The sequence below is a fragment of the Argentina anserina genome, chromosome 5 (assembly GCF_933775445.1).
Source record: "Argentina anserina chromosome 5, drPotAnse1.1, whole genome shotgun sequence".
Classification (NCBI taxonomy): domain Eukaryota; kingdom Viridiplantae; phylum Streptophyta; class Magnoliopsida; order Rosales; family Rosaceae; genus Argentina; species Argentina anserina.
In genome coordinates this window covers 22,664,702-22,736,790 of record NC_065876.1, presented here as the reverse complement: position 1 = coordinate 22,736,790, position 72,089 = coordinate 22,664,702, and the positions used below count along the sequence as shown (strand labels likewise).

Sequence of the window (72,089 nt, the reverse complement as noted above, 5' to 3'; positions counted from 1 at the left end):
TCACTGTAAAATACTTACCTCGATGTGCTATATTCAAGTTTTTGAAGAATGCTGTGTAACGCATCTACTCAATGGCCGGATGCTTCTACCTTTCTGAGGTTTAAAGGCAAGAGCATATTAAGGCATACTAAACCTAATTTTATATGTGATAATTGGTTCCTATTTTCATGAATTTCCAGTTTTCCATCTGGTCTCAACTTATTGAGTTGTGCCATGCTCATTTCGTCTTTCTGTTCTTTGCTAGTAAACAACAGTGACTTTTTGAAATGCTTGATTTTGCATTACTGAGTTGCAAGCTATTTTGTTTGGATTCATGAAATTTTCAGTTGCATTATTGAATTGAAGCCTGTTATATATATCTTCATCCGTATAACTTCTTCCTTTCTTTTAATTTAAGCCTGAACATAATGGATTGGAGATCCGCCTACTGATTTGCCCTTAGTTAGGCAATCTTTTGTGACAACTTTCTTTTTCATCTTCTAGTTCCCTGCTGATATAATGTTACATAACTCCCAAGTCCCAAACAGTATAACAGTAATACTCGATTTAACACGTCTTTTATTCCATTTAAATGTGTTGGTCATTTTTGTTCCAGTTTTGTCAGACGAACCGCTACTCCAAAGTCATGAACAAATGCACAAAATAACTACTACAACCTTCAATACTGCAAAATTATATTGGTACATATACATTAGGGTTGCAATTTCTATCCCACTATTTGTTGCCTCACCATTAACTTCTTGGATTTCTGAGTTGCAATTTTTGTTATTTTTGTTGCAGAATTTGATAGCTCTTCTCTATACACGGAATTCCAATAACTAATAAGATATTCCTTTTATTCTTCATACTGAACTAAATTGTCTGTGCTACTGTGCAAAGGATTTAGGCATATTTAGTGGTTGAGAAACATCTTTTGCAGCAGTCCTGACTGTTCTTGGATGTTTCTTGACTACCTATCCACTTACCAGCAAAATAGTTGATAGTAGCACCACATACAAATGTAAGCCACTACAACAGGCGGCCTGTAAAAGCTATATTGGTCATAACACATCAGAGACCAATTTTAATATATGTTGGTCTTCCATTGATCTTCTCTTCTTTGCTTTGCCAAAGCTTTGTCCTATCATGTCCATTTCCGGCCTTCTTTCTAGCTGGCTAGTTCTATTTGAATGAAGAGTTGATAAAAAAAAAATTTGAAGCTATGCTCTGGAAATTATTAAATTGAATATTTCTCGTACATTTTGTAAGTTTCGTCAGCTCAGTCTATAAGTTACATGTCGAAATCAACATATATAACCTGCTTCATAGGCCTTCGAATTTTATATACTACTGCGAAGAACTCTGCCATTGTGTTCTGTCCTCGCCAAATCCATCCGATTATGTGGTATGTCCGTATTCCATAAGGTTGAGATCTGGTGTGAATTTGATAGTTGACAAGTAATGCATTTTGCATAGCAAGGATACCCTGTAATAGTTCAAGCTCCCACAAGGTTTCCTTAATAGCCTTAGACTTGTATCGAAGAATCCTAATGCTTCAGTTGTAAGTCATTCTTGTTGATCAAATAATGGATTTCTTATGCAGTACTAAATACATGATTCATCCATGTTGTACTCAAATTGATATTACTTGATTTCCTACTTTCTCTAGGATAACTTGTGACAAGTCTACTTACTTACTTTTCATACATTTTATATGGAACACCATATTTCAGGAGTTAAGTTCAGAATTGCTGTCAATTTCCAGAAGATACAGATTAAGGATTGAGCAGATATGCAGCTTAATGATATCATTAATATGATTTTCCAAGATAAAAAGGTAAGCTCTAGAGTTTGCAAGCAAGATCACACTGGTTTAAGCAAAAAAGTTGTATTCCGGTTTTCCTCTTTGCCAGAGCAACCCTTGCTCGGTTCAGATGGGCAATATAGTTCGGATACAATTCTGAATTCTCCAAGTCATATGTGACAAGAGTACTACTTCTGCCTGCATATGTTGAGCAACCATGGTAGCATTCCAATGGGACCGCATTCATAAATATAATGGGTTAATGACCGAATGACTCAATTTGGATATTTCTAGCTTGTTCCAGCAACAAGAAACTGACAATGGAATATGGTTAAGCATATCAGTGATATCAGTATCATTTGGCCCATATGCTTCACATGCTCATCCTCCTACAGGAATAGTCACTACCCAAAAGTCAAAACCCACTAGAGAAACAAAAGATATGCCCAAAGAAAACCCTGAGAGCAACACTGAAAAAAGACAAATTACGGTAATCTTAAAGATACCAACCATCATCACCTCATTATTAATTCTCATCACCATCTTTATTCTTGGTCTGAAAATTCATCACAATCTCAGTTGGTGTAATTGGCAATGGTGGCATGGGGCTCACAGGCCTTGGCAGCTGAGCTAGGCTCAACACCTGGGTGGGGCTCCACCGGCTTTCCAAGAAGCTCATTGGGAAGGTCCTCCTTAATGCCCTTAAGGTAAAATGTTCAATTGACCATACCTCAAGTACCATAAAAAAAATTTACCTAATTTGATTTTCTATTTCTAAGACCTACAGACACGTCATAGATTGTTGTCACCAGTCTATCTTTCTTGGATAATTATTTGTTAGATGTTTTAATACACATGATCGTGTGCTACTAATGATTCTTCTTCTTCTTCAAATTTCCAGATCATGTTAAGTTGTTAACTATATAAAATGTTTCAAAACCACTTCTCTGGTAGGTGAAAAGTACGCACGCATGCATCTACCATATGACCGGAGAGCAAAGGATCTATAAATAGGTCCGTTACTTGGTTAATGTTTTGGTTCATGCTGCAGGTATCTGTACTAAAACGTCCTTCAGATGATAATTTTAAAGTATCCTCTTCTTCGCTGGGCTAAGCTCCTTTAAACTCGATTAAAATCTGAATAAAAGTACTGAGTTTATATTGCATTTTGTCTCGGCGAAGCTTATATTTGAATGAAGCATATTTCACATAAATGAGTTAGTTTGGCTATATTTTGCTGGGGGTTTAGACTTTATACTAGTTCTGGCCAGATCGTTGCATATTAAATCATTTTATGACCTATGATATGATTGATAGATCACCTGATCTCCTGAATTTAGTGAAATAAATAGCTGATAGATCGAATAAAGTTACATATATGGAACAAAAACACTTTATTCCTTAATATCACTCACAGGCTAAAAGGCGTAAAGTCTCCATCGATCTCAATCACCACACGTATATATAACCATCATCTAGCAAGCCATTTCGATAGGCATGATGACCATGGAAATGAGTTTCATCTTTCATCTTTCCAAGGACTTAGTCATGGTCCCTCCCTCCCCCTCATCAATCCCTCCAATTCGAGCTTTAATTTAAACCAAATAGAAACATATTTTCATTTAGATTAACCAGGAGAAAAGGCACAAGCTAGAAATTACCCTAGCAAGCTAAGTGGTAAATTTATCTTAACCAATGGCTCTCACACCGTTATATCATATTCACGCAAGTGTAGTAGAAGTTTATTTCCCATTCAAAAAAAAAAAGGTAGAAGTTTCTTTGATCTATATTGTCTTACATACACGCGTCTTGCATACGAAACTATTCGTGAACTTTTTTTACATTCGCCAAAATCAACGTCTTCTATAATTTCCTGTGTGCAAAAACAAGTCAAACAAAATAATTTGACTAAAAGAAGTCATGAGGACCACAAGATCTAATAAAGTTTGGAATTGAATGGTGAAGATTTTAATCTGCATGGTATACAGATCTGTACGGTATATAGAGTATTTCTGTGAACATGATTCAGGCTGGGCCAAACGACCGAGTCCAACAGTCGAAGTCATATAATTTCTAGTAACTCGACCGAGTTGAGTTGCATGACTCGTCATGAGATAGTAGAAAACGAACTATTTACTTAGTGCATGTTGCGCTCAGCTCTAATTAGTCTTAGACCCACACGCTCTACATTCTCTCGTTAAACTCAACTTTTCCAAATGGTGGACTTGGTCTTTGGTCCTCAAAAACTCCCTCTCATGACTTAAACAACCGTGTTTTCCATAATCCACCATTTCCTTCAAGTCTTCAACAAGTTTATATACGCCCCCCCTAAAATCCATATGCTAATTATTATTCTACAAAAACCATCATCATGTCTAATTCCTCCTCCTGGTCTTCTCTACCAGTAACCTTTTCATCCCACCGGCCATGAGAGTTTCTGAAACACTCACTTGGTTTCTATGGCTTCTTTGATCTTCAGCTTCGTCTTGTTCTTCTTTTCTTGTCTCATCCCCAATATTCATTCACTCTCCACTGTGTCTATATCTGAAACTTCCAATAATCAAACGCTAATTTGTTCTCTGACGCAACGACAATCTTTCCTCAACTGTACTAGTTTCCCTAGCGGAGTTAGAATTCCTGTGAGCTCGAACACTTCATTTACTGGTTTGGTTGGTGGGTATGGCTTTGTATGTGGTTTGCAGACGCGGTCCTCGTCTTCTTCATCAGTCATGACTTGCTGGAGGTTCTCTGCCAATGGGACTAACATGGCCACTAAGCGAATATATACCGGTCCGGCTCTCAAGGAGCTCAAAGCGGGAAACTCCCACGTTTGTGGTTTAGTTGATGGGAGTGATCACCTCCAGTGCTGGCAGTGGCATGGATTCAATTCAAGTACAGCTCGCAGCAACATCTCGAGGAGCGTCGCAGTGGGAGACAACTTTGTGTGCGGAGTTTCAGAAATCGGAGGGCTTACTTGCACAGGAAGCAATACTAAAGTGATTGATGAAATGCCGAGGGGTAGTAAATTTAGTTATGTAAGTGCAGGGTCTAATTATGCTTGTGCAATCTCATCGAGTGATAGCGGGTTGGATTGTTGGGGAGATATGAAGGGTGTGAAACCACAAGGGAGGTTTATTTCTCTGGCCTTGGGCGACAATCGAAGCTGTGGCCTGAGGCCTAATGGAACAGTTGTTTGTTGGGGGAAAGATGGCTTCAGTTTGCCTCAAAGTTTCAGAGACACTTACTTCATCTCAATTGAAGCAAAACGCAGCGTCTTCTGCGGGGTCTTGTCGAAGAATTTGTCTTTGCATTGTTGGGGAAACCAAGTATTTGATACTGAAGACAAATTCTTGGTGTTCAGTGATGTGCAGCCAGGGCCATGTAGAAAGAAGTGTCCGTTGTATAGCTCTCCATTAGCAGACTATGGCACATATTGTGAGGAAGGATATGTAGTTTGTCAAGCTTGTCAGGAGCCAAATGTTTTCGAATCAGTGCCGCCATCACCGCAACCACAGAGGGAGTCTGAGTGGAGCAAGAAAATGGTGGCTTTTCTTGTAGTTGGTTGTGTTGGCTCAGTAGCTTTCTTGTTGGTTTGTGGTTACCTTGTGTTCAAGTATTGCAAAATTAGAGGTTCCAGAATCCACGACTCCGGTCCATTGGATGATATAGAGAGCCAAGCTAATCGGCACGGTTCAGGCCAAGGCCAACAAGCTCAACAACCACCGGTGCTGGAGAAGAGGCTAAGCCACTTGATTAGCCTTGGAGCAAATGGAGGTTCGTTGGAGGAATTTTCGTTTGACGTGCTACTAGAGGCCACCAACAACTTCTCAGAAGAGCACAAGATTGGGACAGGCAGCTATGGCTCAGTCTACTATGCCACATTAGATGATGGCAACCGTGAAGTGGCCATCAAGCGGGCCGAATCATCGGCGGCTTCATCATCTGTTGGCGGGCACACCAGGCGCCAGGAGGACAAAGACAATGCATTTGTAAATGAACTTGAGTCATTGTCAAGGCTGCACCACAAGAACCTGGTGCGATTATTGGGGTTTTATGAAGATGCTAAAGAGCGAATATTGGTGTACGAGTACATGAACAATGGTACACTTCATGACCATCTCCACAAGATCACGGTTTCCCCTCTAACGTCTTGGTCCGCACGCATCCAGGTGGCACTTGACGCGGCCAGGGGAATCGAATACCTCCACGTGTACGCAGTCCCACCAATAATACACCGCGACATCAAATCATCCAACATATTGTTGGACGACAAGTGGAGAGCCAAGGTGTCCGATTTCGGCCTATCTTTGATGGGACCGGAGGACGACGAGTCTTACTTGTCACTGCGAGCGGCAGGCACATTTGGTTACATGGATCCCGAGTACTATAGGCTGCAACAATTAACCACGAAGAGTGACGTGTACAGTTTCGGGGTAGTGTTGCTCGAGTTGCTATCGGGGTATAGTGCGATTCATAAAAATGAGAATGGGGTGCCAAGAAATGTGGTGGATTTTGTAGTACCATACATTGTGAATGATGAAATTCACAGGGTTTTGGATCCGAAAGTGCCGCCACCAACGCCGTTCGAAATCGAGGCCGTGGCATATGTGGGTTACTTAGCAGCAGATTGTGTGAGCTTAGAAGGTAGAGATAGGCCTTCCATGACTGAGATTGCAAGCAACTTGGAAAGAGCTTTGGCTTTTTGTTTGGCATCGCCACCGAGTTCAAGAACCGAGTCTTTGACTTAGACTCAGTTGAGAGCCATGACATGGTCAACTTTTGTAGAGCAAACCATTCTTTTTCATATTTTTGTCCATATATTACTTTTCTTCCCTATTCTTTTTGGGGTTTTGCTAATTAGTCAAGGCAACAATTGCATGAAAATGTGAGAGCCATAGAAACCATTGTATAGTGACTAGCAGAAGCAACCATGGAGTTTCCTCAACTTATAATATTCTTTTCTTAATATCTACAGCCAAAGAAATTATTCATGTCTTCAGCTCGGTCTTGTCTTTTTTCTTTCAAGTCTTTTACCTAAACAATTATGTAAAAGTCAATCTGGAGGAAAATTCTGAATAAGGAGTCAAGGTGCTCTATTATATATAAAAGAATATGAAAATAATCACATCAACCTATATATGAAAATCTAAATCGAAACCTTCAGCTTATTTAGCTGCAAATAAATTACTGGCCCACACAACATTGTATGGATGTGATACCTTTGTTTCTTTTCCTTTAGCTGGCGACTGCAATGACGTAGAAGTCGTGTTCTTCCATGTAGTTTCCTAGCACATTGAAACAGCCAAATCGTGCTTCATTATTGACTGGAACTTTTACTAACTTGTCAAAGTGGAGCCAAACTCATTATCTACGTCTTCTAAGCTGCCAAAGATTTAGTGGTAGCTTGGTTTTCCTCAAGAAGCTTCGCCAGTTCACCATCAATTTTGGCAAACACATCATCCTTGGTAAGACTTCCGTTCACCTGAAGTGAACAAGATGACTCTCCAAGTTAAGTATAATGATTGCAAGATAATTTGCATAATCATAATTTTACAAGAGTTTTATTACACAGTTAATGTATCAATGCAATCTCATGTCAGCAATTACAAGGGCAAAATATAAAGAGATGGCAAATATGTAATTGTAAACCATACCAAGATCTAACAACCTTAAAAGTCATTAATATTTGCAAGTGTATAATCATCATTACTAACTACTAAGTTGCTCCAGTGCATCACCAACATGAAGTTTGTCAATAGGCAGTAGTCCAAAGTTAAGTGCAAGTATTGACATTCACGTTTTATGAAAGAAAAAACAAAAGAAAGAAATGGAGACAATCAGAAACCTAAGCAAAATGCACAAATAGGATTCCCAATTTTATGAGCAAGTAACAACACATTGTCACTGGATATGCAGCTACAAAAGCAAACCCCACAAGTACCCATCCAAACACTTAGGTAGCTCATGGAGCATAGAACAGGTTTTGAAAATGTAGCGATGACTCTAAGCACAGTGATGTTTGGAAGTAGCTTGGGTATGTGATACAATATGCTTGTCATGAAGTTGCATAGCACAGAAGCTAGTTGTAGAAGTTGGGGAAAACAGTCTAATGGGATGTTTATACGTGAAGAGCTGTGTTCTTAATGCAAGTCATCTAACTGGTTTAAATATATTCATTGAGTGCATTCAGCTTTTTGTAGGTTTCTAGCCTGTAGATGTTCATCGTCAGTACTTGAAAGATTAAAGGAGGGCCAGTAAGAGTTGCACCTAGGCTTATCTATGTGGTGAAGTTGTAGGACCAGTATGCTTTTGGGAGAAAAGATTGAACAAGCTAAACAGAAAGACCCAAAGACAACTGCCAACAGCAACTGCCAACAGCAACACAATAAAATGATAGTTGAAGTGTAGAAACACAATATTACGACAGTTGAAAGGGTTAAACGAGATAAACCCCATGACAAGTACCAATAGCAACAAAATCATTGATAGTTGGAGTGTAGAAAGTTTTGTTCATTTTACTCCCCAAAGTAACATACACATCAGAGAAGTCTCCCGTTTCAAATCCTTTATTTTTAATAACACATTGAAAAACAAAGAGGTGATCATGATAGATTATGGATAACTTTTGAAAAACAGATTCTGTACAAATTTTGACATACAGAGCCCTGGGCTTTCTTCTTCATCAGCTACTCTTTATATTATTTCTTTGGTCAACTCATTCTGGGAAACGATTCCTATACTAGCAAGTTGGATATCAAGCCGCTTTTTCTCAAATATTGAATACAACATCTTTACAAGCCAGTTGCATATTATGCAAGGAATAAAGAGAAAGATGGGAACAAAGGAGGGACAAAGGGATGTGAAAAGCTAAAAGCCTCAAGAAAATCAACAAACAATATCAACACAACGCATGGATTGATAAGATAAGAATGTTAAACCAACCACCAATAGTATTGTAACGGACAAAATCACACAACCTTAGCTAAAGAAATTGGAAATATGCCATAACACCTGAAAAATACAGTCTTCTCTCTATGTTCAAGAGTCTTAAAACGAAAAGACCGCAACTAATAAAAAAACTCCATACCATCTCAATGAGGATGTTCCCATCTATATAAACAATGCATCAGAAACCCACAAGGCCACAATGCATACGAATATAATGTGTACAACATATTATCATTTCTACTTCAACACTGAAGCAGAGAGAGAGAGAGAGAGAGAGAGAGAGAGAGGAAGGGAGAATATACTTGCCTTAAGAGTTATGTCTTCGTATAATGAAAGTACTGCCTCAACATTTTGATGATGAGTGTGCAATCGAAGTTTCACCTGGATAAGCGAACACAAAAGAGAATGTAATACTGGCCTAAAAATATAAAACAAGCAATGTATTTATAATACCTAACTTCTTTTCCCAAATATTGGCATAAGATATGAAGACTACATTATTGCATTAGAACCAATGTGATATGATCACGTTTGTTTGATAAAATTTTTTTTTGAAAGAATATGTCGGGTTGTGTAGCACCAACCAACAAGAAAAGAGACAACACTAAATAGTCCCTAAGAATACAAGCAACAATGCAGATTAGAATACAGTGAGGTTAATACTTTGCAATTAAAGCACGACATGTAGGAAGAATAATAATACCTTCTCTTCTGTATCATCAAAACGTTGGGTGAGCCTTGTTGCGATCTCTGGGGTCTCTGGAGGAGAATACTTCAGATGGTAGATCTTTCCAGTAACAGGATCTTGCCTTCTTCCAACAACTCTGTCAACAAGAATATCTTCAGAAACCTGTAATTGAAAGTTTACATGGTTACCAAACGTTGTGACAGCTGACGTTTACTTCATGGATCAAATGATGGGATTTACAAGATTTTATTATGCAACGGCATATGCTCAAATTCATCTTACCGTATTTATTCATAGCTTATGAAATACAGTAAAACTCAAACAACTTAATTACACTCAGTTGGGAAACAACTAAAGTACATGAACGCATTATGACAGATCAACAACAGAATTGCAAATGCTTACGTCAAGAAGAATGAACAGATCCGGCTCGAAGCCAAATTCCTTAAGAGCAATTGCTTGCGATGAGCTCCTAGGGTATCCGTCTAAGAGCCAACCTTTTTCTCGAGAATCTGGCTGTGATAAGCGGTCTTTCACCATCTACATAATTAACACCACAGAATCACAAGTAGCATGATGAAAAGACAACACGAATATAATTACCCTACCATGACAACAATTTCATCCGGAACCAATTGTCCTTTGTCCATGTACGCCCTTGCGCGCTTCCCATTTTCACTCCCAGATGCAATTTCGGCTCTAAGTAAATCTCCAGCAGCGATATGTACCAAATCATACTGCATAGAAGATCATAACTCAATTAATCTTCCTTGTATTTGTAAGAAAAGTACAACGTAAGTGGTACTTATATAGACCATGTCATAAAGTCATCAGGATTTGAAAATGTTAAGCTTATATAACCCCCTTAGCTCAACTCATGACCTGAAATAATAGCTTCGAAAGAAACATACAAGCATATCTCAACCTAAAATATTGATACCAAGGCAACCTCAATAGCAAAATCTGTCATAATGTGCTTGGAGAGGTAGAAGTTCAAAACGGAATTCAAATTGCGGCTATACATTGCACATTCCGATATCCAGATGGCAAGTTCTCATCATAGCAAAAACAATCAAAACACTGAAAATGCGAAAATCGGAACTGACTTTCTGCTTGATGAGCTCGCATTGCGTTCCTTTACCGGAAGCCGGCGCGCCGGAGATCATAATCCTGAGCGGCTCCGCCTTAGAACCACACCGCACCGCCTGTTTTCATCCAATCAACAGACCAAAGCTCAAGATAAACACAAACAAAAAACCCAGCGTTTCAAAGCATCGGTATTGGAATTGCGTACCGTGGCGCTCATAGCTCTGCGGGAACGAAGAGGAGTTAGGGTTCGATGGCGGGAGGGAGGGGAGGCGGAAACGAGGAGGGAGGACTGCGAGTGGAAGCTAAGCTTTGAGGAGGAGGAGAGCGGGTTTGAAATGGAACAGGCGGCAGAAGGAGGAGAAGGAGCTGGAGGCTTGGGGCGAGGTGAGGCTGTGGCCATGGATCGAGGGACCAAATTTACATGGCAAGCCATTTTGTGCGCGCTATCTCAAAGACTCCCTTACTCTATTTTTGCAGGGGTGATATATAAGGGGAAATGAACAAATGCACAAAATGAGCTAAAAATTTGCCAATTTCAATGTTTGCTCTGGAAAATACAGGATTACCCTCATTTAGTCATTTTTATTTCAATTGCCTCCCTCTCTCTCACTCTCGTATAGGGGTGGACATATTGACCCAAAAATCGAAAAAAAAAAAAAACCGGGTCCAAACTTGAACCGAATTTGAAAAAATTGAAATCCGAATAAAACTGAACCAAAGACAAAAAATCGAACCAAATTGATTCTGTTTGGGTTTGGTTTTTAGTTCAATTCCTTAAAAACCGAACCGATATGAAAAACCTGAAATCAATGGTCAACATTACAAACGATATCATTTTGTCATATTTATAATTTTATATTATTATTATTATTTTAATAAAAAATAGTATAATAAGCCTCACGGCCGCACCTAATTTCCAACCTAATTGACCTAATGTATAAGAGGCGCATTATTCAGCCATCTTACTTCTCAGTTCTTCTATCTCAAACCAAAAAAACCTCTTCACAAATCTCTCTCGTTCTCCTGCTCTCATAGTCCTCAGTCTTCATTTTCTCACTCCTACTCCTCAAAGTCTAGCGCGAATCCACTTCAATTCGCAGTGCCCATAGCTCCGACATCCTCCCTCCACCTCATCTCTCGTCGTCTCTCTTTACACTGACCTTGGAAACGAATTCTCATGTAAGCTCCTCATATGAAGTCTGACCACGTAATCTTTGATTCTCTGTATTATGGTTGAGTGGGCTTGCATCTTGTTGTAATTTTTCTTGTAATTGTTAATTGATAGATAAAGAACGGGATTCCTTGCTTAATACCAGTGAAATGAGTGCATTGCAAGGTGCTTGATATGGATGCGATAAAGCCTTAAAAAGGTGGAACCGTCGAAAATCATCAATTGTAAAGCTTAAGGTATTGTCAATTGAGTTTGCAAGCTTAAGGTGCTTAATTGAATTGAATAAAGTTTTAAACAATTTCAAACTTACAGTATATGTTTTTGTAGTTTATGTATGAATCTTGCTTACATTAGTTAAGTACTTAAGTTAATCTAATTAAATTAGGTTGTAAGTATGTTGCTTTTGTTGTATTTTGTGTAATTGACATGGATTTTACTGGTTTACGCGTCTAATGTCTAGAAATAAAGAGGACAAGGGGAGGGAAGATTAAGCCGAGTTCCTCATCTACTCCAACTACTCGTGGTTTCACCCCTTCCACGAACAACCACACATCCTCATTTACTCACGTAATCGTCTTAACTTAAAATAATAAGTGATAGATATCACTTTAAACTGTTGACATATTAGTTTTAAATAATGAATAATATTGCTTGCTAATTGTTTATGCAGATGCACGGAGGTAGTGTTGGGGAATCAACAACACCAACATCGGCACCGAGTGTTGGTGTGTTGATGTTGTGATTACACTTGGTTTAGTACGCCGTATTCTTTGTGGATATGATACGCCGTACTCCTTGTCTTTTCCCTGTCACAAGTGGCACACGTCGTCAAATTAGAGACCATGGCGGCGTGGTCTTCAACTCTCCGACGCTTAAGTTAGGGTGATGGTAATTTATGCAAAGTTATAGTAGAGGATATAGTGTACTTACCTTATAAGGTCAAGAGTTTGACCTTTTATTGTTGAGTTGAGGTAGATCGTTTACCTATCTTTCGGTGTGGGACGAGGTCTGATTAAGGTGTTCTCTAGAGTCTTCTTTGAGATGCGCGTGAGGGCGCGTCCGTAGTCAGTTTGGACCGTGGGGAGGCCCATTGTGTAGCTAGTGCGGCTGACTTGCTGTCAGTATTGTAAGACTATGCTATAGTTGTGCTGATTATGGCGGGCATAAGCCTATGCCAACAAGTCCCCCCAAGTTCCCAGTCTAGGGAGGTAATTTCTTGACTGGGGAGTTAATATTTGAGCGTTTCGCCGTAATCGGCAATGGGTCTCACTGACCCTCTCGTAGTCCCCCCACTCCCCGGTTAAGGAATGCCGAGTTTGTGTTTTGTGTAGTACGTTTGATCGCTCTCTTTGAGTGTAGTGCGTCCGTCATAGCGTAGTGAATTCTTACGCGTGGGACGTCTTTAATCGCTATCTTTGAGCGTAATACGTCCGTTATAGTGTAGTAAATTTTTTTTAACGTGTAGGACGTCTTTCATCGCTATCTTTGAGCGTAGTGCGTGCGTCATGGCGTAGTAAGTTCTTACGCGTAGGACGTCTTTCATCGCTATCTTTGAGCGTAATGCGTCCGTTATAGCGTAGTAAGTTCTTAGGCGTATGACGTCTTCATCGCTATCTTTGAGCGTAATGCGTCCGTTATAGCGTAGTAAGTTCTTACGCGTAGGACGTCTTTCATTGCTATCTTTGAGCGTAATGCGTTCGTTATAGCATCGTAAGTTCTTACGCGTGGGACATCTTTCATCGCTATCTTTGAGCGTAATGCGTCCGTTATAGCGTAGTAAGTTCTTACGCGTAGGACGTCTTCATCGCTATCTTTGAGCGTAATGCGTCCGTTATAGCGTAGTAAGTTCTTACGCGTAGGACGTCTTTCATCGCTATCTTTGAGCGTAATGCGTCCGTTATAGCGTAGTAAGTTCTTACGCGTAGGACGTCTTTTATCGCTATCTTTGAGCATAATGCGTCCGTTATAGCGTAGTAAGTTCTTACGCGTGGGACGTCTTCATCGCTATCTGTGAGCGTAGTGTTTGTAGGTTGAGAGCAGCGCCATTCGCGCTGTGGGCAGCACGTGTCGTACATGCATTGGGCAGATGTTTCGTGAATGATTCAAATTCGTGGGGTGACGTTATCCGAGAAGACAGTTATTGCATGTAATTAAGGCGTGTGTAACCGAAGCATTGCCTCGGTAACTCATGTCATGTGGCGAGATCTGGAGCGATGTCTCTTGGGTCGACGGCTAAGATGTGAGTAACGGTTTTCTGGCTCTGACGGTTAAGGAATGCTTTTGAGGAATCAACGTGTTAGATGTGAGATGAAGTTTACTATAAAAGGGTGAAAGGGATAGAATGGTTGTCACTATCGACAGATCCAAGTTTTCGAAATCTAAATTCTCTCATTCCCTCTTTTTGCTCTCGTCTGCTCCCCTTCACGTTTGGAAGAAACTCATCGGGACTTTTGTGTGAATCGGTTTTTTGAGGTATGTTTCTGATTTGAATCTCCTTTATACGGCTTGTGGCTTTGGTTGTTTGTTGGTAGGTTTGTGTTTATAGGGTAAATCAGTGGTTTTGGGTTTGGGTTTTTCCGGCAGATTTGTGGGTTTTGGGTCTATTTGATCTTTGGATGGGTGTTTTCCGGCAAAGTGGGGTGTTTGTACGGGCGGTGCGGATGGGTTTTCGCCGTTAATTGGGTTTGATGTTCTTCATGTTCTTCGTGTTCTTATTGTTCTTCAAACTCGTTCTTGCGAGGTTCGTAGGATAGATCTGACTGACTTTCTGACTTCTAGTTCTAGGTTGTTGGCCTTTGACTTCGGTGTTGCTTGCTGCGGCGTAATGCCTAGGATAAATATACTAACTGACAGCGATTCCGCGTCTGCAGAAGGAAGTTGGTCCGCGTCGTCATCCTCTTGGTCGTGGACAAGTGAATTGGAGGCCAACTATTTGGATTTGGTGCGGCGTAGCAGTGGAAACGATTTGCGCCGTGAAGATCGTGCCGCTGTCTTTGCAAGAGTGCTAGCGAACTGGGAAACGAGTGAGTCATCAAGCACCATGGAGTCACAACGTGGGGAGATTGGAGAAAATGAGATGAATCTCGCTCTGGGACAAGATCAAGGCGTGTCAGAGCGTATCGCGAGTGCCTCGGGGACTAGTACTTCAGGCCTGACACTGAGCCCAGCGCCTGTAAGGCGTTGGTTAGATGGCTGAGTGCAGAGGTCAGAGGTGGAAGAACCGCATGGAGCTGACTCCGCCGCAGTGGATGGCTACGTGGAAGAGTTTAAGTTGCCTGCCGCAATCGTCGCCCGTGCGATTCGGTGTGATGAGTTTGGTTCTATGTTGCCTAACGGGTACGCGTTAGTAAGTCCTTCCGTACTACGGCTTGGGGTGGAGTTACCGTTAGATCCGCGCCTGCAGTGTCTTGTGGCGGAGTTTGGCTTGGCTTTTGGTCAAGTCAGCTGCAACATGTTGCGAGTCCTTCTCGGCCTCTGCTTGCTCTTCCACCTCTCAGGGTGTTGATCTCCTACTGCGGCAGAGGTGCTCCATTTTTTCAAGGTGGATTATAACCAGCGCAATGGTAATGGAGAGACCACGGGATTTGTGAAGCGAGATGAGCGCAGTGAGTACCAGGTTTTAGAGAACTGGCCCACCTCAGAGGCGAACTGGAGGAAAAACAGCTTCGTAGTGGAGAGGGGATGGGAATATGGGCGCATTAACGGGGTAGAGTATCACCCAGAGAAGCGTATTCCCTCGCGGTTTCAAGCCATTAATTGTAGGTTTCAATGTTTTACTAAATTTTTTCGCTACGGAATAACTGCTTGCTGACGCTCCCCTTTTCTTTGTTGCGTAGCTGGAAGGAGGTTGGTGTTGTCGGAGCGGAAAGTTGATCGCGTAAATCGTGTGACATATCTTTGGAGGTGCCAAGGTGAGGACTTAGTGCACGATTTCAAGGTATTGACGAACCCGTACCTCTTGTTCGAGCAAGGATTACTCCATCGCCATCGTAAGTAAAAGTGCTACACTTTTCAGTCTTCTATTCTTTGTTTATGGCGTACTAATCTGTTGTTATGTGTACAGCTACGACGCTCTCGGTGAATAAGAATTTTGAGAAATCGGAGCGCATCTACTACGCAAGATTTCTGCAGCAGGAAGATCCCGACATAACGCTGGATACTGTAGGGCTAGCGGTAAAAATGTTGCGACGCGTTATGTCCAAGAAAATGGCGGCGTTCACGAAGAAGGTGAATGCCTCGGCGAAGCGGGTCGAGGATTCCCCGCAGGTCGTGGATCTACCTATTCCCTCACACGCGAGCCTGCCAAACGAGCAGGGGTTACCGCGCCGGAGCGATGCGGAAGGAGTAGGCCGCATTGATGCTGACCCGCATCTAGCTGATCCGGCGGTGTCCCAAGAGACCGGAAGAAAGAAGAAGGTGCCGAAGGCGAGCGCGTCTTCAAGGAAAACAAAGTCCTCCGCTGCTCCCGAAGATGTGGAGGATGTAATGGTAGAAGCTCCGCCTCCTAAGAGACAGAGGACTACGCAGGTGGCGCCTCTCATCTATACAGATTCTCGGGTCTACGAGGATCTGTCAGCGCTGGATCGTAGTCCCCTAAGCCAACTGGGAGCTCCGGAATTGGAGAAGCTGGTTTTGCTGAGTCAGCGTGCTGGACTCGGAGGACTGCGGCGACCTGAAGGGTCCGGTCTTGAGGTGCGGAGCCCGCTTGGGCTTGCTACGACGAGGGCAGCTAAGATGGTGTTCAACTTGCTCGACGCCGAGCGGGATGCTCTTGAGCCGCAACGTCATCTTGACGAGGTGATTGAGCGGGATGGCAATCATGCGACGAGGGTTTTACTTCTAGAAAACGACTTGGCCAATGCTAAGGCCAAGTTGGAGAATGCGGCGAACCTCCAGGAGGATCTTCGGCAGGAGGTTGCCCGTCAGGAGGTGGCCGAGTCACTTGCCCAGGAGATGGCCGCGGAGAGAGATGCAGCACAATCTGCTCTTGCGGAGGCTGAGGAGCTCGTTAGGCGGATGAGCGAGGAGGCGGAGACTGAAAAAGCCCGCGTAGCGGAGGAGGCTGCATCCAGTGCAGTGGCTGCCTTCAAATCATCCGCGGAAATGACCGCGTACCTAGAAGGGTACTACGTCACGGTCGTGGGTGATATGATAGCGCAGTTCCAGGAGTTGGAGATGCTGGATCCCGCAGAATATGAGGTTCGGCTGGCGGAGAAGGGCTTGGAAGCGCCGCTAATGCCACATGAGGTGACTCCGCCCTTTTCACAGCCTGCTGCTGCTACGGAGGCCCAAGATGGTAAGAAAATCTCTAACTCTTCTTCTTCTGGTTTATCTTGTGATAATGACAGGTCTGATTCTAATCCGGAGACCCCTTCTCCTACTCCTCCTTCTCAGAGCATCAGGATGCACAACCGCCGCAAGACGAATCGGGGCAAGCGGCGGAGCTAGAGGCTGCGAGTACCAGCGATGCAGCCTGAGCAATGTTGGCGTATAAAGCTGCGAGGGAGGAGTAGGATGGGGTGATAAAACTTTTGTAATGCGTCCCTCGTCCCCGTAGTGCTTCATTTTCATTTCTGTAAATTTTTTTTTTGCATTTTCCCTTCTGTAATGGCCTTTGTGCCGAACTCGCTATCTTTAATGAATAGAAGTTGTCTTTTGGTCCGAGTGATTTTTTTTATATTATTGCCGTAGCAATGTTGTGTGATTGTTATCTTATACTTCTGGCTACATGCTTAATGCTATCTTTGTTGTGCGCACAATGAAATAGTCTGTCGAAGAAATTTAATTGCCATAGTACGCTAGCGTAGTAAGGATCAATGGTTTGAAAAATTCCTTATTTCATTGATAGCCTGGCCGTAGCCGTTTTGTACAAAGATAGCTTTGGCAGTGTGCCGAAAGTACTCAAACAGTCCGAGTCCCTGTCTTGCGCTACGCACGGACCCCTACTTGTAGTAGTACTTAAGCTGTTTCATGTTCCAAGGATGGGCTAATTTCTCTCCGTACTTGTCCTCTAGGCAATACGTGTTTGGTGCCACAATTTCAACGACTTTGTATGGTCCGTCCCATCTCGGGCGTAGTCCAATGACCTTTGCTTGGACATTCTTTAGGACCCAGTCGCCTAGTTGTAGTGTCCTACTCTTGACTTTGGAGTTATAGAAGCGCGCTGTTTGTTCTGGATGTTATGACGATGTGCTGCGATGTGTTTCTCTTCCAAGAGATCTTTATCAAGTTGCATATTTTCCGAATTGGTATCAGGGTCGAACAGTGAAACCTGTTGCGTTGGCTGAATTACTTCGATGGGAAGGACTGCTTCCGTGCCGTACATTAGGCAAAAAGGAGTTTCGCCCGTGGCTTCTGTTGGTGTGGTACGAATTGCCCATAACACTTCGTCGAGTTTTTCGGGCCAAAGTCCTTTGGCTTCATCTAGCTTTTTCCTAAGGAGGCCTTTGATCAATTTGTTAGCGGCTTATACTTACCCGTTGGTTTTGGGATGTGCTATGGATGCGAATTTGAACTTAGTCCCTCTTGCCTTGCACCATGTGATAAGGTGGTCGTTATTGAATTGTGTGCCATTATCTGTGATGATAGACTCCGGCGTACAATGGCGGTAGAAGATGTTGCGTTGCAGGAAGTTTTGGACATTCTCGGTTGTAATGGCAGTCAGAGGCGCAGCCTCAATCCATTTGGAATGATAATCAATGCACACAATGACCCACTTGAATTGGCATTTCCCGACGGGAAGTGGGTCAATCAGATCCATTCCCCAGATGCAGTTGATCCACGGGCTGACTATGTAAGATAGCGGTTCTGAGGGTTGGCGTGGTATGGGTCCATGAATTTGACATTTGTGGCAAGATCTGGCGAGCTCCTGTGCATCGGAGGCTAGTGTGGGCCAATAATATTCTGTGCGGAGTGTCTTTGCAGCTAATGCGCGGCTGCCGTAATGGTTGCCACAATCACCGCTGTGGATTTCGTTAAAGATCTGCTTGCCTTCTTTGGCTGTGACGCATCTAAGGTCGGCGTTCAGCAGACCTTGGCGGTAGAGCGTGTTATTCCGCAAATAATACCTTACCGCTCGTCTCCTTAGTTGCTTTGCCACAGTCTCGTCTTCGGGTAGCCTACCGTTACGCTTGAATGCTATTATCTCATCAATCCATGAGGCTTGGTCGCGCTCTACCTGGCATATCTGTTGCAAGGTCTGATAGATGGAGGGATGGTGGAGAACTTCAACCCTGGTATCCTTGTGGCATTGGTGTGGTTGCGCCATGGCGAGTCATGCTAAGGAGTCCGCCCTTGCGTTATTGGCCCTTGGTATTTGATTGATGTGGTAGAATTCAAATCTCTTTAACAGCGTTGTGGCGTACACCAGGTAGGCTGCTAATTGCTCATCTTTGGCAGTGAAGGACCCGGTGATTTGATTGACTACGAGCTGAGAGTCGCTAAACACATTGATGCTGGTGGCACCCGTGCTGAGGGCCAACTGTAGTCCTGCAATCAGTGCTTCGTACTCCGCTACATTGTTGGAGGCATCAAAGTTGAATTTTAGAGCATACTCGAGTTCGAGTCCCCCCGGTCCGTTCAAGATGATCCCTGCTCTGCTAGATTTGGCGCAGCTGGAGCCATCTACATGCAAGTTCCATAGCGAAACTTTGATGGGGTTAATGACGTCATCTGGTACCACTTCCGTCGTATCTCGGTGGATCATTTATGCAATAAAATCAGCTACGGCTTGTCCTTTTATGGCGGGTCGTGGCTTGTATTCGATGTCGAATTCTGTCAGCTCGATAGCCCACTTGCTGAGTCGCCCGGAGTGTTCTGGATTCTGAAGGACTTGTTTGAGAGGCTGGTTTGTAAGTACGTAGATGCTATGAGCCTGGAAGTAGTGGCGCAGTCGTCTAGCTACTACGATGAGCGCATAGGCTAATTGTTCCAGCGTTGGATATGTTGTTTCTGGGCCGTTCATGGCCCTGCCTGCGTAGAAAACTGACAATTCTTTAGTGCCATCACGGCGAACTAAGGCGCTGCTGACCGCGGTTGCGGATACTGCGAGGTAAAGGTATAGAGGTTCTCCTAGCTGTGGGGTCGACAGTAGTGGTACTACGGCGATGTAGTCTTTTAATCCCTGAAAGGCTTCTTGGCAGTCTGGTGTCCATTCGATCAGTTTGCTCTTGGAGCGTCTTACAAGTTTGAAGAATGGTTCGCACTTGTCAGTCAATCTTGATATAAATGGAGATAGTGCCACAAGTCTGCCTTGGAGGACTTCTACATCCTTCTTGAGTACCGGATGTGCCATATCCAGGATGGCTTGTATATTTTCAAGATTTGCCTCTATGCCACATTTACTGACGATGTAGCCCAGGAACTTGCTTGTTGTTACGCCGAAAAAACATTTATCCGGGTTCAATCACATCTTGTATTTTTTGAGCACATTTAAGATGGTTCGGAGGTTGGCTACGTGGTCTTCGGCCTTTATGCTCTTGGCCAGCATGTCATCGACGTACACCTCAATTTCCCAACCGATGTGTTGGTTAAACATTTGTGTGACGCAACACACATACGTAGCGCCCGTTTTTTTAATCTGAAGGGCATGACGTTATAACAGTACATGCCTCTGTCAGTAACGAAGGTCGTAGCTTCCTGGTCCGCCGGGTTCATGCGTATTTGATTGTACCCGGAGTAGGCGTCCATCATGCTTAGCAACTCATGACCTGCCGTTGCGTCGATTAGCTGGTTAATTCTCGGTAGGGGAAAACTGTCTTTTGGGCATGCTTTGTTTACGTTCTTGTAATCCACACACATTCGCTATTTACCATTGGCTTTACGGATCATAACGCAGTTTGAGATCCACTCAGGGTATTGCACTTCCCGGACGAACTTCATGCCTTTCAATTTGTCAACTTCTTGGCGTATTGCCGTGCTTTTTTCGTCGTCGAAGCTTCGGCGCTTTTGTTTAATTGGGTGTGCGGAAGGTTTGATGTGCAATTCATGCATGATGATGTCGAGCGAGCTGCCGGGCATGTCCTCATAGGACCATGCAAAGACTTCCATGTTGTCGCCCAAGAAACTTGTTAAGTCTCTCTCAACAGTAGGACTGAGAGTTGCGCCGACTTTGATCTTACGCTCCGGATGGTGCGGGAATGGCGTAATGCTTTTCAATGAAGATTCAGGGTTTGCCGGTGTTTTGGCCTCGTATGACGTAGCCTTCTACTTGCTCTTGACTTTCGATGTTTCGCCATCTTGTGCGTCGACGACCTTGTCGGTCAAGTTTACTGTGGCATGTACTGCCAGGATTTCGTGTCGGTTGCGCGTCTGTCGAATCGCGCATGTTTGGCAATCTTTTGCTACGGATTGTGAACCCCGGACCTATCCTGTTCCATGCGGAGTTGGGAATTTTATGAGCATCATGTGTCCAGCGATAAAAGTTCGCATCCGGTCAACTGTAGGCCGGTCGATGATCCCGTTGTAGGATCTGTAGGCGTCGACTATGATGAACTCGGCTTCGACGCAAACCGTGCATGGTGCGGTCCCAATGCGTACTATCATATAATCCGAGCCTAAGGGTTGGGTTACGTCGCCAGAGAAGCTGATTAGTGGTTCGTGGTCCTGTACTAACTTCTTGCCACTACGCTCCATTTTTTCGTAGCATCCCTTGAATAGGACGTTGACTGCGGATCCCGTGTCGATCATCATCTTTCCTACATCCCATTGTCCGCCCAAGACTGCGTCGATGAGGAAGGCGTCGTCATTGGGTAAGGAGATGCCAATTTCCTCTTCCTCAGTGAAGGTTATCGGCTTCCACCCTTCCTTCTGTCGCTTAGCGTTTCCTCCTGTGATGGCATACACCTGCCTTGGGTGATTGCTGCGGTCAAAGCGCTTTTTTTCTCTGATAGACATGTTTGTCATCGGGGCTCCTCCCTCTATTACGTTGATGCGGCGCAGGTTCTCAACTACGGCCACCACGTTCTGCTGTTCCCTTTGCTGTGCCAGGCGAACCCCTGTGTCGCCATTGGCTCTTAGTATGCGGAAGGTGCGGCAATCATTCGTGTTATGGCTTCCATTTTCGTGAAATCTGCACCACTTACAAATTTCTGCCTCGGTTTGAGGGCGTAGTGGTCTTGCTGGTTTCCTCAGCGTCTCCTGATGCTTGTGGAAAAAGTCCTCCAAGGTCTCGTCCCTAGGCAGTGTGTGGTCACTACGGCCTCCCATCGTGTTAACTTGGCGAGGGTCTTTGTTGTCGCGATGTTCATTGCCAAGTCTCATGTTCTTGTCTCGGCATTTGTGCCGATCGTTGTTGCACGCGTCACGGTGATTGGCCTGATGCCACTCTCTTTTCTTGCCTTTGCTATGGTCTTCTGTGTTGGGGAAGAGCTCACGTTGGAGGGGGATTGGCCTGAGCGTATCGTACTGCTTCAGTCATGATGTCATCATACATGGCGCCGCGCATTCGAGGGTCAACATTGATATGGAATAAGAAGTTCTCTGACCGCAGTCCTTCATTAAAAGCGGCTAAGGCGAGCGTTTTGTTCAGGTTCCGACATTTGGATGCTGCTGTCTGCTATCGCATGACGAAGGCGCCCAACGTTTCCCTGCTTTCCTGCTTTACTTGAAATAGGCCATCAGTTGTGTGTGCGGCTCCGACCATGAGGATGAACTGATTAAGAACTGTTGTGGTCAACTGCGCGAAAGAATCCATAGAGTTCGTCGGTTGTTCGAAGAACCAATTCATGGCATCCCCATCTAGTGTTTCGCTGAACAGGTGGCACAAGGTGGCGTCGTCGAACTCTCTATTGGCGGTGATTTTCTTGAAGTTATCGATGTGCCGGAATGGATCGCCTTTGGATTGAGAAGGGTGCACAGTGTTCATTATTTACGTAGTGAAGGGGCCCGGCCTGGCTGCGAACACTGGTTGGCACCGTGGATTGGCATCCCGTTGTTCTATTGCGGTTAGTCGCTGCAAGATCAGAGCTAGCGTGGCAGACTCGCTGTTGTGAGCAGTTATGTGGGGTCTAGAACGGGAGGTGACGCTCGTGCTTCCTTCCTCACGGTTGCGGATACACCGTGGTGATGGTGGTCGCTTCTTGGCGAGTTCGGAGGGAGTCAAGCTGATGCTAAAGTGAACTTGTTCTCGTCCTCTTGTTTGTGCGCTACCCTCGCGGTTTGACTCGCCATGTAAATGACTGCGCTCGACCCGCTCGAGCTGTGCTCGTATCCTGTCGAGCTTGCCCTGCAAAGCTGCTGCCTTCTCACATTCAAGTGCCTCGCGCTGCTGGCATTCGGCTAGATCTCGGGCCATGTTTTCCATTCTTACAGCGGTTGCCGGATCCGGAGTCGCGTTAGTGCTTACGACTGTTCCGGGTGTAGGTGTGAGGATGATAGGGTCATTAGCAGAAGGTAGGGGTGGTTGAGGCTAAGGTCTGTGATGTCTTCGATGTGACCGTCTGCCGGAGTGGAGGGGGAGGGATTGATAGTGCCCATGTCGAAGTGTAGTTGTTTGGCTAAGTGTTGCATGTGGTTTTTGTTGACTTTTTGTTGCGTTTTCCCACAGACGGCGCCAATGTTGATGTTGTGATTACACTTGGTTTAGTACGCCGTATTCCTTGTGGATGTGATATGCCGGACTCCTTGTCTTTTCCCTGTCACAAGTGGCACACGTCGTCAAAGTAGAGACCACGGCGACGTGGTCTTCAACTCTCCGACGCTTAAGTTAGGGTGATGGTAATTTATGCAGAGTTACAGTAGAGGATTTAGTGTACTTACCTTATAAGGTCAAGAGTTTGACCTTTTATTGTTGAGTTGAGGTATATCATTTACCTATCTTTCGGTGTGGGACGAGGTCCGATTAAGGTGTTCTCTGGTCTTCTTTGAGATGCGCGTGAGGGCGCGTCCGTAGTCAGTTTGGACCGCGGGGAGGCCCATTGTGTAGCTAGTGCAGCTGACTTGCTATCAGTATTGTAAGACTGTACTATACATTAGCCTGAATGCGCTGATAGTTGTGCTGATTATGGCGGGCATAAGCCTATGCCAACATGGTGGATCACAAGCAAGTTCAGTTCCAACACCAGAAGTACCAAGTGAGCGTACACAAGAAGAAAGTGATGAAGAATATTTGCAATAGTTGAAGGCGAGAGAAATGTCAGATATTTGGGGTCATTATACTAGAAAAAAAAAGAATAATAGAGTTAAGGGTGTGTGTATTTACTGCGAGAAAGAGTACTTTGCTGATTCTAGTTGTGGTACAAGTAACCTTATTAGTTATATGGATAAATACAAAAAGTATCCTCCTAACATTGAGATAATGAAAGCAAAAGGCCAAAAGATTTTGTTTTAAAAAAGAAACCAAGGAGATGTTGTGTGTGAAAGATGTTGAGTGTACAAGTGAAGAGTTAGATTTGCTTTGTACAGAGATGATTATTTTAGATGAGCTGCCTTTTTCTCATGTGGAGGGACTAGGATTTCAGCGTCTTATGGGGAGAGCATATCCTTTTTGGACAATTCCTTCTAGGAAGAAAATAACAAGAGGTGTGCTTAAGGTGTATTTGGGGGAAAATGAGAAGTTAATGGGTGAATTGAAGGGAAGAAGGGTGTGTCTTACAACGGATACATGAACCTCCATTCAAAACATTAAGTATATGGTTGTCACTACACATTTTATTGATGATGATTGGGTGTTGCATAAAAAAGTCCTTAATTTTTTTGTCATTAATGACCATAAAGGAGAATCTATTGCCAAACTTTTGGAGGCTTGTTTGTTGGAGTGGGGTATAAAGAAGATTTAAACCATCACCGTTGATAATGCTTCATCAAATGATGTTGCATTGAGCGAGTTAATTAATAGTTTAGGTGAGTGTGAATACAATTTTGAAGGGTGGGGGGGCGAATGTGCATGTTCATTGTGTAGCTCATATTCTTAACTTGATTGTAAAATGATGGGTGGTTCCATTGATGCTATTAGGAATGTGGTAAGGTATGTGAGGTCTTCTGCACAAAGACTTGACTTATTTAAAGATTTTGTTGAGAGAACTAAAGGGGTGTGCAAGGGGCTTGTGATTATGGATGTCCCTACTAGGTGGAATTCCACATTCTTGATGTTGGTAGCGGCTTTGAAATTTCAAAAAGCCTTTGATAGAATGGCTCTTGTTGATGCAAATAGTTATGTTGCCTATTTCCATATAGGTGAAAAGAATGAAAAGGAAAGGCCACCCACCTCAAATGATCGGAAAAATGTTGAAGTGTTTATAGATTTTTTGAAATCATTTTATGAAGTCACTTTAATAGTATGTTGTTCTAATGAACCTACTATTCACTACGCTTTTGGTGATTTGCTTCATTTTTATGGTCTCTTGCAAGAAGAAAAAAAGAACCCTAGTGTTCCTCTTATGGAAGATTTTGCAGATTCAATGGAGGAAAAATATGATAAATATTGGGGTGATTTTGAGAAGATGAATCAATATTTGTTTGTTGATATTGTTCTTAATCCACGGCATAAGTTTGAGAAACTTGTGGATTAGTTTGAGGTTGTATTTGGGGATATGGATGATAATTGTGAGGATCATAGAGTAGAAAACCTAACTTTTGGTGTGAAAAAACTATTGTATGACCTCTACAAGGTGTATGAGGAAGAGGCAAATTTGGGGCAAAGTGTTAGTTCTCAAGAATACAATGAATCTATTGATGTGATCCTTTTGGACAAAGGTCTTACCGAAATCTAAAGGAAGTTAAAAGAAAAGGAGTTGAAGAGAAAGGCAAAGAAAGCCAAGGTAATTTGCAATAATATTATTCTACTTATATGTTTTTTATTTTGTTTGTTAAACTTAAAATTTAGACTTTGAGCATTATTTTAATGGACTTGAAATTTATCATTTTTCTTGAACTTTATTCATTCAAATTAATATATTATTATGTTTTTAGTATACAGGTAAAACCGAAAAATAACTGAACCGAACCGTATGGATTGGGTCGGGTTGTGGATTAAAGTCTCGAAAATGGAAAAACCGAACCGAACCGAACTGAACTGAATTTAAAATTTGGGTTAGGTATTGGGTTTTGTCGAAACCTGAAACGCATTGACCCGTATCCACCCATACTCTCGTATTTCGCCCCCAAACTCTCTCTTTCACCATCAACGCCGACCTCACCAAGTTGTCGCACCAGCGCCGAAAGCTCTCGCCCTTGAAGGAACCGACGGTGTAGATCTCTACGGTGATCTCTCTCCTTGAGCGGCGCTGCCAGCCTATCACCACCACAACACCGACACCGACGTGCCTCCAATCTCTCTCAGTGCCTCCAATCTCGCCCTGCAGCAAAGCAACCTTGAAATGGGTCATTGACAACGTTGCCCGGAAAGGCGATCACCTCATCATCATTATCGGAGTATAGCTGGACCACGATCTCTCTCTCCTCGACGCCACCACGCATCCTCTGAAGCATCGACGTCGTCGACAGCCTCGACACCCTCACTCTCTTTCTCTCTCTCAGTACTGCCTTCATTCACTTCTTCTTGACTTCCTCTTTCAATTTCTTCTTGAATTTGGATTTATTTGAATTTTGGAATTTGAAGCTTATCTCTTGAAATTGGGATGATTATGAATGTATCGATTTTGGATTTGGTTGGAAAGCTACTGTAAATGGCTTGGTTTGTGAATTGGGAAAATTGGAATAAATTAGTAATAGTGTTGATCTTCTTTGAAATTCTAGCAAAAAGGGTTGGGGATTAATAACGGACTGTATGGCCAGAAACTCAATTACTAGAGGTCAGGAACTCAATTACTGGATATCAGTAATTTGTAATTGGGGATTATTGTGTGTTAGTAATTTATTTTTGGAGTTACTGGTGTTAGTAATTTGATATTATGGGTTATTGGGTGTCAGTAATGTATTATTTGGAAAGTTATTGGGTATCAATAATCCTAGACCTAAACGCTGAACATTATTATGCGCCGCTTTCTTTTTCATGTGGTGTGATACGTAGTGTGACAATGTTTAACATTTTAACCCCTAAACTTTTCTAAACCGCAAACCCTAAACTTTTCTAAATCCTAAACCATTGGCAAAGTCCAAATTTTAGGGTGTGTTTAGGGTTTGGAGTCTAAGGTTTAGCACCCTAAACGCTAAACATTATTATGTGTCGCTTTTTATGAGGGTTATTGTGTGTCAGTAATTTGTTATTTGGGAGTTACTGGTTGTCAATAATTTGTTATTTGGGGGTTATTAGGTGTCAATAATTTGTTATTTGGGGGTTATTAGGTGTCAATAATTTGTTATTGAATGTTACTAGGTATCAGTAATTTGTCATTAGGAGTTAATGGGTGTTAGTAATTTTTCCAGGGACCGGTGGCCGAAGTCTGGCAAGGTTCCGGCAAAGTGATCTCTCTCATCAATTTTTTCTCTCTATAAGTGTTTAGATAGATGAGAGTAAAATAGTCTAAAAAAATACAAGATCATAGTATTTATACTATTTGGCCAAATATGTATAAATATTCTTAGAGTGATTGGTCACATTTTAAGTTTTGTCATTCAAATTATCAATAAAAGGCTAAATTTGTATTTTCATTTTTCCTATATAAACAAATCAAAGAATTTTGATCTAAGACACATACATAGACATGAGTGTCCGTATTAGACATCATACGATACGTGGACACGGAAAATGAAAATTTTGTTAAACACGGACACATGGTGGATACGTTAATTAAATACTATTTTAAATATATCAGCAGATATGATCGGTATATATATTTAGTAACCCTGTAAAACTTTCATCCAATTTGAACCTCGTTTGACCGTCAAAATTTCTGATAAACCGAAAACAACACTAATATGCTATAAAGGAAGACCCATTACCAAAATGTGAACACCGAAAACCGTTTGCATATCTGAAATCACTTAATTTTTCTCATCGATTGTGTGTGGTCACACCAAGGAAACACATTTGGGAAAGCTCCGGTCAATGAGGATTTTAATATGTCAAAACGCCTTTTCTTTAGTTGACCGCAGGTACAGACGGTCAAATAATGTCCAAAACGGACGAAATTTTTACGGATTCCCTCAATATATATACTGATCATATCTGCTGGTGTCGATCGATCATATTTCAAACTGGAGTTATCAATCGCCGAAGTGTCCACTAATGTATCATAACCTCTATATTAGGTTTATAATATGAAGCGACTATATGAAAGAAAATTCTCGGGATCGATCAACACCAGCTGATGTGATCGGAATATATATTTAGTGACCCTATAAAAATTTCATCCAATTCGGACTTCGTTTGACCGTCGAAATTTCCGATAAACCGAAAATAACACTAATATGCTCTAAGGAATGGCCCATTACAAAGATGCGAACGCGGAAAGCTGTTTGCAAATCTGAAATCACCTAATTTTTGTTACCTATCGTGCGAGGTCGCACTGAAGAAACTCGTTTAGCAAAGCCCCGGTAAATGAGTTTTCAATATGTCAAAACACCTCTTTATTGGTTGACCGAGGTACGAACGGTCAAACTATGTTCAAAACGGACGAATATTTTATAGGGTCCCTATATATATACCGATCACATCTGATGGTGTCGATTGACCATATTTCGAACTGGAGTTGGCAATCACCTAAGTGTATACTAATGTATCATAACCTTTATATTAAGTTTATAATAAACTATCGCATTATGAAGTGACTATATGAAGGAAACTTCTCGGGATCGATCGACACCAGCCGATGTGATCGGTATATATATTTAGTGACACTGTAAAAATTTCATCCAATTCGGACCTCGTTTGACCGTCAAAATTTTCGGTAAATCGAAAACACCACTAATATGCCCTAAGGGATGACCTATTACAAATATGCGAACGCCGAAAGCTATTTGCATATCTGAAATCACCTAATTTTTGATACATATCGTGCGCGGTCGTACTGAAGAAACCTATTCGGCAAAGTCCTAGTAATGTGGTTTCAATATGTCAAAACACATTTTTTTTAGTTGACCATTGGTACGAACGGTTAAACCATGTTTAAAACAAACGAAATTTTTACAGGTTCCCTAAATAATATACCGATCACATCTACTAGTGTCAATCGACCATATTTCTTACTGAAGTTGTCGATCAACGAAGTGTCCACTAGTGTATCATAACCTTTATATTAAGTTTATAATAAAACTATCGCATTATGAAGCGACTATATGAAGGAAACTTCTCGAAATCGATCGACACCATCCGATGTGATCGGTATATATATTTACTGACCATTTTAAAATTTCATCCAATTCGGACCTTGATTGACCGTCAGAATTTCCGGTAAACCAAAAACACCACTAATATGCCATAAGGGGGGACCCATTACCAAGATGCGAATGCGGAAAGATGTTTACATATTTGAAATCACCTAACTTTTTTCACCGATCGTGCGTGGTCGCAACGAGGAAACTCATTTAGCAAAGCCCCGGTCAATGGAGTTTTATTATGTCAAAACGCCTCTTTTTTAGTTGACCGTAGGTACGGATGGTCAAACCATCTTCAAAACGGATGAAATTTTTACAGGGTCCCTAAATATATATATCGATCACATCTACGTGTGTCGATTGACAATTTTTCGAAACTATAATTTATTTATGACTTTTTTTTAGAATGTTTTCTAATAATTTTTTTATTATTTTAAACCCTTAAATTATAGTTTATGTTTTTCTTCTAATACAAGCTCGCAAGGCCGGCCCGTAAAAGCCTGCAAGGCCCCCTTTAAGTGGGCGGGCTTGGATCTTCATATTTGTAAAAATACACAAAACGGTCCGGCCCATTACTTATTTAAATTTACTAAGACCCGGCCCGGCCCGTTGACGAACTCTAACCATAAGTCGATTCCACTAACCTATAATCCTGTATGATGAACCATAACCTTCAATTGAGAAATTACCAGCAGAACCCTTCTACTACTGTCACTGCATCTACTTTTACATAATCCATGTAGATATCAATCAGCATAACCTTACTCATAAGAAAGTGTACGCACAAAGGTATTAAACTTAACGAGTTCAAAATCGCGTTGAAATCAATCAAGGACCTTTCATTGCCATATGAAAACACGTTACTTGAACAAGTATTAAAAATTGATATATTCAAGCAAGCTACTCTTATCTAAGCAGAGACCACAATGTTCAAATAGTATGCTTGAACTTGGGCCATTGTACCTCTCACAATCTCTAATCTTCAAATTGCAGGGAAAAGAAGCATAAAAAATAAAAGAATTGCACTATGTAAAACTATGCAAACTCATGTAGCCTAAAAACAATATGAAACCTGCCTCATTATGTAACGATGTCATCAACAGATACAGACACACGACAAGAGAAACTGAGACTTGGCTTAACCCTTGGCACAGCTGGAGGTTCTGCCTCATTACTCAAGAATTGTGTTACTCTGCTTATTGTAGGCCTCTTGGAGCTATCCGGATTAGCACAACTCACACCGACAAGTAACAACTCTCCACAGCTGAAAGCATCAGTCTTCTCAGTGGCCTTCCCATACTGAAGATACTCAGGCACAAGGTACCCCATAGTCTCGGCAATCACAGTCAACAAGGGCTCCTATCACGGTCCATCAGCTTTGCCAAATTAAAAATCAACAAGCTTTGCGTTGAAAGTCGCATCCAGCCACACATTACCAGTCTTATATTATCCTTATGAATTACCTGCTGCTCACACGCCTGATGCATGTACGTCAAAACAGGCGCCTAACCAATCGCCATATTCTTCCTATGAGGCCAATCCAGCAAACTAGCCTGGCAAAGCTCACTGTCTTGATACAACACTCTCTCAAGACCGCGATTCGGCATGAAATCATACATGAGCAGCAGCTCCCCCTTCTCGACAAACCACCTTGCAAATGGTGTCTGCTGCAAGAAAACAAACAGATATATAGAACAAAAATGCAGTATTCCTAATGCAGACCCTCAAATTCAAAAAATCATAATAGACATAGAAATGCCATTTTCAAGAGATTAAAGTCCTAATATGATCATTGAGATGTCTATTGAAACTTATCTGAAGACACCAGTTTCAATAACCCAACTGAAAGATACAGTTTTTAGTAAAATGGCAGCTGGGGTCCAGAATTGCAGAAAAACTGATTTACAGTTTTTCCTTAAACTGATCTTCAACTTCCAAAAATCACATCTTAATCTACAAAAATCTTTTTGAACAGATTCTAGTTCTGAAATAAGCATTAAGATGTCTACTAAAACTTCTGTGAAGACACCAAATCAAAATACCAAACCGAAATGCACAGTTTTCAACAACAAAGTAACTGGGCCAAAAACTCGGAATAACTGATCTCCAATAAGTTTTTGATGCAGACTCTTAACTTCTGAAATTCATAACTTTATCTAGAAATTCATAACCATCTGGATTCTTATATACCAAGAATACCAATTGTACCAAAAAAACCTTTCAATATCAATCACCTTATCACAAAAAAAATTCATATTTTTCTGAATATGCAAGTAGTTACACTGGAAGATCAAAACTACCACTCCCAACAGTAAAATCAAAACCAAACATATAACACAATACTCATCTGCAAATATTACTAAGAGACTGCAACTTGTAATAATAGTAAACTAGCACTATGAATTGTTTCCAATTACAAACAACCGATGATGATACAAAAATAGACATCGAGAATGCGCTTACCAGAAGCACAATTAAAAGTCCTAAATTAATAGAAATGCACTAGACTATTTGATGCATTATACAAAAAAGTCATCAGTAAACTTGCACTAGTTTGATAAAAATACACTTACTAGAAGCACAAACTATAGTCCTACTTTTGATTGAACAAACCTGGTCAATACATCTGTGGATAAGCCCTTGTGACATTTTGCAATCCATTTATGTGCACGCCAGCTAAGAGATTTTGCATTCCTTGAAAGAAAACCTTGGTATCCTGGAGGGAATGGAAACTGGTGAACTTGTTGCTAGTGTGGAATTGTGGTTGAGGGGCCAGCTTCATTGGCTTGTGGGATGTTACTTTCGCCTCTACCTTCACCATCAGTTTGATCCTCCGACGAATAACTTGTCATTGAGGTTGTTTCAACACACCCATAGCCATCAAATTTGCTGCACTTTCTCCCTTGTTTCCTGTAGTAGTTCTTGCTTCTGGTTTCCCATTGTACTGTTGTGATAGTAACGAAAAAGGGCAAAGAGAGCATTATAGCAGTTTCTTCAAAAATTCTGCAGAATTTCTTATCATAACCTTGGCAATGGCCAAGAAACTCTAAACCAATGAGTTTGCATTTTACTCAATCGACTTATTCCACCTGGTTCAGTTTGACCCCAAACTTTTCAGTCTAACCAGTTGTTGAACGCTGCACACTACTTAGATTTACCAATTCAACAACTCCCTAAGCTAAAAACAGCTCATGTTGAGATTGAGCTGATGACGCTTTTCAAAGTGGAAACTGGAAACTAAAAATATTGCGCAAGTCTGCAGTATTAGGAGTTCAATCGATTGGAAAGTGGAAACTAAGACTTTGGTATGATAAGCTTAATTTCAATAATTTATTATTCAATATGACATTTGAACCTCCATAAAAAGAACTAAAAATTCAACATATCTAGATGGATTACTGAAGCACTGGCCTGTGGAATAGGTTTACATATTCAAGATATTTAATCTCTAGTGTAGTATAAAAGAATTCATGTACTGATTTTGTTGAGAAAATCATAGTTGTACTTACATATGGTTTCACAAGGACCTAGATGACTCCAAATGAAGCACTCAAGTATGGAACCTGCATTATTCAATATAATGTATCAAAAACTACATACTCAATTACTCACTTATCCTCTGCATCTGAAATCCCATTTTTCTGCACTACAATTTCACATTCAAATCACAATGGCACCAGTAAAATAAATACAGCGCACAAAAATTGAAAACTCTTTCACCTGTAATCAAATGTCCAAACCTCCAATTCATATCAATCCATTAAACTGAATCAAAAATAACCCAAAAGAAACTCGATACCGGCCACCAGCACAACTGGTGCCGCCGTCAGTGGCATATTGAACCCAGGAAACACAAGTCCTCACAGCTGAAACGAATCGGAGAATCACTTACCGCGGCGCACCCTCCTTCATTTACGGTAACAAGATTTCTCACCGCGGCACTATTTGGCTACAGAACTAACGCCCACAAACGGTCGACAAGGTTAAACCAGCTTGGTACTAGACTAGAGTAGAAAGCTCCCTTTGTATTACCCTTTTCTATATAAACTATGTCAATCCGGACAATCCCTGTGAGCCTCCGACATTATTATGTTTTTATTTCATTCAAGATTGCATCTACAACAATAATTTATTTTACAAAAATAACCCTAACTCAAGCAAACGTAGCATCTAAATTCATGTCGAAATCTCCAGTCTCAACTCCCACACCTCTATCTACCGTATCACTCTTTCTTTTTTGGATAATGAACCAAGTAACTAACTAACAAATTGTGGTGTGTTACTAACTAGCTAACAAATCTTAATAGTAAAAGGGAAATAAGAAGAACAAAGCAGATAAATCAGACACAAGAATTCAAAACCTGAAACTTACGCCATTGTATTCTTCTGATCTTCTCCTCTTCCTCCCATTGTAGCCAGCAATAGATGCTTCCACGTGGCACTGGGCTGTACTAAACCCCATGCCTCATCGGGAAGAAAAAGAAGAAGAAGACAGACGACTACAACGGCTACAATTTTAATATTAAAACCCACGAGGCCACATGCCAGAATAGTCCTTTTGTTTCTGGCTGGAAACACCGGGCCCGGCACGGCGTCGTTTTGCAATGATTTTTAGCGTCCGCTTCTTAAATTTTCAGCAACACCCCCATGTCGACGTCGTTGACTGCAAAATTAAATCTTGTGTTTTTTTAGTCTTTTGGATTTCACTGAATTCCGGCGGATTCCATGACGGGAGAAAATTAAAAATTCTTCTAGGGACTACAATTAGAAACTACAGATGGGAAATAAAATGAATAAATTAAAACAATGTCACGCCGGCGAGGGTTGTGAAGTCGGGTCGGCGGAGGAGGGGAGGTCGGGTCCGACCCGGCAGCCTTCGAGCATGAAAACAATATCGGACATAGTGGGACGATCCAGCGGGTCGGGTGCGGTGCAGAGCAATCCGACTTTCACACCAAGCAAGAACTCTTCCCACTCGGATGACTCGGGATCTAGCTCAAGCAACCCTGGCTCTAGTAGCTCAGTGACTTGGCCTCTTTGAAGCTGCTTCTTCACCCATTTCACTATGTCTTCATCATCGGTGAACATCACTGGCCTCTTTCCTGTTAGGAGCTCGAGCAAGACGATCCCATAACTGTAAACGTCTGATTCCTTTGCGACTCTGCCTGTTAGTGTTGCTTCTGGAGAGACGTAGCCTAATGTGCCGACTGTAGTTGAGGTTGAGGCTTCAGTTGGAGTGGTAGTGCTTGTTGCCAATGTGAGTTTGTCTAGGCCGAAATCAGACAAATGGGCTTCGAAATCTGCATCGAATAGCACGCTTTGTGGCTTCACATCGCCGTGTACTAGTGTAGATGTGTGTAGAAAAGCCAAGCCACGAGCAATTCCAAGTGCAATGAGATGGCGCATTGGCCAATTGAGAACATGGCCGTCTTGGTGTGATGCTTCTTGCAGAAGGGTAGCCAGGTTACCGTTGGGCATGTAGTCATAGATAAGAAGCCTGAGGTCGGGTGGACCGGCGTAGTAGCCTCGAAGAACTGTTAAATTCCGGTGCTTGACTCTGCCTAGTGCTTCTGCTTCTTTCCGGAACAAGTTTTCATTAAGTGTCGCATCAGGGAGCCGCCGGATTGACATCACCATACCATCCTCGTAACAAGCCTTGAAAACCAACCCATATGGTGTTCTGCTCAGCACATTTTCTTCATCAAATTGCCTAGTGGCTGCAACTGTCTCTCCAAGTGTGATTTTGCTGTTGAACATAACAAGCTTTGGCACTCCACTATCAGAGCTTCTTCGGCCATCACTAGTACCTGAGCTTGCCCGTGCACTACTTCTACTCTTCTCCCCAGATGATCCCTGTTTAAGCTTTTTGCGCCACCTCAAGAGGCTGAAAATGTAGAAGCAGCACAACAAAGATAAAAGGCAAGCTCCACTAACAGCAATCACAATTAGCAGAATTAACCTCTTCTTTCTATCTTTCTTGTCTAGATCCTTGCACTTCTTTTCCAATGGCAAGCCACACAAATTTTGATTCCCTGAAAAGTCTGATGCATTGTTGAACCGAGAACCAAGTGTTGCAGGAATCTCACCGTCAAGGTTATTCATTGAGACATTGAAGTTCACCAAGCCAGGAATAGATGTAAGATCACCAGGAATTTGCCCACTCAAATTGTTATCGGAGAGATCCAGCGTAGTTAGGCTCTGCAGCTTAGACAATGAGCCTGGTATGCCACCTGAGAGATGATTGGAGCCCAACAACAAAGCATTTAGTGATGTACATTTGGAGATGTCCTCTGGGATTGCACCTGTTAAGTTGTTGCTACCCAAATCAAGTTCCTTTAAATTTGATAGGCGAGAAAGATCAACTGGAATGGTGCCAGTCAAGGAATTCATTTGCAGCTCTAGAACTTGAAGATCAGAGCAGTTTCCAAGCTCTGGTGGAATTGGTCCCGAAATGTGATTGTTGGACAATGAAAGAACAACCAATGACCGAAGAAAACCATAATTCTCTGGAATGTGACCAGAAAATGCATTTGAACTGAGGTTCATGTAATGCAGACCCATCAAACTACTAAAACCTTCAGGAACATCTCCAGATAACCTGTTCTCCTGCAATGCAATGACTTGTAAATTTGGTAACCCCAAAAGCTCAGAAGGCACCTCACCAGAGAAGTTTTGCTTGCTCAGATCGATAGTAGTAAGCCTGAAAAGACTTCCCAAGCTAGTCGGAACATTCCCAGAAAAGCCATTGCCACTTAGATTTAGCACCATTAACCGACTCAAACTCCCAATACTGATTGCAACTTGACCAGAAAACTTGTTCCCACTGAGGTCCAGTGTGGTCAAATTACCCAAACCTATTAACAACTCCTCAGGCATACTTCCAGTCAAGTTATTCCCTCCCAAGCCCAAAGTCTCCAACCTCGAAAGATTACCAATACTGGGAGGAATCGAACCCGAGAACTGATTCTCCCCTAAAGATAACACCTTCAAACCTGTCAAATCTCCAAAAAACTCGGGTATTTCACCAGAAAAGTTATTCCCTTGGAGATCAAGCACACTCAAGGAGCTGCATTTCTTAATCTCCTGCGGAATCGGACCGCTAAACGAATTATTAGCCATCCTAAGTTCCTGCAACTGCCAAAGGTTTCTGATCTCCGGCGGCACCACGCCGGAGAACGAGTTACTAGAAACATCCAAGATAGTCAAATTCGGCATCTGTGTTAACCACCAAGGAAAATCGCCGCCAATGTGATTGTGCTGAAGATCCAAAACCACCAGACTACTAAAACATGCGGCCCAGTCAGGCTTAACAATATCCGTGAGCGAATTAAACCCTAGCTGGACAATCCTAAGCGACGCCGTATTGAATGAGGCATTGCAAAACAGTGAAGATGGGACCATACCAGAGAAGTTGTTATGTGATAGTGACAGCACCTGAAGCTTCGGCAGAGCTCCGATAGCCGCCGGAATCACGCCACCGAGCGCATTTCCATCGACGCTCAAATGCTCCAGTGCTGCGCAATTGGCCATTGCCGACGGCAGCGTCCCTTCCAAGAGGTTATAGTCCAGCCAGAGGAACTGCAGCCGCTGAAGCTCGCCGAAGCTCGCCGGAACCTGACCGGTAAACTGATTGTACGACAGGTTGATGAGCTGAACCTGCGTCAGGCTCGCAACACTCCTCGGAATCTCGCCGGAAAATGAGTTGGACGAAAGATCGAGGTAGACAAGACTCGGAGGGAGCTCGACGGAGATTTCGCCGGAGAGGCGGTTACTGGCGACATTGAGAATCTGCAAACCGGTGAGGTTCCCGATCTCCGGCGGGAGCTTCCCGGAGAAGGAGTTGTTCTGCAAGAAGACGGCGCGTAGGCGCGTGCATTGGGAAATCGAGCTAGGAATGGTCCCATTGAACGAGTTGGACCGGAGGCTGAGCTTTCCGAGCATATTGAGCCTGGAAAGCGAGTCGCTGAGCCGGCCGCCGAGTTGGAGCCGAGGCAGGCGGAGCTCCCTGACGCGAGAGCTGTTGTCGCAGAAGACGCCGCGCCAGTCGCAAGGAGCGGCCGACGTGGAGGCGTCCCAGCCGCTCAATGCGCCAATCGGATCCTGGAGGTCGAGCTTGAAGCTAGTCAGAGCGTCGATCTCGGCGATGCTCCCGCGAGCTGCGCTGGATAGCAACGGTCCGCCGCAGACAAGAAGAAAGAAAAGGAGAAGCGCCGCCATGAGCGGCGGCGGTGGTGGTTTCGTTGTAATGGATGCTTAAGGATGGTGGTTGGGGCTCTGCAGAGAAGCCATTTCCTCCCAGTACGTGCTTGGTCAGAGAGAGAAAAATGAGGCTCACTCACTCTCTGATATCGAGAGTGACCGAGTGTGACATGGAGAGAATGACGGATTTGCCCCCCCGGGGAAAACTGAGTTTGGAAAAAGCAATTTTGTCGAAACGGCGAGTGGTGTGTGGTGTGGGACTATTGGGAATCGCTTTTTCGACCTCATATGACTTGATGTTGGCTTAATCATTGGCCCTAGCGTGTGATCTTTGTTCGTTTGAATTTTTATGCTACACGATAAAATAAAATAAAATAAAATACACATGGTAGTAGTGTGTAGTGTGTTGTGTACTTGTGTAATGTAGAATGTTTCGATTATGTTTCTACGCGAAGGCCGACTTTGTAACCGATGTTGTTACTATGGTCGTATCTTATCATTTTATTACAAACCTAGCACTACACTTACTTGGTGTTTTTTTTTCAATAAAAGAAAAGAAAACGAGAAAATTACGTACAAAAATCTATAATACAATAATTAGTCAATTGAGTCAAAAGCTTTCGGAGTTGTGAGTATTTGTGAGGCTTGTGACACATTTTGTTCCCGTCCCTCTCTTTTGAAAATGCTGAAAACTTCTCCACAGGGTTTTGGATAAAAGCTAATATTGGAACAGACCCACCATTGATTTGGGGCTATGGTTTTAAGCTATTAGTCTTTCTACTTTTTCCTCTGGTTTAACATTTTTTGCCTCTAGTACACTTTGGCCTTTAGAGCTTTTAACTCCACCCACTATTGTAACTGTTTTTGTTTGCATCCCCCTGCCCATTTTGTTACTTTGAATCCATCTTTTTTACCGCCACCAGGATTTTCTGGTTGTCTGTTCTTTTGAATTGAATAGAGTGGTCAAGGCTCACGAGTGAATGTCAAGTTTAAAGTGATCAGTGAAATGGATTAACATAGGATGATGACTAATAGAGTAATGACTACTGAGTGGAGGAAAAGTACATAAAAGTTAATGTCATATGTCCAAATTTGAAGGAGACCCAAAATCCGCACTATATTTTTTTTTGTTGATTGAAAAAATCCGCACTATTTGGAAGTACTTTTTTTTTTATAGAAAATTGATAATGAAACCAAAAGTAATGTATGGCAGACTATTTGGAAATTGGAAGCACTTTATGAATAATGTAATATGCTTGATATCAAATTTGTTCTCAAAATGTTTCATGCCGAACTTACGATCATTTAAAAAAGAATGTACTTACGCTATTTGAAAATATGATAATGAAATTATTATTTCTTTTCTTTTGTGGGGATCGTTGTTAAGAATTCGTTAAGTACATGTCTTACATTGTGTTGTCGATAGTGATCCAATTAACATGTCGTCGAACAACGGCACGCGCAATAGCTGATAAATTGTCATGGAGGTCGAGAAGAACATGAAGATGCCTTGGTTTGAAGTTGAGTTCAAATTGGTGAAGGATATTGTGCTAGAAAGCTAGAAGGCGTCCCCATGACCCCATGAACGTCGTACCAAAACCAGATGAGAAGGCTGTTAGAGTGACCATGCAACAACGAGTCATCAGTTGGAACTTCTTTTCCTTAAGCCGTAGATGTAGTTCTAACTTAAGCTCCTAAATTGAAACATTGTTAACTAGAAAGGCAATAATAAGGAACATGCACATTATAGTCTTCGTGATATGTCCTTGACGAGGGCTGTCCCAATCTTATGGAAAACACCATTATTAATGTTCAGACTGTGAAGATATAAGTGCAGGAGATGGACATACTCTTACCTTTTCTGTGAACATTGATGCCTACAATGAATGATGGTAAATTTTGGTCTTTTGGATCCTTTACTTGGTAATTTGTAACTTTTGGGATTCAAACAGAAGACCAAAACAGTAGGTACAACTAGCAATTGGTAGATTGCATCTTGAAGATACTAAAACGAGCAAACAAATATGGGAAAATGAGCACCGGTAGGATAATAAGAGCACAGCGCTAAGTAGAACAAAGAGTTGGTTATAGTTCATAACTTGGGTAGTTTATTCAACCACCAAAATTTAGTAATATACATCTAATGGTCAAAAAGTCACTACTACGTTTTAGGATCATTAGTATGCAGCGCGATTTACCTTTCTTACCGAAGGCAGCATCTTTTTACCGACTGGATTTTGTTTCTCGTGCTTGAATTGAATGGTCTCCCAATCTCGCAAGAGTAACTTGAGCTCAAAGTAAAAGTCGTTCAAAATTTCTGCTCAAGGGTTAAATTTATAAATGGACAAACGCTAGACTGGACTCACTGCAGCACTGGGCCACCAACATGAGAGAAGCGTAATGTACATTATAGCTTCAGTGACATGTCGTTCTCATTGAAGCCAACCAACGACAGGTTTCTGGGATCGATCTTGTCAATTACAGGTTAGACCCCAAGCTCAAAATATTCACCGGCCGGGATCTTCTTATATTGGACTCTACCTAGGCCCGGATTAATTTAACATTACCTGATTTCTCTTGAAAGTGATCGACAATGTTTGCGCCTGGTTACCTGCCGATGGCAGCTTCTTACATAATGCTTGCAGCTACTTATAAGTTTCTGATAAGTTAAGTAGATGACTGTTTGGTAAACTGATTTTTTTTAATGACTTTTAGTGACATAAGTTGTGCAGAGTGTTTGGTAACTTAAACTGACTTATGATTTTGGACCTTAAATGACAATTTTGGACATAAAATGATTTCAAGTCTTTTCTCTCTTTTCCAAGAATTATTTTCTTTTTTGATTCTTTACAAACACAATATAAAATTTTAATTTCCTCTTTTTTCTATTACTTCTCTTTTTTATTAGTATTTTGACTTTTACTTTCTCTTTGATTCAAGTAAGATTAATAAATATTCTATGTTTTCTGATCCTTAATAACAAAATACATTTTTCATTGACACAAATAATATCAAAAATATCTCAACACATTCAACTAAATCTACTAAAAATTTAGACTTGGTTAGAAAATAATTTGTTAGAATCAAAGTCACTTGCCAATCCTTGGTATTTCTCAAGGAGACATCAAGGTTAAAAAAGACTCTGATTCCAAATAATTCCATATTATGGGCAATCTATCCATGGATTTTGATAGTTAATGCATATGTAATGAAATTGCAGAGATATCCAGTAAGAAAGAGCCAAAGAAAGCATCTACTATTAGCATTGTATGGCAAAGCAAAAGGTTCATGGGTGCAAATTACCCGTAAGTTCTTGACATTAGAAGCATGTACTAAAATGAAAGATGACATTAACCTAAAAAAGGGGGGTCACCAGCCAGAAAGGGTATCAGAAGTTTGTTACAAAAAGATCAATACATATGGTACCGAAAATCTCTAACTCACTAGACAGGATCTGCCCTTTGGTGTGTTTACATTTCTTCCATCTCGCTGTATAGTTTCATCTCTACAGTTATGTAGACTGCAGGCTCGTAATGTTAGTTTCATCTATGAAGCATCAAGCGTACCTCACTGGAGTAACCCAGTTCATCAGTAAGAACTCCTGCAATGTTAAGACATCCCCATCAATACTCCTAGTAATTGATACTAATAAGTTAAATTGCACAAGTTCAGATAATACAACTCAAGTTATTGGTAAGGGACCTCTTTTCTTCTGATTTTTCTACCGAAAGAATTAAAAGGTAAAAATTGATCACATAAAGCTATTTACAAAGCAAAGAGGAAAAACAGTTATCTGTTTAGATTTCATCAATCTATTATAACATTTTACATTTCACTTATCTATTGAAAACAAGAAATATGGATACAATTTTGAGAGAGGAAAACAGCAAATGAACCTAAACACTTGACTAGCCTTAACAGCTTGAAATTAAGCATGTATGTGCTAGTAAAAGCTTCCTACGTACACAATAATTAGATTATTCCATGCAAGAACTGATGATTCTGCACAAATCAAACAACATACTTGACGTACATACCTGCATCTATAATCTAGATACCAATTTGAATCCAATTTGATCTATCAATCAAAGATTATATTAGCTAGATAATTTGACGGCTCTTACAATTGATTGACAATGACATATGTACCTTGTATATTTATGGTAAACTCGACAATTATTGTAATTGATGATTTGGTAGCAGATCACCGAGTCCAGATAGTTCTAATCTTATCCTCCTAAAGCATTTATAGAATGTCAAATTGGCGCCGAGTAAAACTTTATGCAATTGGAATCTATCAAGTTATACCTTGTAGGAGGGAACGGGAAATCTGCAGTGGTGTTCATTAGTCTTCTTCAACTGCTACCCTTTTCTGCAACTTGTGAGTAAACGATAGAGGCTATACTATCTTCTTCTAAAACTGAATAGAAAATTCGATCAACCTACAACTTGAGATTTAGCTGCATATTTCAACCCCAATTCTCATCCAGGGACTCCTCCCAACCAAATCTCAATTCTACCGTACTCTACACTATTTATATCCAATTAAACTATGTAAAAAAAAATCATCAATACAGAATTATGCAATAAGTAAATTGATTCTAATCTGGATGTAAAACCAACTACCCGATTTCAAGAAATCCTTATTTTCATAAACATAGATTCATCAACACCAATTACCCAATCTGACAGTTTCAATATCAGCAAAAGGAATGAAAATAGACAAATGAATTTCAAACTAATCAGATCAAAACCTTCTTATCCAACTCTTAGCCACAGGCGATGGCAACGTCAGAGGCGTCGGAGGAAGGACGTTGTACACTTTTACGGAGAGCATCGAGAGAGAGAGAGAGAGAGAGAGAGAGAGAGAGAGAGAGAGAGAGAGAGAGAGAGAGAGAGAGAGAGAGAGAGAGAGAGAGAGAGAGAACCCAGAGAACGAGAGAGTTAGAGCTCGTTGGAAAAGATTGGATAAGAGAGAACCCAGAGAACGAGAGAGTTAGAGCTCGTTGGAAAAGATTGGATAAGGTGGGTAATTTGTTAAAACTTTTGAGGGCACCCAATAGTATTTTGAAAATATCATTTAATCGCTACAGTGTCGCGTGTTTTCTGACTTTGGCTTATAAGCCGAAGTAGGGTTGGAGTAACTTCTCCTTTTCAAGAGAAAACCCCCTGACTTGTAAAAAAAGTTGCTTCCATATGTGTTTACCAAACACCAATTTCTCATTTTCTCATAAGTTAAGCAGCTTATAAGCTGCCCCAAACACAACCATAATGCTTGCAGCTTCTTACAACAATTAGAAAGCATCAGACAATAGATAAACATTTTTGATGAGCCGATTAACATCATTTCTATATATACGCAATGCTTGTAAATCACCGAAGTTTTTAATACATGATAAATTTCTAGCTATTTTTAAGTATGTGATTTGTACTATAAGAACTTGTACAGTTTGCTAACAAGTAAACAAAAAATAGTGGGAAAGCCATATAATTTGGTAGAGATAAAGGGGGCAAAAATGTTTTACAAGTAACGTAGAGCTAGAAACATTACATAATTGCTGCTTAATATGAAACCAGAGGGATCAATTCATCCTCCTTGACCATCCCTAGCTATGCCAATTCTCATTAACCTTGAGATAGATGGTACATACGTTACTTTATTTTTTTCTGATATTGTAAAAAGAAAATGTAAAATAAAGAACAAAATCTCAAGGGATATAGGAGTTGTCGGCTGCTGTCCCAATACAATCTCAAAATGACTTTTGTTGGTGGCCTTGTTTTGTTGCAGATTGTAGGAAAACTGCGCCACATCTAGAAGCTTGGCTCAATCCTTTTGATTGGCACTCACATAGTGCTGCAAATCTAGCTTCAAGAGTGCATTGACACGCTCTATTTGACCGTCGCTTTGTGGATGGAAGCTTGTTGAAAAGTTCCAGTCCGTCCCTAGCCTCTTGAACAACTTCGTCCAAAATCTTCCCATGAAGCGCGGGTCTCTATCACTAACAATGTTCTTTGGAACTCCCGAAAGCTTTACTACATTGCGTAGGAATAGCCTTGCTATCTCATCCGCGGTGCAGTCGACTGATGTGGCCATGAAGGTTGCATACTTGCTGAATCTGTCCACCACGACAATGATGCTCCCAAACTCATCGGACTTCGACAAGCAAGTGATGAAGTCTATAGAGACACTCTCCCATTGTCTCTCGGGAATGGGAAAAGGGTCAAGCAAGCCCCCCCCCCGGCTGCTGCTGGACTACCTTGTCTTGTTCGCAAACTAGACACGTCTGCACACACTCTTCGACTCCGTCCCGCATCTTAGGCCAATAATACATGGACTTTAACAAAGCAAGTGTGCACTTCATACCTGGATGGCCGGCCCATTTGGAATCGTGGCATTCCTTGGTTAGCTCCTTTCGTAAGCTGACCCACTTTGGTACGTAGATGCGGCGGCCTCTTGTGTAGCCAAAACCTTCGGGTTTTTCCTTCCTTTACTAAGGTAATGAGGCTCTGTGCTTGAGGGTCTACCATTAATCCCTCCTTGATCTTGCTTATCAATGGGCTAGTGACTTGAGAAATGCTTGCAAACTCCGCCTTGCGGCTTAGTGCATCTATTACCACATTCGCCTTCCCGGTCTTGTACTCCATGGTGTAATCAAACTCCGCCAAAAAGTCTTGCCACTTTGCTTGCTTTGGACTTAGCTTCTTTTGGGTTTGGAAGTAGCTTGTGGCTACGTTGTCGGTCATGATCACGAACTTTGTCCCAAACAAGTAATGTCGCCACACTCGAAGGCAATGGATGATGGCAGTCATCTCCTTCTCTTGCACGGTGTAGCGCCGCTCTGTGTCATTGAGCTTCCGACTTTCATAAGCAAGATCTTAACTCTTGTACCTTGGTGGGTGGTTCCCAGTCTTGGATGGAATGCACCTTGCAATCCTCCATCATAATCTTGTTGTCCTTGATCTTGTGCCCCAAGAATGATACCTCCGGCTTGGCAAAAGAACATTTCTCAATCTTGATGTATAGTTGGTTCTCCCGCAATACCTTAAGCACTTCCAGCAAGTGCTCTACATGCTCCTGCTAGGTCTTGCTATACACCACTATGTCGTCCAAGTAGACAATGACAAACCGATCAAGATAGAGGTGGAATAACTTGTTCATCAAAGTGCAAAATGTCGCCGGTGCATTAGTTAGACCGAAAGACATAACTAAGAACTCATAAGAATCATACCTTGTGATGCATGCGGTCTTCAGCTCATCTCCTTCCGCAATGCGCACTTGGTAGTACCCCGAACGAAGGTCTAACTTTGAGAAGTAGCGTGCATGACCCAATTGATAAAAGAGGTCGGCAATGAGAGGAATAATGTATCTTGTCACGGACCTAGCCATTCGGCTGCCACACTTGGTCCATGCGCCGCTCTATTCTCATGGAGTCAGCCTTATCCAACGGGGCAATGAACTGGTTTCACCATGCCTTGGGCCTATCAGGGGATCAGCTCTAGACTCCGACAGTGTGTAGGGCGGCCAACTCCCTTCTTCGACCTTAAGTCCCCGACTATCGACAAGCTCCCCAAACTCAACCGGGTCGGCCTGCCTGAACCCCTCGGAAGGAGCAGCCATATATCTCCTACACTTTCTGATCTTGGAGCAATCCCACATGTGCATGAAGCGATGCCCACGACACACACTCCCGAAAACGGGACATGACATCCTCCTCCACCAAACCTGGTGTATTTCCTCGTACACGGCATCCCCACTTACGGCCTGTGTAACCCTTGTACGTCCGCGATGCCTGAGCGACGAAAATGAGTTCCCAAAGATCGCCCAACAATGCTTTGCACCGGATCTCTCGTTCTAGACTTTGCCATGGATCCTCGTCCGGTCCTCCCCCTAGAGGCGACCCTGCCTACTCGACTCCCCCGCGGAGCCCCCCTATCCTGGGGACACGGCGACACGTGTGATCTCCTGTAATGTCAACTTGGATTATATTGATTACAATCTCAAACTATAGTGATTCTATATTTTCAGGTATGTTTGCATGGATTGGGGTAATGACATGAGCTCCTGTAAGCCTGCGGAGTAGAAAAGTGATATGGTCTTCCAATTGTTCCTTGTGGTTTAATAGCATGGAGTTTATTAATGATACATATACTCTTATCCGTGAAGATCAGAACTAGCATGGAAGAACATGAAGAACATAGCATGAAGAACATGGAGTTTAGTTAAAGGTCAACTAGAGGAACATAGCATGGAAGAGTGACTGATCACAAGTTGGAAAGTGTATAGCCTTTCAATTATCTGAACATGACCTTGATAGGTGATAGAAAGCTAGACGTAGTTATGGGTTTGTTTATCTATCGCTGGATTGTAACGACCCCAAAATTTCGAGCATAAAAACTCAAAATTTCAAAGCCGACACCGCAGCAACTTCCGGCGGTTGCTGCACCGTGTGTGGTTGTCGACGGAGTGCAAGGCGTAGCCCAAAAGATGGAGATCGTCGAGCCTGTCAGTTTGATAGGTGGCACGACACGAGCCGACGTCGGATGGTGGAGAAATCGGCCGGAGAAGAGTTTTGGGTCGGGTGAACAGTACCCGAGTTGATTTTTTTTGGAAAAAAATTGATTTTCTGATTTTTAATCTCCTCTTCTTCCTTTTATACAATTTCTAAAATCGGAAACGAACTTCCGACGTTAATAACTTTTACGTCCGATGTCCGATTCGAACGCGTCACACGTCCACGCACTCGTATCGACGAGCTCTACGACTTTCGTGAAGAAAGTTTTCACAAACAATCGACGGAGTAAAAGTCGATGTTCACGTCTCGGAAACGTAATGTTTTTCTAAATAAACGTTCCGTTAACGTTAACGTTTCCGTTTTCAATTTCCGACTTCGCAAGGCGGCACAAACATGTTTAATGAATTTCACATACTTTATAAATTCAAAAGTGATCCAAAAATCATTCCGAAAAATCGGGTTATTACATGGATATTTGAATCCTATAGTCTTTTAATGAAAATCGTATAATATCATTCTGATTGGTGTTTCTTGTATTATGTATTAATTTAATTTCAAGAAAATAAATATTAATTCTAATATGAATATGGAATTGTTGTATGGTATTTGTACAATTGAATTTGTATTTATGATGTATTGTAGATTTTGAGAGACTATGGATCCTATTGTTATTTGGGGACACATCAATTTACTTGTTCCATTTAGCAATAGAAACACATAGCACAAATGCCCCTATAGCTCAACAGGCACATATAAAGGTCCATATAGGTGTCAAATGGGACATTTGTTATATGTCCTCTTAGGCCATATTTCTAGTAGTGGTTATATCCTGGTGAACTAATAGATCATTCTTAAAACCTACATCCTTTAATAATAAAACCTACATCCTTGTAGGTTATCTTGGTGCCGTCACTAAAACCAGGGCTTATGTTGACTGGATAAATCTCCCCCACCATAGTCTCCTCCCTTGAAGCGTTTGTCTCGGCTCTCGTCACCTTCATCTTCTTTGTAGCACCCTGATAAAGCTCCTCTACTCCAGTGGACTATATACTAAATTGTTACCTTGCCTCTTCCGACTACTAGATCCAAACATGGTGGCAAAAGAATTATCATTCATATATTGAGGAAACCAAAATGAAGGGGGTGTATTAATTGTATATGAAATTAGTTGGAGTTTTAAATAAATCTATGAAATTTAAAAGTCTAGGTGTATTCAATTAGGATTTTTAAAATTCAGTATGGAATCCATAAAAGTCTGAGGGTATTAAAATGAATAAAATTATATGGGTATTCAAAATATCATTCATACTTATGAAATTATAAAACTCATGGAATCTCATGAACTTTGTAATGTTAATTATACACACCACAATCCAAAAATTGTCTAGCCTCTAGACCAAAGATTTTCATGGAGGTTTTCTTTAAATGTGTTCATTCTCCACCATTTTTCTTTATTTTCTTTTTGTCTTTTCTTTACTGTTTTTTTTCCTACAACCTAACATGTTTATTCATATGATCCCATGATTGTTTTTCTTCTTCTTTATGTTATGTTCTTACCTTGTATCTTTATACACATATGTGAACACATGTTCAATGCTAACAATACAAACAATGACGATGAAAGAAGTATGTAAAAAGAATATAGAATAATAATCATATCAATGTCTCTTGAACACCGACGTCTTTAGTTTGAAACTTCTTGAACAATTTATTTACTTATATTTCTTTAGTACTTATTTGTCGATAGATTAAATTTGAAGGGTTTCTTTTAAATTTTCTTAAATAATGGAGATTCTCTAATTTCTTTATAATAGACACAACCAAAATTTGCTTAAAAAAATATTTTGTATAAAATTTTCTTAGGATGCATTAATATCCGTCCAATAGCACTCACGAGGCGTTAAAGAACTCATAAGACCAACCTAGATACTTAGGACACACCCTGCCACCTGAGAATGAAGCAAATTATCACAGAGCCGTGGACTTGTAGTTGAGAGATATGATATGCACATTATTCAGTTACTAAGTGTTATTTTCTTAACAAAAAAAAGTAGTTTTAATATTTTTATGAATACTGAGAAATCTATGAAAGTCGATCAATATCAATTATTTAGATTTCATGAATCAATAAAAGTATGTATAAATCAGCTAACAGTCTGTGGTTTAATCACTGATTTTGATAATTGTATGAAAGTCTGTGTACTTTTTAAAGAGTCCATAGAGTTTCCAAAAAATTTATCAATTAAAATAAGTCTACACAAATCTATATACAATACACCATCCGAAGACTCCATCTTCTTGGAGTTGGCCATATTTTCTTAGGGGTCGTTGAGAATTTGGTAGGCCTCATTGGTTTCCTTGAACTTGACCTCGGCCCCGGCTCGAGATTTCTCCTGCAAGTATTTGTCCGGGTGCCACTTCATGACGAGTTGTTTGTATGCTTTCTTCACCTCATCCTGGTTCGCGTTGCAATTCAATCCAAGTACTTTGTTGTGTTCAGCTTCAATAATAATAGAAGACGAAAAAGAATAATCTGATTCTTTTTTTTGGCAAGAATTTCGTTTTCGTTTAGGTGCCCGAGGTGGCTTTTCCCCTTTCTTCACCATGGTAGTGCTACTGGCCTGCTGTGTTTTGAGGGACTAACGGAAGGGCATGCAAATATAGGGACTAATGAAGTAGCTATCGCATGACAAGCAGGATCAATCTTATAGTCTCACGGTCTAAAAACAATTAAGCACAGAAAGACGAAGGTGTAGAAAAGAAGATTCAGGGTTGTAGAGTTTGTAGAGCAGATCGAATTTATTATATTAGATACATTAGAGTTTAACTAAAGCTGTTTTTACGTGAAGTTTAAATCATGTTAAAACTCTCAAGAGTGTGATAAGATTTATTTAAAGAAAAAATACTTGTTATCCATATACTTTAACTCCAAAAATAGTTGTGTCCTTGGGTTTTTAATTTAAGTGGTACATCCCTAATTTCTCATTTGTCAACATTTTGGTCAATTTTGTTATATTATTGTTAAAAGATTCTGTTAAATATTTATAATGACTAAAATACCCCTAATTTTAATTAATATTCTTTCGATTCTGTTTTATTTTTCTCTCCCATTCTTTTTTCTTTTTGTTTTCATTTCTACATCACATTCTTAGGCAGCAGCGGTGATATCAGGGACGACTTACTGGGCTTGTGAAGGAGGGAGAGATTTATTTTCTTTTTCATACCCCTCGTTTGCCAAGTACTCGATTCGCTTTCTTTGAGATTCTAGAACAAGACAATGGTGTGCTTTCATTTTGGTTTTGGAGGATGATCGGGGTTTTATACTGTGGTGGAAATAATCAACGTATCTATTGCTAATTGCATACATGGCGAGAATATAACCAATGATTCATATTTTGATAATCAAATATCAAATGATTTACTCTCCTCCATTTTTCTTATGGACAAACTCAAAATCTCAAAGGCAAACGTACCATAGCTTCAGTTGATCGAAATAGACGAAGACTATAGTTGAATGAAAAAAATCAGAGATTGCAATTATGCTTGATAATCAAAGAGAGGTGTTTCTGGGAAACCATGGTCTCCACGCATGCGACAACATCCGACTGTCACTAGATAGCATGGTGGTTGATGAGCATGATGATGGTGACAGTGGGTCAAGATGGTGTGTAAACTGTAAAGAAGAGAGCATGGCCGGTCTTAAACATTTAAGGGTTTAGTGGGAAATTTGAAATTGGGCTTACGTAAAAATATATAGGATTTTTCTTAGGTGCGAACTTTCGCACCAATGGTTTTGGTGCGGATTTCTATTTTTGCAGAACTTTTCGATCGAATTTTCTCATCTCCACCGTCTAGTATCTAAATAATATTGTGTAGATCATCTCTGCAAATTTCAGTCAATTTGGTAATCGTTAAGACCCTCAAACTCAAAAAAAAAATGGACGACTTGAATTTTATCAAACTTGAACAGTTTATGTTTATAACAAATAAATATTTTAAGGGCTTTAACGATTACTAAATTAGCTGAAAATTTGCATAAAAGATTTACACAACATTATCTATATACAAAATGGTGAAGATGAAGAAATTGAATCGAAAAGTGGTGCAAAAATAGAAATCAACACCAAAACCATTGATGCGAACCTCCGTAGCCAAGAAGGCCTTATATATATATTATATATTGTTTAATTGTTCATTAGGTTTTACTCTAAATTGACGTCTTTATCGGCTATATTTTGTGGTTTCTTGATAAGAAAGTGTCAAGACCTCCGTTTTGAGATTGAACCAATTCATATGTTCTTCTCTTTTTATAAGTTTCACTAGCATACCTTGATGGATATTTTCTAGTAGGAGCCATTGAGAATTGTATAGCTAATTAACAAGAAAAGAATTATGGGTGGGTTTTTTTTCAACAAGAAGAAAATATTACAACTTGAAACCCCTAACACAACCACTACCCACTTGATCAAAAAAGAATTATGGGTGGGTTAGAGTGTTTGGTATCACCCGCTTTTGTTTTGCAATTTATAAATATAAGGGTTTCTAGCTGATTTTAAAAAAAAAGTGCGAGTGTTAGCTTATGATGGGTCATGAACCTAAGAAGTCTACTAATTTAGCCAAGAAAAAGTAAGTCCCCTCACAAATTGGACAAAAGTGCTTAATGCATCTAAATTGATTTTAAAATGTATTTATTACACTTTTTTTTTTTCAAAATCCCACTTTAGGGCCTTTGTCGGAATGTGGGCCTTGTGCGACCACACCAGTGACACTCCCCATGGCCGGCCCTGGAAGAGAGAGATAGAAAATATAAAAAATAACATAGAGGAAGAAAAAAAAACTTAATTTCAAATAGGGGTAGTCTAGTCATCTTAATGTCAAATGGCTAATGGTCGTTGATTTATTTGACAAAATGGACCAATGTACTGACAAATGAGAGATTAGGGATGTACCAGCTTAAATTAAAAACACAGGGACACAACTGTTTTTGGAGTTAAAGTATAGGGAGTGACAAATATTTTGTCTTTTATTTAAATTTTAAAAAGATTCCCTAGGATATTGTTGATGTTCAACTATTTTGTACCAGTAAATCTTCTATTAATAAAGCAAGAATGAGAGTTTGACATATTGACTGGTTAAATTTTTGAACTTTTTAAAAAGACCATTGTTTATTGAACTCCTAAATCTAATTGATTATGGTTTGAAGGATATAATTGTAATTTGCAAAATGTAAATTTGAAAAAAGAAGAAGATGATTCCGACGGAAGAGAAAGGAGAAAAATACGGAAAATTCAGTTTAAATTAATAATAACTCTCCACGTTTAACTCATTCCTCACTTTTCTCTCTTAGGTTAAGTTAAAATTCTATTTTTCACCTGTGGATTTGAGGCTAGTATCAATTTGTACTCAGATGCTTCAGAACTTTTCTGTTGTTCCTTTTTTCTAGGGTACCTATCGGCTGCAAAACTTCATTACACTTCCTTATATTAATATCTGCCGAACTCTCAATAGTAATAAATTTGAAAGTTTTATTTTTATCAAAAAGGAATTCATTCAATGAAGAAGAATTACAATGAATTTGGGACAATAATCCAACAGAGAGGGATTAGTCCACTAGATTTCAGAATTGAAATATGTGATGACACACTGCAGCAGCCAAGGAGGTGCCGACTGTAAACAGAAAAAAGGAGAAGAAGACACTAACGCCGATCTAGCCAACCTGTGAGCTACTTGGTTAGCTGAGCGGCGAACAAAATGAAAATTACAAACTTGAAAAAAGGAAGCAAAAAAAAAAAAAAATCAAGGTGAAGAGAAGAGATGATGTTGAGAGCATCTCCCTCTACAACCATGACGATGCAGGTTCCGATTACACCATAATCACCAGGATATATAGGCAAACTTATGGAAATCATCACCAGCTGAAACCGAAATAGCATGAGAAAAGAGAGAGGCAAAAGAAGGCTCTGACCATATGTTAATAACTAGAGAATAAGGGGCTAGCAAACTTGCAATTCCAAAGTGAATGGATGACTGACTCAGAAGGGTCTCCACAACGCCAACAAGAGGGATCAGCTGCGAGATTCCAAGGACTTTGCAACTGGTAGAAAGCAATGAAGGCTCGCCACAAGAAAAGTTTGAAAGTTGATGTACCCTACGTACATGTGATTTTATTAATCTTATTCATCATCTACTTCACTAAAAGATGATCGCTTTAAGCTAGAAACCACTCCAATTACAAATACAAGTCCTCAATGTACCAATTGATTAATTAGCTCAAATTATCAGTTGACAAACTCCAGTCCTGTCAAAGGCTTCCCTTCATGAAGTTGAATAGCAACATCACCCACTACCTGCAATATTGAGCCAGCACAAACCATAGAGGTCACAACCAATACCATTATCAGTTATGATGGATCAGCTCCTCCTTTTCAAATTGGGTGCTTACCTTTGACGTGGATCTGTAAGAATACTCAGTAGAACCTGCAACATGAGGTGTGATCAAAACATTTTTCAACTTCAAAATGGGATCATCTGGATCAAATGGCTCAGTCCAAGCGACATCCATGCCCAAGCCACCTAGGTGGCCGGACTTGAGGGAATATAGAACAGCATCATAGTCCAGCAGACCTCCTCGGGCAATATTTACCAAAAGGGCACCCTGGAGTTAAAACATGAAAACATAAGAGGATGAAAATGAACACCAGGTCACCAAGAATGATGACTAAAAAAACAATCAGGAAAACCATCACCCTCCAATCTAAAAGACAGACAATGATGCCAAGTTATCACCTAATGACACTCACAAGCTTCTACTATCCGTATAGGACATCAGTCGATCGCTAAACTGAAAAGGAAATGGAAAAGTAGGTCCCTGTCTCTGGCAACAAACTTTTCCTAGGTTGTCCCTGATTTCTTAAATTCTATACTGTTTTGGCCAAACTTAAGACATATTATGGTTTATGGCTACATCAGGTTGGATAAGCAGTATACAATAACTCTAAGTTCAGTGAGAGGCCCACTAAAGCTTCAGGAAGGTATCTACACATCATAGAGATATGCTGGTGTGTGTGTGTGTCCGCTCCACCAAGTACTCGTGTTTTCATTGGAGATAAAAGTTATGTTTCCGAGTCAAATTGCTGTGTCAAAACCAAACCTTTCTCATTGATGATATAAATGACTTGTTAACAATGCCAACCTGCAAGAAATTCAAACAAAAGTAACTAAGTAAGACAATCAAAGCATTTCTGCACCATGATCAATTTCATATTGAGTTCCATGTAACACATCAGACACGAAATAATGTCGTTTTAGTTACATACTCAGTCACGTATATAACTAAATAAAAATAATACACAGAAAAGTTACCAACATGTGAAATACAAGACTCAACTGTGTCTATTTTGTTATACTGCAAAGCATAATACAATAATAATTTTATATATTTAGTGATGCAATACAAGAGAAAACAGGAGAGAGAGAGAGAGAGAGAGAGAGAGAGAGAGAGAGAGAGAATAAAACAGAGAAGACAAACATAATATATTGTTATTTCTGGTTCACTGAGCATAATTATTAGATGATGAATTATCAAAAAACAAAAATTATTAGATGATGATAGATGTAACAAAAATTGAGGTCATATCCCTTCTGTGTCTCTCTATTCTTTCTTTCTTCTTTTCATCAAACAGCTCTCTACAATTTTCATTTATTTATTTATCAATTTTAATCAGCAGTGCGTCCCTTTATCCTTTCTTGTTTTAATTTCTCAGATTCACCATTGCTACCAGATATCGCTGCTATATCAGTTATCACAGTTTGCAGTGCAAGTAATACATAATGCTGACATCAAATAGGATGAAGGGCAAATAAAGGAATAACATTATTTAACTACTGAGAACTCCATGTTTTTCAAGACTTCATTATTTAGCATGTTGGGATGTATGTATGTATGTATGTATGTATGTATGTATGTATAGTGCTGATATATTTTCTGCAACGTGAAGAGTCATCACTCGCTAAATGATAAGAGTTAGTTTTTTATCTTACTGTTTCAATATTTAAACACAAACAAACAACAACAATGTCCGCACTGCTTGCAAATGTATGGATATCTTCATGACCACCCTTTTCGTCAACCAAGTCACCTAACACAAAAAATATTACAAGGATGGTGGTTGTGATATGTAACATTGTATAAGTTCTTTTGTTTATCAAAATTCAGAGTTAAGGGTTATGCATTATTACATACCATTTGACTGGCACGAATAATCTAAATGGGTGTCCCAATTCCGTTTTGTGGCAATAATTTTCACACCAAAAGGTTTCAAGCGCTTTGCCAAATCCATTCCAATATTTCCATATCCTAAAATGAAGACCTGCATGCATTCGAGAAGAAAAGTGCTATAACTAAATAAGAAATTTTAAAGAAAATTTTGGGACATCAAACAAATACCAATAGCACAATTGCACGGATGAACATTTTGCGAAAATTTTGATTACAAATGAACTAGTGCCCATGTGGCGACGTTTTTGTGAGATTGAATTTCTGCTAACAACAATGTTTTTCTGAGTGCTCTCACTTAGTCTGCTGGGTTTGAGTGTCTGACCATAAGGTATTCAGTCAGACCTATGAATTTGGTTGGATTTTTCTCAATATTCCATGTAGGAACTAATGTGTACACAGCAGAACATTGATAAACTATACATTCGAACTCAAATTGCAAAGGGCGAAAATAGGTCTGTATTCATACAATTCACACTTCAACCTTTATCAATGCAATGCTGCTAATTATTTAAAACTGCAAAGCCCTATACTTCACATACACGAACACTACAGAAGCAGAACAACGGTAATTTTTGCTAAAGAAAAATTAAACAAAAAAAACAATTATTTGATATCGAAGAGAGAGAACTACAATGCTAAATTCTAGAAAGGAAGCCCAGAAGGAGAAGGACTAACTGTTTTTCCAAGTAGCGTTTCACCAATTGGGCCTCCAAGCATTCTCTGCTTTATGGAAGTTTGCATCTCATTCTATATCGGTAACAAAAAGCATTCGTGAATAACTTAATATGCTATGAAGTGAAGAAAAGCATTAACAAATAAGATACAAAAAAATTGAATTATTTTAATTAACATACTTGCTTCCGAAGAAGGCCCAACATGAGATAAATGGCCATTTCTGCACACGAGGCTGCATTTCCAGTTGCATGACTTGGAATTCGAGCGACTTTGATTCCAAACTTTGTCGCAGCATCAATATCAACGCCTTCAGTTAAAGAAATAAAGAAATATAAAGACTAGATACCCCAAATGCTCAGTTTAAACAATTTGAGAAGTGAGAAAATCACCTTCCAGTCCAACACCAAACTGCATTACAAGCTTCATCTTTTTTGCACGAGAGAGGACATTAAAATCTAACTTCATGCTTTTCACTATACAGATATCGTACTTCTCGATAACATCAGGCACAGCAGCAAGGGGTACATCATCAACCTACATTAAGAAAACTGAAAGCTCAGTGAGACATATAAAGGAGAAATTTGTTAGATGAGAACAACTTCTTGAAACTGACAACAATCGTAATATACGCAGCATTCTAACGAAAGATTAAATTTACAGAAATGAGGAAGAAAACATAGCAGGTTTGAATATATTATTGAAAGCAGAATTCCCGTTCATGGATGCTGCATGTGGACATCTTTAAATCTGTTATTTAGCTTTCTCTGTAGTATGGAACTTCCTTTACTTAACAGAAAACAGAGAGAATACAAAAACAAGGTACGACGGTGCAACTGATTACTGATATATTAACAAACTTAAAAGCATCTATAAAAGCAGAAAAATAATAATTACAGTGACAATAGATACAATAAAGTAAAATGCAACAGCCTTCCAGTAAAAAATTGTAGCATAAGAAATAACTTTCTCTAAACTTTAGAGAAACTGACATGGAAAGTGAACCAAACATGATAACTCCATCCAACAATAAACTCCTGCGAAAATCTCCCTACTTGTTCCATCTACATCACCCAAAATATACATCACAGCTTGACAGCATAATCTACCAACACCATTCCATTCTTTTTCCCTCCGAAAAATCTATAGCTCACACAAAAATGCCTTCCAAGAAATTGAAAATTCCCATCAGAATCTCACATTAGACTGCATAAAAAAAAATATAGGCATGATATTATATATTGCAATGGGAAAAAACCCAAATTCTTGCTCACTTGGATTTCTTCAAACCTAACATTTTACGCAGGGGCACCAGAAGAAAGGTGTACGCAAAACGCAGAAACTGAAACATGTGGAACCAGGACACTCTAGTGAGGAAGGTCACGGGAGGTTTATATGCTTTTTGGTCAGTGCATTGTACATGGTAACCAAAAGAATCAATTAGTGTTGTTCTTTCTTTCTATTATTTATGAGTAGAGTGATATTTGAATCTCACTTAACCAATATCATAATTAAGGGTGTGCATCAGGTCTATGCGGTTCAAAAGGCGGTAGTATATATAATCAATCTTAAAGAATAAATTTTAAAGTTTCAGTTAATCTTGCACTGTTTTTTAACCAAAAATTTATAGAGGACACGAGATCCAATAGTTATCTTTGGTTAACTACTTAACTTACACCATTTGCTAAGGACCAATAGCATGGGAGAGGGGCAGATAGAGCAACATCTACTGGCACTTGACGCTCGGATCATCAACTTTCAACCAACTCAAGAAATTCCCAAAAAACAAAAAAAGAACAAAACAACTTCAAACAAATAAGACAATATGAACACCAATTTGTATGTCTTCAGTGACTGGCACATCCACACAAAACCACAAGCTGAACTACACTAGCATGAAAATAATAGTTTAAAGTTAACTACCATAAAAAATTAAAATGGTGGTGTATATAGTGGGTTTCCTAATAACCAACCTTATCCCTCACCTCAACATATAAATACACTACTTTCTTAGGCCATCAAATATACTGCCTACTCAACATATATTATATATGTAGGCCTTCAAAATGTTATAAAGTTAAATAGGGATCAAACATTGCCTTCATTCTTTTACACTCCACTTCAAGTAATTCCATGATAAGTTCATGTGCAACCCAAGGTCGTTTGTACAACAAGAAGCCTTGATGAAGTAGAGCCTACTGATGGAAACTTCGAGTTGCCTGGGCCATATCAACAATCTACCATCTTGCAATAGATTGGAATCACTGGATAGTTGAACCAAGTTGACTTGGTTAACCGGCCTATCTGTTCCTAAAGAAACTCTGTTTACGATAGCTAACTATGTTTACATACACGAGCTTATATTTGAACTGTCTCCTCTCTGCCTACTTATGTATCTACTCTTGTCTGTATAACTAGAAGGGACAAATAACAGAGGGAGTGAAAGAACTTCATGGAATTAGGAGTGGGAAACCAGGAAAATGAGAGAATATATATTCTTCTTAATTTTAATGGGTCCTTAAAAGATTCACCAAGTGCTTCACAAAGTAGCCTTTATTGATGACAGATAGATTTATAATTCATACAAAATAAAATAAATGCAATGATGGGCCAATCAATGAGAGAGAGAGAGAGAGAGAGTTCTTCTATTCACTAGGTGAAAGTTCACATAGAGCAAACTTGCTGACTTGGCAGCCCAATGACCATAAGTTTGAGTCAAGTTATCTTATCAGACTAACTGAGGTTTTGGTAGGGATGGCAATTGGTAGGGTAGGGTCAGAAGATCGAAATATCATACTCATACTTAATTTTAATTATGTCCTCATACCCGCTCTAATCTCCATTATAAAGTAATGAGTATTTCCCGTCCTCATACCCGCCTCAATACTTGTTAATGATATTTTGTTATATTATATAAAAATTCATATGAAATATAGAAAAACGTAAAAATCTAAAATGAAAACTAAATATCATGATGAAATTAATTTTTTTTTTACATTAATCCAACTTAAACTAATGCAAGTTTAGTTCAAAATAAAATAATAACTATATTTTTTTATTTACATAAATATTAATTAATTAATATTGAAACATATATAATATATATTTTATTCTTATTGGGTGGGGATGAAGATGGGGATTAAAATATCATCCACTCCTGTTACCCGATTTCATATTTCGAATATAGGGGATCTCCATCCCGTTTCTCGGTTTTACCCATTACACAGCCCCATTAGGGTCGAATACCCGTGAATACCCTACTCGATGGGTAATATTGCCATCCCTAGGTTTTGGTCATCTCTGATCCGATGATCGAGGGGGTTGGGAAAAAAAAAGTTCTTACTCTCAGATTGGTCTGAGGTAAAAATTAAAAAGCCTAAGTTCTTCTCCTTTAATTTTACCACCTCTATTTCTTTTCTTTCTCTATCAATCAATTTCAAGATCTCATCAACCTCTCCAATTCAAATTCCAATAGAAATCATGGGTTGTATCCACAAAGTTCTTAGTAACCAAAACCAAAGATACAATCACAAAACATTTGAAGCTTGGGTCGGGGTATTGGTTTGAAGCTCCACAACTCTAACCTAGGGTTTAATTGCAAAGTTTTTTTGTAATAAATGGAATTAAAAAATTTGTTTCAGTTTTTTGGAGATTTTGAAGTTGTGATATTTTACTTTAAAATTACTCATAATATGATAAAATCATACTTATATGATAAAATTTGTTTTCAATATCAACATACATCCACTTAATAGTTATATAAACATTATTGTGTGTACTAGATATCAATTTTATTGATGGATACGATATAAGTTAACTTAGTAGTTATCAATCAAATCTCGGTTTAACCGAGTGGATTAAAAAAGAAATATCGACCACATGAATATCAACAACATATTAAAAATATTTTATCAAAACAATAGCATGTGTAAGATTTTGTCAAAGAAGTGTAACATATTTGTGAATTTTAGTTATCCATTTGCAAAATATATATCCACTAATGTGGTATAACTTGTTTACTAAGTTACACGTGAATGAATATCTTCATAAAACAACTACACTGAGGAAATTAAAATTTAGAAAAATAGACATTATGATGTGATCATTTTAGTAGAATATTCACATATTTACAATCGACATAGTCAATCATATTTAACCTTATACGGTTCTACCTCTCTAAGGGAAGCCGTATTATTCCAAGATAAATATATCAAAAGCTTTATATGAGTGAATAAAGCATATGAGCGTGAGGGGTTACAAATTTTCAGAGAAAATACAAAACTATTTATTAATATTTTTAGAAGATTTAAATATTTTAAATTAATTTAAGTCAAGTATAACTGACGTGATACGTTGTGGGCTAATTATTCATCCAAAGGAGTAATATCCTAGGCTTGGGCAGATTGAATTCCTTCAATGATTGAGTTGCCAATTAGTTAAGGAAAAAACTTGTGTTAGTACTGGTATTGACGACTCCATCCAAACTCTCTTACCTGGTCCAATAACCACTTATAGGAGCATATAATGCGACGTTCTTAATATTTTATCCCTTTCATTTAGTTTAGTTTTTCTCTTAATAATGTCCTTTTTAACTTAGTTTATTGTTTTTAGGTTTATTGGAGCAAAATAATAGAAATATGGATTGAAAGAAGCAAAAGGGCAATAAAACCCGGAATCAGGATTCTGCATCTGTAGAAAAATCAATTTCGACGGATCATAGCGGGCAAACTACATGGAGGAAAATTTTTCATAATATATCGATGGAAAGCTCTATAAGTCTAGTTTATATAGCCGTTGGAATTGCAGCAATATCAATTTTTCTAGAGGAAGTTATGCTCGATCTAGTGAGTAGAGGTCGAACTGTCCGAGGAGAAGCAATCATTGTCAAGGAAGGAAAGAAGGTGTCAGCCGAATTGGACTTTTATTAGGGCTTTTCTTAGCATAAATTATGGATAGAAAGTTGAGTTATTTCATGCCCTTAGATCAGTTTATCATCATCAAGAAGAAGGGCCAAGATTAGCTCAATTTTATAGGGTTTCTTCCCTATATATATGAGACTTAATAGATGAATTTGGGGACCTCTTTTTTTACCACACCTCTCTCCATATTCTCTTCTCTACTCCATATTCAGTGTATTTAGGCTTGTGTAATCATAGTAGTTTTGCTTGGAGTTTGGACGAATAAAAAGTGTAACTCTATGAATTCTTCTTTTTATTTTAATTTAATCTTTATGTCTTTCATCATCTTATTCTTATTGATCTTCTTCTTCCTGTTTTATTTTGATTATTGGTCTATGTTTATGTGTGATTTATTGTTCTTATGTTATCATATGATGTTCTAGTTATTTGATTCATGTTTGTTTATTAGTTTTAGATATATGATTCTCGTTCTTCATACATATGTACCTTACTTGTGTCTGGACTGCGTTGGTTAATCATAGGTGGTAGGGGAATCATAGATTGCATGTTAATATGGGGTATTGGGCTGCGTCGGTTATACTTTTGCATTAATATGTTCGACTTTTATATACTTCGTGCTTAATGATTCATATAATTACTTGGCTGCGTTGGCTGTTTTTATATGAAATATTATTTGTATCTTGGCTGCGTCGGCTAATATTTGAGAGGGTTTAGAAGGATTTAGATAATTACTTGGCTCCGTTGGTTGTCTTTATCTAAGGAGTTGATTCAACGTTAAACTTGCATGCCTTTAAGTTGCTAGGATTGAGATAGCGTAATATTGTTTCATGTTTACATATGTGTGTGTGCAATAAGGATGGTCACATGTATGCAATTATATTTTGTTTTCGTAGGAATTTAGAAACAACTCATCTATCAAACAATTTATCTCGTATAAATATGTTAATATCGGTAAATAATTATTATTTTACTAACGCTCTATCTTGCAGAGTACCCTCATTTCCCAGCCTATGACGATACCCTTACTTATACTATACTATCTTCTACATGGTTTTATTGATGGTCTTAAAGCGGTTCATCAACCACCTGCCACTTTTCATATTTATTGTATTTTTTATGATTATTTTTTTAAAACAAGACAAAAAGACTGCAGCCCACGCGCCACTGCAACATCCTCTCCTATATATGAACTTCTCCCTCCTTCCTCAATTACTCTCCATAAAGACCATAACAGAAAACTTTGATCGTCCTAGAAAAAAAATTTTGATCGAGTCATTACCTACATGCTTATATTATTCATGGATGATTCTGAGAGCTACAAAAATGTCTTACACTAGATAATAATTGAGCAATTGGAAACATGACATGAGTTTAGAAGGATGGGCACAAGGTGGGCAAATAGACGGTGGTCAGAATTTTTTTTTCCATTTTTTCCATTAGTTAATGGTGAACAAATTTCAAGCCTAACTAGGCTTGAGCACACTCAATTATAACACGTCCTTATATTTTGTTCTTCCCCTCTTCTCCCGTCCGGCCTTCCACTATAGCCAACTGTATATTTCGCTTCTCTCCACATTTTCCATGAATCTGAATCGACCACATCTTAATTAACTTTTTATCCACTTCAAAGGAGTTGAAAACTAGAAAACATGAATAATTTAATCTAATCTACTTGAGGTGCATTAGCCACTGGGTTTTCGTTTCATACTTGGCCATTAATCCGGCTGGTATGGCCAACAAAGATTCCAAAGTAAGTGGAGAAGATGAACAAGGATGAATTCATTATTTGTTCCCACCCACTGGCTGCGTGACTCGACCCAACGCGAGAGAGGAATTCTGGTAGACGAGCCACTGCGACGAGCCGACAACCATGGTGGAGATCGTCACCTTTATGGACTTGTAAAGGAAAGGGATATGGGTTGATTGAGTTTACAAGGAGGGACATGAACCGGTTTCGGCGGGATCTAACTTCTAACACAACCTTATTCAGTTTTCATTTTTCTTTTTACTGTTCATGTTTGGGGCCAAAAGAAGCGTGCACTGCACGTTCTGTTAGTAGAACCGTAAGTGAAGATAGGTGAGCAGAAGAACCTTCGGAGAGAGAGAGAGAGAGAGAGCAGCAATGCAAGGTACCTGGACAAAAGAATAATCGACCAAATATTCTCTCGTGTAATCCTGAGAAGCAGGGAAATGTGGCCCGCAAAACAGAACGTGGGTGATTTTCTTGTCGATGTCACCCATTCTCCCCGACTTCCTCAGGATATCAGCACGTACTGCAGCTGTAAAGACCTTAAAGGAAAGCAAACATTTCAGTAAAATACAAATTGTGGGAGCATTCTGATCTATTAACTCTTGAGCGAAAAAACAAGCGAAAACACGATACGGTGACGCATCAAGTATTATGCTTCACATGTAATTAGACTGAGAATTGTAAAAGACAACACACTATCGATCAGCATTTATGCATCTTAACTAAAGTCCTCATCTTTGGTACTTGATCAACAGAACTCTTACACAACTTTACAGAGAAAGACTACATGACACATAAAACCAAAAACAGAACCAGGCTGATAAACATGCAAGAACAAGTTCTAGAAACTGGAAAGTTCAAACTGGAGACAATCAGTCCGTAAATTACAATCTAATCAGACACATTCTATGAACCAGAACTCAAGATCGTCACTTGCATAAGCTTAGAAACTCCAAACTAAACTGAAATGAGATTCCATCACATAGAAAGAGCAATTGAACCTTACAAACATGAAACTGATCAAACAAAAGCAATGGAGTGAGCCAGGTACACGACCTTAATTACAAGAATCACCATGAACAAGATGAGTGTAGTTAACTGACCTCTAGTTCAAGTACCCAAAGTTTCAAACAGTCGACCACACATGCATCATCTCAATCTATCTCGTAACTAATCTGAACTGCCACTCATGTATTTAAGCAAGATATTTCTGAAACTACCAGTACATAGGAGAGAGACAAAAGCCCAACACGTTTTTAAATGGGGAACTACGTGGGGCTGGCGTTTCAGACTTACTGCCGCCTCCCCCGCTCAGCCACCACCGTAATTCCTTTTGAGTTTGTTTTTGGCCTGAGAAATGGTAATTTTTTTGAGAGTAAATCCCATGTATTTCTATTTATTTGGGGAAATTATGCTGTGTACTTAACCAGTCACGACAGTGTCTTACCGGAAATGGTGGCGGGGGGTGGGAGGGTCCGGCATATGACGACGAAACACAACAAAGTCTAACTAGCTGACGCATATCGGGATCGATCTGAGTACTCGAGTTGATACTAGCCTCAAACACGCCTTATGATTGTGAAAAACAAAATTCAGCAGTTAATTTAACGTGAGAGGATAAAAAAGTGAGAGAGAGAAACGTGGAAAATAGTTAGTTATGTTGCAAAATGAGATTAGATTTTTTTCTTTTTTTTTCTTTAAATTTATTCTTTTAATATGACATGTTTGTCCATCAAAATTTGAAAGTTATTGAAAGTTAATTAATATTTAAAGGGTAAAAAGTAAAAAAAAAAATCTATTTTGGTTAGCAAGCCCATTTTGGGTTATAAGAGTAGTCATTGTCAGATGATGTGCATGTGTAAATTATTTGGTTTGTTTCTTAATAAAAGAAAAAATATATATAATTGGTAATGTAGAAAGAAGTTGGTTATTACAAAGTTGGAGAGAAAATAGGGGTTATGAATGACTTTTATTTTATTTTCACAATTTAAATATATATTATAATTGTCTAAATTGTCCCTCTAATTTAATTTGTTCACTAAGTTTTTTAATCTTTGAGGGACTGTTTAGTAAAAGAATTTGTTTTGGTTAGCAAAACTTGTTTGGATTATAAAGTATAGATATAGATATAGATTACATTTTAGCATTTTATACAATGTTAAGTCATTTTATTCATGTTCAGCCACTCATTTTATAATTGTTATATAAAATGGCGAGTACAATATATTAAATGATAATTTAAATAGGAGGTATATTGAGCATGAGTGTGCATTAATAAGTTTAGGGTGTGTATTAAAAATTTCTCTTAATACAATTGGTCCTGTCTTCTCAAACAAAAAAAAACCAAGTGCCTTGGATATTGTTGACACCCAAGAAAAGCAAGAAAATGCTAGAAGATCAAACATGCTGGTAATTGTTTGGAGCACCTTAGGCAGTCTGGCATTGCCTCTCTGAATTTGATTCATGCATTAAAAATATACAGCAATCATATTGATATTCACGATGTCATAAAAATACAGCCACTACTATAATAAACTTGCTTTATGGATAAGAGCTCATCGTCTTGAACTTAGGAATGCAATGGAGCTAAAACTCCCAAAAGGTTGCTCTAGATTTTCCGGCCGCCGTGGGTCACTAATAGAGCTCCGACCTATACAGACGGAACCACTGAGAGGTGGGGAGTGCGGCTGTCGTGGTCTGTCCCGCCGTTGCGGCCTGCCGTCACCAGAATCAGCAAATCGTTACCTTATGTAAGGTACAGACGTCCACACCTGAAAATTCTCATATATATATATATATATATAGCTCCCTTCCAACGAGGGATCTCTTTTTTTTGTTTAAGAAGGGGATAGCTGATTCACCAATTTTTCGATTACAATTTCACATCTTCACCGTTCAACTTTTAGAGTTTAATGTGTAGATCATTTCTGTAAACTTTCAACCAAAATGGTGATAGTTAATGTATCAAACTTGGTGAAAGCAATGAATGCACCAAATCTGTCAAACATGAACCGTTTTATGTTTATTAGTTTAATTTCTAGTTCTGAATGCTTTAAACAACTCAACTATGGCTGAAATTTTATAGAGATACACACATTAGACTCTAAAAATTGAACGGTGGAGATTGAAAAATGTAATAAAAAAATTGATACATGTACTATTCCTTTTTAAACAAAAAAAGGATCTCTCACTAGAAGGGTTATATATATATATATATATATACAGTCTCTATTCAGAGTGAAGATTGACTCTGAAATTACATAATGAGGTTCAAATTTTGGCACACTTTTCGGTCAAATTTTTTCACCTTAAGCAATTCAATATTGAGGTATGCTATTCAAAATCATCTCTACAACATTTTATCTAATTCGGACATCGTTAAGTTATTGAAATTAGATTAAATCAATGAATGAATTAAAACTGTTCAACGTGAACCGTTCATGTAAATCTCAATTTTGAAAACTCAAACCATTGTCAAATTGGATGAAACTTTGTAGAGATGATCTTGAATACCATACCTAAATATTGAATCACTTATAGTGAAAAAATTTGACCGAAAAGTGTGCAAAAATTGGAACTTTACTCTGTAATTTCAGAGTAGAGCTTCACTCTGAATAGAGACTATATATATATATATATATATATATATATATATATATATATATATATGGAGGTATAAAGGTACACGCGGACAGTTGAGCACCAGTACCCAATTTGGCGCCATCAACAGTTGGGTCCCCAGCGGAGCGTCTTTGAATTGAAGTTTCTCCTTCAACTGGGTTTGCTTAGTTGGTGCATCTACCACTGGGGCAGAGGGTCTCTGGTTTTGCAGAAATTGATTTGGAGGTGGTGGCATTCACGTGCCAATATGAACTTCACGTGCTCATTATTATGAACATGCTCTATCTTCAATTGTATTAATTGTGAGAATGATTGAGATGCATCATAATGAACCCAGCAAGAACATGGACAGATAATATCTCAAAGAAGTTTTAAATACTCTAATAATTTTTCGATACACACCCCTTACTTAATACATCACATATTAAAATTTACATTATACTGTTTTACTAAATATACAACCCATAATACCTAAAATGTCATTTATCCCAAAAACCATGAAATATCTTTTTATTTAACTACACAGTCTAAATTATTTGATATGATTAGTATATAATTATACATATTGACATTTATAAATATTCATATTTGATTACATATCGTGTTCTCTTTATTGCTCTTCAGATCTTAAAACATGAAAACAATAAACAAGATAAAAAAGACATAGCTCAAATTGTTGCTACATATGAAGCAAAAACGGGGTGTATATGTGCATGCAAAAATAATTTGAAATCTAGTAGAAGGAGAATTCTAATTTCTTAACATAAATGTCTAAATTTGGAGTTCTAAACTTTAAAATTATGATTCTCTTGATGGACAAAAATAAATGTAGTGTTTATCAAAAAACTTTCATTTAAATTTCCATAGAAGTAGAAGTAAAGCATATAGAAACTTTGTAAAATTTTAGTTTCGTACTTTATTAGTTTCCATTTCTAATATTTGAATTTTCTATTACACATGACCATTTTAGTCATTTGGCATAAATATAAAATGTAATTTGAATTGTAAAATAATAAGGATGTGTATTAAGTGATTAGGGGTGTGTATTTAAAATTTCTCAATATCTTAATATTCCAAAACATGAAGGCAAAATATGTTCCTCAGTTATGCTTTTGCCCACTAGCTAACTCTAACTCAATCTCATAAGTCTCATTATTATGAATGGTAAATTCTTTTTATGGTGTTTGTGGTATGACAATCAGACACTTTGATAGTTAATGTTTTAAAAATGACAGTTTGGTACTTAAAGTTAGATTTTATGTGACATTTTAGTTGACTTCTTTGTTAAATATAGAGAGTAAAACTAACATTTACATATTATTTATCAAAATAAAAATACAAATAGAATTTTATGGGTTCAAGACTAATTTCTATCACAATGGTATTCATTATTTTTTATATCATTTGCGAGAGAATAAACATAAATTAATTTTAACCTTTAATTGAAGGTGAAAATTGGATTTTTGTTTAAGAAATCTATAATTTGTGATTTAAATACCCACGAGAATACTTTTAATTAATTAAATATAGCCTCGCGGACTAGTTTTGTGGGACGATTGAATTTCATAAACATAAAAAAGACTTATTCTATCAGTATGACCCAAAAATATTAACTTAAACGCATAAAACGATTAAGTTTTGAGAATAATAAACACATAAAACTCATGTTTTATTGTATTTATATATATAATATATTTAATTAAATGTTTATTTTACCCTTATATTATTCAGGTACCAAACTGTCATATTTGAAACATTAGGTACCAAATTGTTCGATTGGTCATACCTCAGGTATCATAGAAGGAATTTACCCTATTATGAGCATGCTCTATCTTCAATTGTATTACTTGCCTATCGGTGCTAGCTTTGACTAGAGAAAGCATTGCTCTTATATATACTAGCCTTCTTGCATGTGTTATGCCTGTTAGAGATAGATTCGCATGTTCTTATATATACTAGCTTTTCTGCATGCGCTATGCGTATTGTTCTGAGAGAATTACTATTGTACCCTTGTGTGTGTTTTAGCCTTATTAGGTTTCCTGTTAGAGATATATTCGCATCTCTGTAATAGATTAAGACTCCGAACCCTACGAGATTGCGGTTATGTAATGCCTATATATATGCCACATTATCAATTAATAAAGGGTTACGTTATGTTCCATTACGTTGTTATTATTCTCGTTTCGTTCCTCCTTAAACACGTTATCATGCACTTTGTTCTAAAGTGTCTAAGTGACGAGGCCACCACTGAAAAATTAACCCTAACCTTGAAATTATTTTTCCCCGAAAACCTCTTTTCCTTGAAAATTTTTGATATTTGGGGATGCCGACAACAAGTTGTCGGTAGATAAGAGAGAATTTCGTCTTCTACTTAGGGCACCCAAAATATTGATCTGGGCACCCCAGTTGTCTACTATGATCTCCCTTTATCGGGTTTTCTCCCCATGCTGCGTTCCCGTTGCCGCTCGTACTTCAATCCCTCATGTCGCCGCCAACAAGGATTGACGTCAACCCAGTAGCAACCATAACTTCTCCCTCCTGCCAAGAACGAGCACTGCTGCTACGCGCCCGTCGAACCGAGATTGACGGGAAACCGATCGACGCCGTTTGCCACCTCGTCAGCATCGATGATGGTCCAACGACTTTTGCTCGGAACCAGCGCCATACGCATCTCGACGACGATTTCTAATCGAGATTTTCAGATTAAGAGCTCCGGATTACAGCCTCCGCTCGACCCGTTTTCTTCGGGTCCGAACCGGTCTTCACCCGGTTTCCACTTTAGGCTTACCCGTCTCCGACTTGGGCCTATGGCCTGCTGAGCCCATTAACCCTCTCAACTCTCTCTCTCCTTTTATTTTTCCTGTTTTATTATTTAATCGTTTCTTTGCACATTTTCGTTTCTAACTACATTTCACGTGCTCGCATAGGAAAAATGATAACTCGTCGTACTATGATAATGTGCATGCTAGAGATGGACGTTTCCTCAACTGCATTTTATGCCATCGTACGAAGATTGGAAATGAATTCATCAAGCAGCATCCTGCATAATGATCGATTTGCAGAGCAATTTAATTTTATGCGGTCTATTTGGCAGACCAACAAGTATGTTTTTCTTAAAGTTGTTGCTTTATAAATTATCGGGCGCTATTAACCTTCTTCATGTCTCCTTTCCGGCATTTGTTATAACGCCGATGAGACCAAAGAGAGATATGATTCCCCTCTTGGTCGACATTTTTCGTGTGACGGTCTTGGGAAAGTCACGTTATTCTTTAAAGGGAAGAAATCGATTTCGTGTGGTTGTCTGAGTACACCGCTGTTTTGGTGCGATCATGAGAATCGCCGATATGCATCGATTATTTTGTGACCATATACATCACAACCCTTATAATTTCGGTTACATACTTGAATAATTTTGATTATTCGAAACCTATACAACCCTTGTTTCTTATGGATGCATTGTCATCACGATTGTTATTTGAATGTTTGAGTTTTCTTAAACTCATGTCTATAAACGATAATCCCAAGGTCTATGTACTCATTTATTTGAGTTGAAATCTATTACTCTGAACCAGCACTTGTTACTGACAAAAGATCCCAAAAATAGCAAATTTCATGGGAGACACTTAAAGTGATTCAATAAACGTCTATGACGTGGTTTTACCAGAGTTAACCTTGATGCATGCTCCACATCCAAGAAACACATGCCATTTTTTGGCACTTGTATCTATTTATACTGAGGGAACATTTGAAATGGAAACGTAACATTCTTCCATTCTCACGTAAGTAATTTGTTTTGAGCCTCAGGCTAAGGCTCCGCCCGATCTGATATGTAAGTTTTTTGTTGCTACAAACTTTTGATTAGTCAATCTCTTTTGACCATGTTTTCTGCTTACTATTTTTCAAGTATGACGTTGGCATTGCCATGTTTCTTGCTCGACTTTAGTTTAAGTCATCTATTAGAATTGGAAGCTTATTTGTGTTGTATTAAATATTGACATATTCAATAAAATTTCTCGTATTCCTTATTTACATGATGATCTCGTGAGAATTTAATTTGCCTTGACTTAGCATGAATGGTCAACGTTTGCAACTCAAATGGTTTTTAAATTTGCCGTTTTTGGGTTACATGAGACCCCAATAGCACTACATTGTGAATTTGTATCTTAAAATTTGGCAAACGAACCTCGGAACGTCAAAAGTTGACGTCGTTTTAACCTTGGCAGTACCCGATTACTATTCCGGCGTTTCTGTAACGTTTTCCGGTGTTTTGGCCGCCTTCCGGCCACTTTCCTGCGCCAACACCGGGTTTCTGCTTGCGTCCCCTGTTGGACCTGCAGCTCCGGCCTCCATACCGTCCGGCTTCGGCCGCCGCTGGCTGATTTTCCGGCAAACGACGTTGCCGGTTTCTGGCGAGTTTTTCGTCATTTCTTGTCTTTTTTCTGGCCAATTTCCCGTAGTTTTTTCTGCCACATTTTCTCAGTCTAAATTTCACCCGGTTTTGAGTTCTTTTGACATGGTTTTCCGGTTAATTTTTCGGTTTTCTCCAAGTCGTTTCATAGCTTAAATGATTTTTTTTATTATTGGTGACCACCCTCACCAATTGGATAGTTTTTACCACGCTAATTGTTAGGTATTCAACTGCTCTAATACCATGTTTTTCCATCTCCTAAGTTGAAGAATATAGTTCTATTGCCATGTGATACATTCGATATGATTATACTATTTGTTTTCAATTCTCTTTTTGACAATGTTCTACGGGGTATTGCTTGGAATTGTTCCCCATGTTGTCGACTCTCTTAATTTATTTTGATGATGTTCCGCGGCGAAGTCGAGTGTATTGTTGATTGCGTAACCACCCACACTGTTCTACGGGATAGGTAGTTGTTTTACATATCCCGTGAGGAGATTGTGTTTTATATCTTCGTGCCTTGCTAAGTTTTAAAAGGCCAAACATGCCAATGATAAATTTTCATCTTGATATTTGTGTTGAGAATGAAAATGAATAAATCTATCAGATTTCGTTGACAGTTGTTTTTTCAAGCTTCGGCAATAGCTTTGTTAGCCTACAGACATAGCTTTGCTTGCTTGCAGCAGTAGTTTTATGTAACTCAAGATTCTTTGAATCATGGGTTTGGTTTGACTGTTTTATCGGTTTTGACATGATCATTTTTGGTCATTTTGTATGAAATATGATCATTAGAGTTCTTTGAAATTCACATGATCATCTATTTTTCATGTTCACGAAGCGATTGGAGGACCACCTCACCTGTGCTCCACACGGTGAGGCCGTGCCTCGTGCCATGCACGGTGAGGCCGAGCCTGACCCTCTCGGCAACTCCATGGCATTCAGGCCATCAATGGCGGCATCCCCTCCTTCACAGGAGCTTGTGATGCCTCCCCTGTTTTCTAATGCCTCCATGGCAATCTCGGATGCCCATCGCTCATTTTGCAAAGCGTGTTCTCTTACTAGATTTCAAGAAAGTCCTTCATTTGCTAAGGCTCTAACCGAGAACATTCCATTCTTACAAAGTATTTAAGGTGACATTAGTGGACCCTATCCAACCAAATGCGGACATTTTTTGGTATTTTTATGGTATAGGTTAAGAGCATCGACGCGTTGGTCACATGTCGCTTTGCTATCCACAAGGAACGCTGCATTTTCTAAGTTTTTAGCTATGATCATCATACTAAGGGCTCACCACCCTTCCCATTCTCTCAAATCTATTCGATTGGATACTATTGGAGTGTTCACCTCCAAGACTTTTGATGATTTCATTTTGTATATCTACTGGGATCGTCGTTGAACATATTATTCCTCATGTTCATTAACTGCACAATCTAGTAGAGCTCGGACTTGGTTATGGGTACTAACCTGACAGTCTTTGCATGGAGATATGTAATGTTGCATGCAACGACACTTATTCGTTTCAGACTCACAACTCACCAAATGTTTAGTGCGTACCAGATGGTCACTGGATATGATCGCAACGTTCTTTTCATTAATGCCTATTTGGTTAAGTTGTTTATGTGCCTCTCTTGTAGTAATCTCAATGGGTATACATGAAAGGATTAAGTATTTTGATTGGTTATGATTTATAAATCACCAACACTTGTCCGCTATTTCCAATCTACAACCTTGGATCTCTATCCTGCGATATATCTGGAGACGGTCACTTTGATGAGACATACTTCCCGTCGTTAGGGGGAGATATGGAATTCTCCCATTCCGGTTTTAACACCAGGAATTGACATGGTGTGACACTATGTCTCATTAAGATCTCGCACTGCTCTGAGTAAGCAAAAGTGCAACACATTATCGACCTCCAGAAAGTCAAAGATTCAATGCTCAATGACTTTACCGATATTGCGAAAGTGACGAGATCGCACATAAATGCTGTGATGTGCCGGTAAGGTTGGAACTCTTAGAATATGGGAGAATTTCATATGACCTGGACTTAGCACCGTTGGCACCATCCCTGACAGTGGAAAGGAAGCCGACGATGGCACCATAGTACGTTGTGGTGTTGTCGGCGCCTGTGGTATTGCACCATAAAACAATGGCGGTAAACGCAAAGATGGACTAGTAAGGGTCAGCTTCGGTCTTGGCTCCTACCTAGATGAGGGGGAGACCATTATTCTCTGGAATCAAAACCAGAAAGAAGCGAGGTGCGTAGGCACAAGTATTTCGCCCATGATCAAGAGATATTCTCTGAACATATCTATCAACTAAGTTTCTGTGAGACGCTACAGACTCCTTTTTTTGATGTTCGAGAACAAAACAAATCTCTCAATTGATCGTATAAGTGCGTGCGTTTGTTAATGGATTGATCTCCCATGATTGATGATGTATTTGCTTATGCTCTTATTCCGTTGTAAAGTATCACGATGAGCAACTTGACCGAAGTGGAAAGAATCAATATAAGTTGAACTAGACTTGTTATGTTAGTCATTGTTCGTAAGTATAATGAGAAAGATGAATCATGCGATATTTGCAAGACTTATGGCCCAAAAATTGTCTTATTATCCTAGTATTGACCACGATGAGTTATATTATCACGTTATGGACATAATTGATTTCCGCTACTTGATCAGTAGTAGTGTCCATGAAAACTGATTTGCAGCATATGATAATGGTCATAGAATATCTATATAGGGATCTTGACACAGATATGAAAGTGCCCGAATGACCTTAATTGCTTGTTTAAATGCCTCCATACCACAAAGAGTTTATGCAGTTAGATTGC

At 39.5% G+C, this 72,089-nt stretch overlaps 5 protein-coding genes across 5 annotated transcripts; 1 reads left to right on the top strand and 4 right to left on the bottom strand.

Moving 5' to 3' along the window:
- The first annotated feature begins 4,101 nt into the window (after nucleotides 1-4,101).
- Nucleotides 4,102-6,751, top strand: LOC126793316 (serine/threonine-protein kinase-like protein CCR4). Its single transcript, XM_050519801.1, has one exon. It carries the CDS (start codon nucleotides 4,243-4,245, stop codon nucleotides 6,529-6,531), a length of 2,289 nt encoding a protein of 762 aa, XP_050375758.1. The 5' UTR covers nucleotides 4,102-4,242; the 3' UTR covers nucleotides 6,532-6,751.
- A 158-nt stretch (nucleotides 6,752-6,909) lies between these two features.
- On the bottom strand, nucleotides 6,910-10,993 carry LOC126793326 (adenylate kinase, chloroplastic). Its single transcript, XM_050519814.1, has 7 exons — nucleotides 10,714-10,993; nucleotides 10,526-10,624; nucleotides 10,028-10,156; nucleotides 9,825-9,959; nucleotides 9,435-9,581; nucleotides 9,038-9,112; nucleotides 6,910-7,265 (listed from the first exon to the last, which is right to left on the bottom strand). Exons 1-7 carry the CDS (start codon nucleotides 10,939-10,941, stop codon nucleotides 7,161-7,163), a joined length of 918 nt encoding a protein of 305 aa, XP_050375771.1. The 5' UTR covers nucleotides 10,942-10,993; the 3' UTR covers nucleotides 6,910-7,160.
- Nucleotides 10,994-21,042: 10,049 nt separating this feature from the next.
- LOC126795755 (uncharacterized) lies at nucleotides 21,043-22,543 on the bottom strand. Its single transcript, XM_050522521.1, has 2 exons — nucleotides 22,260-22,543; nucleotides 21,043-22,069 (listed from the first exon to the last, which is right to left on the bottom strand). The coding sequence occupies exons 1-2, from the start codon at nucleotides 22,541-22,543 to the stop codon at nucleotides 21,043-21,045; spliced, it is 1,311 nt and encodes a 436-aa protein (XP_050378478.1).
- An 11,009-nt stretch (nucleotides 22,544-33,552) lies between these two features.
- Nucleotides 33,553-37,186, bottom strand: LOC126793313 (probable LRR receptor-like serine/threonine-protein kinase At4g36180). Its single transcript, XM_050519786.1, has one exon. The coding sequence runs from the start codon at nucleotides 37,108-37,110 to the stop codon at nucleotides 33,703-33,705; it is 3,408 nt and encodes a 1,135-aa protein (XP_050375743.1). The 5' UTR covers nucleotides 37,111-37,186; the 3' UTR covers nucleotides 33,553-33,702.
- Nucleotides 37,187-51,781: 14,595 nt separating this feature from the next.
- Nucleotides 51,782-61,738, bottom strand: LOC126793333 (uncharacterized). Its single transcript, XM_050519823.1, has 9 exons — nucleotides 61,608-61,738; nucleotides 54,948-55,092; nucleotides 54,738-54,865; nucleotides 54,559-54,630; nucleotides 53,848-53,974; nucleotides 53,646-53,743; nucleotides 52,756-52,797; nucleotides 52,048-52,260; nucleotides 51,782-51,952 (listed from the first exon to the last, which is right to left on the bottom strand). Exons 1-9 carry the CDS (start codon nucleotides 61,713-61,715, stop codon nucleotides 51,884-51,886), a joined length of 1,002 nt encoding a protein of 333 aa, XP_050375780.1. The 5' UTR covers nucleotides 61,716-61,738; the 3' UTR covers nucleotides 51,782-51,883.
- Between the last annotated feature and the right edge of the window lie 10,351 nt (nucleotides 61,739-72,089).

Bases quoted from the DNA above. Each gene is read 5' to 3' on its own strand.
- LOC126793316 (XM_050519801.1), top strand. From the start codon at position 4,243: ATGGCTTCTTTGATCTTCAGCTTCGTCTTGTTCTTCTTTTCTTGTCTC.
- LOC126793326 (XM_050519814.1), bottom strand. From the start codon at position 10,941: ATGGCTTGCCATGTAAATTTGGTCCCTCGATCCATGGCCACAGCCTCA. The intron at 9,960-10,027 runs GTAGGGTAATTA...TTAATTATGTAG, and splicing joins CGGATGAAATTGTTGTCATG to ATGGTGAAAGACCGCTTATC. The intron at 9,113-9,434 runs GTATTATTATTC...TCGCTTATCCAG, and splicing joins TTGATGATACAGAAGAGAAG to GTGAAACTTCGATTGCACAC.
- LOC126795755 (XM_050522521.1), bottom strand. From the start codon at position 22,543: ATGAACACTGTGCACCCTTCTCAATCCAAAGGCGATCCATTCCGGCAC. The intron at 22,070-22,259 runs GTTGGGCGCCTT...CGATACGCTCAG, and splicing joins AAGCAGGAAAGCAGGGAAAC to GCCAATCCCCCTCCAACGTG.
- LOC126793313 (XM_050519786.1), bottom strand. From the start codon at position 37,110: ATGGCGGCGCTTCTCCTTTTCTTTCTTCTTGTCTGCGGCGGACCGTTG.
- LOC126793333 (XM_050519823.1), bottom strand. From the start codon at position 61,715: ATGGGTGACATCGACAAGAAAATCACCCACGTTCTGTTTTGCGGGCCA. The intron at 54,631-54,737 runs GTATGTTAATTA...TTACCGATATAG, and splicing joins TGGGCCTTCTTCGGAAGCAA to AATGAGATGCAAACTTCCAT. The intron at 52,261-52,755 runs GTTTGGTTTTGA...TTTTAACTCCAG, and splicing joins TTATATCATCAATGAGAAAG to GGTGCCCTTTTGGTAAATAT.